The sequence below is a fragment of the Gorilla gorilla genome, chromosome 13 (genome assembly GCF_029281585.2).
Source record: "Gorilla gorilla gorilla isolate KB3781 chromosome 13, NHGRI_mGorGor1-v2.1_pri, whole genome shotgun sequence".
Lineage (NCBI taxonomy): Eukaryota > Metazoa > Chordata > Mammalia > Primates > Hominidae > Gorilla > Gorilla gorilla.
The window spans coordinates 86,446,471-86,518,559 of NC_073237.2; the positions used below are offsets into that span (position 1 = coordinate 86,446,471).

Here is a 72,089-nt window from a genome sequence, read left to right on the forward strand (position 1 = left end):
GCAGGATAAATCCGAACTATTTCAGGGAGATGTCATGGAGAGCTCATCTCTCAGCATCAAAGTTGCCTCTCCTGACTTTTAAATTTTAAGTGTTCTGTGTGGAAGAAAAATGGAGACAACAAATTTCTATGCATGGATTCAAAGAATCCTCGTAATATACAGACTACATTCTCCCCAGCTTTTTATCTCTATATATTCTTTTTGTTGAGTTTCAACCACATAGGGTTGAAATTCACCTTCCCACATTACATTTTTCATCAATAGTTGAAGGCCTATTTATGTAAATATCAGGAACTATCAGAACTCCCTGCAACAGGAAACCTGACCCCCAACTCCCCCAAAATGCATCATGATAAACAGTCACTTGCCAAAATAGCAAATCAGCTTCCTGGAACATGCTTGCTCAAAACCAGGAGAGGAGCTTAGAGACGTCAGCTTGACTTCTGCCTCGTACGCAGGAAGGCTGACCTTCAAAGATCAAACATCGTCCCAAATCTCCCTTCATCTTGTAATACTCCTGCTTGTCGTAGCTCCTGTTATCATCAGGCCCTGGGCCAACCATCCGTCATGTCAGAAGAGAGTTGGGGACAATCCCTGGATTATTTCACCTTTGCCCTGCTGGTATAGACAATGTGTGTTATGGCTGGGTGACTTGCTGACTTTTACTCTGAGCAACAGCTTTGTCAGAGTAAACTAAAACAGAGACTTCAGAGCATAATAAAATATGACATTTTTTCTGTATAGAACTAAAGACACGGGGGAGAGAGAACAACTTAATTAAAAAGACAGTGCCCTTTCAGTGTCTTTTTTTTTTTTTTTTTTTTTCTTCTTTTTGAGATGGAGTCTTGCTCTGTCGCCAGGCTGGAGTGCAGTGGCGTGATCTGGGCTCACTGCAACCTGCGCCTCCCTAGTTCAAGTGATTCTCCTGCCTCAGCCTCCCAAGTAGCTGGGACTACAGGCACGTGCCACCACACCCAGCTAATTTTTTTTGTATTTTTAGTAGAGACAGGGTTTTACCATGTTGGCCAGGATGGTCTCGATCTCTTGACTTTGTGATCCGCCCATCTCTGCCTCCCAAAGTGCTGGGATTACAGGCGTGAGAGTTTGTATTAATAAAATAAGAGGAACAATACCAAGGAGAGTGCTTTGTAAGGATGTCAAGGCTGCCTGTTCCCTGCTCTACACAGCATGTCTCTGACAAAGCAGAGGCCACAGAAAGGGGCACCTGGTGGAGGGCCCAGGCAGCAGAGCACAGGCCCTGCAATTCTGGATGCTGGGGTGTCATTTCGTGTTTTGAATTAGCTATGAGCCTGGGGGGCTGCCGCCGGGATCGTTTCCAGCAGGGCGGTACCATTTGATTCCTTCTGACAAAAGGGCCACTGCCCAAGATTTTCCGCGTCTGCATTCAAGTGGCAGATGAGACACGGATAATAATACACACTCCAAATCTTTTCAGGAATTCACAGTCTCTGTTTGCAATGTTATCCTGAATTTGATCACGACATGCACAGAACTGGTTTGAAAATTATTTTCCAGAAGCAATTCTTTAATAAAACTTTTTCATCTGAAAAGCAATCTAGCCAAAATGTCAACAGAGGTAGATAGGATAAAAAATAATTACTCTGGATCCCAAACCAAGATGAACATACAAGTATTACCAAAGATTTGGGTGTGATATCAACCCCTTGCCCCTCTCCAGCCCCCTTGATCCTGGGATCCCTGCCTGTCTCTGTGCTTGCAGGCTTCTCCCCGGTAGGGACAGAGAATGTGAAGTGCCTAAATGCTTAGTGATTTCATTCCAGGGCACTTTCCTATCATCCTGGTTACTGATGCCAGAGGAAAGCAGGAAGGGTGGGGGGTTGGGTTTGCAGCATCTGATGGAGATTGTGGTTTGCAGATTGTGAATTGGTGTTTTGTTCTACAAAAATAATGAAAATGGTAACCATAGAAACCTAGTAGAAAGGTGTCCAAGAAGCTAATCGACCCAGTCAAATGAGTGTTTCTCTATGATGACTTGTAGTGATCCTGTTAAATTGTGCAGGGTTTCTTTCTGGGGGGCAGCAGGAGCTGTGACAAAATGCATTTATTATGCCATCCTCACGTGTCAGACTGACAACGACTGCTGTGTTGTTGCTACGAGATGGCTGCATAACAGCACCCACAGCTGCAGGACCATTGCAACTGCTTACTTGCAACAGGTGCTGTGTTTTAGGCCCCGGACCCCAGAACTTGGATTGACAGAGGGGCCAGCTGCTTAATTTTTGGCTGGCTGTTTTTCATCTGTGGAGTGGTGCCCCTCTGAAGAGACCAGAGCATGTGAAACTCTATCCTCATGCAAAGAACACTGTCCTAATTTTTCTTTTGCTGGAGGCCGCAAGTGCCAGAGAGAAGGATAAGAAAGGCTTTGGGCCACTTGCCCCAGCTTGAAGGCCACGATGCCAAACCAACCCGGGCAGTGCCTGGAGTGTCAGGAATTTACAAGCAAAGAGTCCAAGTGCTGAGCACGTTTGACTAGTAAGGGTGTCTTTACCCCAGCTGGCAGAGTTTGGGTAAAAAAAAAAAAAAGAAACACAAAATGGCAAACAGCTCTTTGCTTTTTGGGCTCAACTTTGCATAGCAGAGTGCATTAGCTTAAAATGTCAACAGTGACCATTGCCAGATAGATGTACTTCCCAAGAAAAATACTGGGGGCAGTTTCTATTCTGGGAGAAACTTTTGGTGAACAAAAACCTCATTCCAGCGCTACTCATCACTATATTTAAGTCAAAGCGGGGGGGAGGTTTTAATAGCAAAAAGGCCCATTTAACATTTCAGCTGACTCGAAGCCCAGATTCTCCGGCAAGGTCTTTGGTGCTGGTGGTGGTCCGGACTCATGGGAGGACGCTGGGGCTTCTTCACAAGGGATTGTTCATGCCATTCAAGGATGATGCCAAAATATATATTTTCCTTTTTCAAATGTAAAATGGACACAAACTTTTGGAAAACCAGGAAAACAAACAAAAGTAATTAAGTAAAAATATGCAGAATTGATATATAATCTCCCCATCGAAAACTGATGATTCTACCTATTTTTAGATGTAGTCTTTTCCCAGGGGGAAGATTTAGGGGTTCAGAAGAACTTTCTGGAAGCTGGGTCCCCATCTGAGTTGTAGTGACAACCAGGGTCAGAAGGAGAGAGGGCAGCTTAGCTGGACATTTCACAGGCAGCAGGATAAGGCCGTGCATGTGCTGCAAGAGCATGCTTTGATCAAAGGAGTGTAGGAAAGCCACCATGAGTGCCTGCCTGGGAGGGACAGCTCATCCCAAGGGGACTGGAACCTCCGTGCCTCCATCTCTCCCAGATCTCACCCTTCCCCTTGGGAGCTCAATAGCTTTCTGAGTTCCATCAGAAACATGCTGTCTCCCCCAGCAAGGCAATCGGGTGCGCGTTTTGTGAGGTGAGGACTGGGAGGGGAGGCACTCTGTGAGAATAAACAGGGATGACTCTCCCCAGCTCCCGGACTGGACTGCTGGGGGCATGGCTGGAGGACTCTGTGCATTCAAGACCACCAGCTGCAGTGACCTCATGCCCAGCCATGAGGGAGAAAGCTCACGTGACCTCCCTGTCTCCCCTCACCTGTCAAGGGCTCCCTCACACAGAGAGGAGTGGCACCCTGGGCTACTGATGGGACCGGTGTATAAATCTTAGCTACACACGTGAGTGTGCAAAAAATGTCCTATGTCCTTATTTACTTGTTAAGTAAAATTAGATCCCAGTTCTGAATTAAATCTCAATCAGTTCTGGAGTGTCTTTCTCTGCACATATTTCTCAGGGTTCTTGAACAGAACAATGTATTTGGGGGCTCCAGGTCCTAGGCTCACACTGAGGTCCCTGAGTGATCCCTGACTCTCTGTGCCCACAGGGGCCTTGAAGTCCTCCATCTATGCTGCTTTTTAGTTACAGGAAAGATTTTTCTGGTGAGATTTCTGGGCCCAGGGGCTACCCTTCCCTAGATATTAGAGATGCAGTGTTGAACAAAATGTAGAACGAGCCTATGCCCCTGGAAGATTTTCAGTGTCGAGGAGACAGGCTAAGCACACACACAAACTGCAGACACTAAGCCATTGTCCACTAGGGACCAGAAGCTTCTGTGAGATACTGTGGTGGTGGAGGAGGTGGTGCTTTGGCAGAACCCCTAACCTCCCTGCCTTCCCCAGCTGGAAGGGGTCTCTCCTAAGTCCCAGCTTCTCACCTCATTTTTCTTTTCTCCCTCCTTCCCATTTTTGTCTCCCTCCAGAGACAGAATGTGCTATAACCTTCTGGAAACTTCTATTTTCCTGCAACCTGACTACCCCTTAGGTGAGGGAGTCCAGAATGCTGGCTTGAAATGGGAGAGAGAAAGAACTGCCACATAATTTGCAAGATCTTTTTTGAAAAAGAAAAGGTGTTAAGAATTCCAGGACAGCATTAGGAATGTATTAAACCAGGTGAGAGACATCATATGACAGCACAGCTCATACATTCACAAACCTGATGCCAGGGAGGAAAATATGCAATGAGGAATAGTCAAAAAACACTACAGATTAATAACCCAATAAATTATCCTGATGTTTATGTACTTTTATATGTACATACAGTTTTAACATAATTGTCATCATTTTTCATTCCCCCGATAAAAAGGAAGCTATGGAGTATGATGGTGGCCATGAAATCTGACACTAGACCGCCTGGTTCAGGTTGCACCTCCATGGTCACCATCTGTGAGCCCTTAGGCGGTGCCTCTATCTCCTCTTCTGCAAAATGGAAACCTTGACCTCTCCTTCTCCTGGACTGAGTGGATTAGGACAGAGCAGTGCCTGGAACGAGTGGGGCTGTAGGCACTGTAGTGATGCTTCTCTGTGTGTCAGGTCTGCTCTAGCCCGGACTTACACCATTGAGCAACCCACAGAGGAGCCTGGGCTAGTGGAGCACCCACCCACAGAGCTGAGACAGGCAATGGAGACCCTCATGCAAGCCCAGGACACCTCGGGGGCTCCATTCTCTGAAGAAAACTAAGACAGGGGAAGGGGCTGCACACTCACAGGGCTCTAGTAGGCATTCAGTTATTTTGTACTTTTCTTTATGTATTATCACTTTTGTGTTAAGAGTAATTCTGGAATAGTTTATATTTTGATGCTATATTTAATAGAATTTTTTTCTCTCAATAGATATCTTGATTAGTTATACCTTAAACCTATGTTTAGTATACTTTCCTTAAATTTGTCTATTGTATAGAATTCTCTTTGTTCTATTCATTCCAATAGATTTTTATTTACCTCTCTTGGGTTTTCTAAGTGGACACATTGACTGAAAACAACATGGCGTTCTATCCTCCTGTGTAACAGTTAGAATCACCACTTAGCTTTACCTGCCACGGTGTTGCCCACGGCATTTGCAGTCATACTAAACAGTAATGTCATGCAGAGGATCTTTATTTTGTTCCCAGCTATTATTTGGAATACAAATATGCTCTGTCCATGGGCCTCTTCTCTACTCTAGCTCAGGAGTTACTTTGATAATGAGCTACATAATTCGATCTCCCACCACTTTCCTTTTTGGGGAAAATTTTTACCTTTATGTTCTTTATTAAAAAGGGTTTATATTTCTCTTCCTGTTAAAAAATTATTTTAGTTTCTGAGTATTACATGCTTCACAAAATAAAGTTAGTTGATTTTATTTATTTTATATTGTGGAAAAATACATACACAGAGCACTGGAATGATAATAATAATACAAAGAATAAGAAAAAGAATAACAAAGCTAACTAAGTAACTTGCCCAAAGTCAGACTGTCAATAAGTGGCAGAGATGGGATTTAGATATTTCCTTGAATGAGCTCTTCTGAGAATGAGCTCTACCTTGAAGATGATTTTTAAGAAAAGACAAAAATATGCCAGCTGCCAGAAAATTACAGAATAGAGTCCATTTCATTCAAAGAATTGTGCAGATACAACACAAATCAGAAGTTAAGAGTAATAGTTTACTTGACAATGGTTCACGGTGTCTTTTTTTGGTTTCAGGATAAGGAACAGCGGAGCTTCCCCCTAAGACCCTGGTGTGTTTCTGCATCAGGAAACCTTCTCTCCTGCAATGTGGTGAGTTGGATTTATGGCAGTTGTACCTGCTGCTTGGAAGCCAGACTGCCTGGAAATTAATCTTGACATTGACCAACTGCATAACTGTGGGGGAAATTAACCTCCAAGATTTTGCTTCCTTATCTGTAAAATGGCAGTGATTATAGTGCTTGCTTCCAGGACTAAAGTGAGATAGTGCATGGGACACGCTTAGCCCAGATTCTGATCGTTAGTAAGTATCCAGTGCGGTTAACAATATCACATCTAGTGTCCCCTGATCATGGTTCCATCCTTCCATGGCTTTCTGGAAAGGTTAGCAGTGGTACTAACGGCGAATGGGTTTTGGGTCCTGGAGTCCTCTGATAATTTGATGAGCATTTACATGATCTGAGTAGAAAAGAAAAGTGCATGTGAACACAGGCATCTCATTTCTTTTCAGAAGATTCAAATTCTGCATTAAGAACCCACAGCTAAGTAAGTTCATGGTTCCTTCTTTCACGTGTCCAGTTAAATAATTCTCAGATGTTAGGATGACTGGGACACTGGGGTTCCACTTCCCCAGGACACTGAATTTGTAACAAATATCTCATGTGCTTCCATATAGTTAAATCTGGCTGCTTCAGATGCTGACTTCATTCCTCATTTCATCTTACACCCCTGCCTGATTTTCCTTCTGCTTTGCTTATATCGTCTATTTTTATTTTATTCTCATTGCCAATGTTGTGGCCATGTTTGTAAGCCATCTTAAATCCCTTGTGGGAGGCAGAGAGCAACGACGTGGAGTATTAAACAAAATACTCACACATTCCACTGCCTCTGCGGGCATGGCCAGGTGGAGCCATAGTTGTTCTCTCTACTGTGAGGCTGCAAGGCCTGGAGGTGGGTTTTGGTGAATTCCTAAGCTAGTTCCCCTGCTTTCCTGGTGCTAATGACTTCACTGGAGCTAACCAGAGAGCAGCCGCTGTGGAGTCTTCCTGCTGCCTGTTTTCCTCTCATGTTTGATAGAGGATTTCTACTATGATCCCTCCAGAGACCATGGCCTGCTGGCTGTGTCCCCACACTGATTTCTGGGTTTCTGGTCCCACCATTTGTCAGATGAAGTGTTACTTGTGGTCAGCATTTACCAGTTAAGCTGGGCTGGGGATCCACACAGGCTATGGCGTTTTCTGGTCATAGAGAAGCCCTAGAAGCCAATAATTCCTCATGTATTAGTCAGGGTTCTCCACAGAAACAGAAACAGAAACAGAAGCAACCGGATCTCTCTCTCTCTCTCTCTCGCTCTCTCTGTCTCTCTCTCTCTCACACACACACCATACATATTTTTGTTTTGTAACTCATTTTGTTTTGTAAACTAGGGTTAATGATAAGTAACCAGCAAAGGTTTCATGAGGATGAGAGAGAGAGAGAGGAGAGAGAGTATGTGTGTGTGTGTGTGTGTGTGTGTGTGTGTGTGTGTAAAGAGAGAGAGCGGTTTATGATGAGGAATTGGCTTACACAAATCATGGATTCTGAGAAGTCCCTGTGTCTGCAAGCTGGAGAGCCAGGAAAGCCCATGGTGTGATTCAATCTGTTTCTAAAGGCCTGAGAACCAGGGGAGCCGATGATACGAATCCTTGTCTGAGGGTCAGAGAAGGTGAGATGAGATGTCCCAGTTCAAGAAGGCAGACAGGAAGCACACAGGGTAAATTCCTCCTTTCTCTGCTTTTTTGCTCTACTCAGCCCCTCAATTGATTTGCTGAGGTCCCTCCACCTTGGGAAGGGCCATGTTCTTAAGTCATTCTGCCAATTCAAATGTTAATCTTTTCCAGAAACACCTTCACAGATACACCCAGAAATAATGTTTAAGCAAATATCTGGGCTTGACCCATGGTCCAGTCAAGTTGGTAAATAAAATGAACCACCATATCTCACTTACAAACTCTTTCCCTCTAGATTCTAGAGCATCACTTTGATACTCTATGGTTCAAAATTATTTAGTGACTTTTTTTGGCCATATATTAAGTATTAATTGAATACAAAGCTGGTTAGATATTCAAAGCGATATGAGGAACCAGCCTTATAGCCATTATTCTGTACACATTCCTGGCGAGTCTGATGTCCCCTCAGCTTTCTTGGCTATTTGTCACTCCACACCTAGCTGCTTTTAATCTGGGGGTGTGGGGGTGGGCCTTTAAGACCTTTTGTTTCCCTTAAAATAGACTTAGGCAGTTGCTACGTATAGCTGTTTTTTGTGGAAATGCATTTGTTACTTTCGAGAATACAGTGACCTCTTGCAGTTCTAGGAGTTCTCTTGAATTCAGAAGAGCCCCTACAACACCGAACCTGTGATTTTAAGGATCACCGATGCTTCCGTTGAAGGGCAGGTTCCCTGCATTCTCCTCTCCTGGGCCTTCCCCTCCTCATGCATTCCACTGTAAGTCTTTATCTCTTTGTGCAGAAGGGAGTAACAGCAGGAATTGTTTAAGCAGCTCTCGTAGCCCTTCTATATGCACATTTTTGTAGCACACCAATATTAACCAAGGTGTAGATTGGGCACAATTTGCTTCCTAAGCAAATTCATCATGCAGGAGCCCATCTTTCCTCTGGATGTGATGTTGACTCTGCTCTCCCTTCCAGTGGCAAACAGATGGAAACTGGATTGGGAAAGCATCCCATGGAACAACAATCTTTTCTTCCTGTAGGACCTAGTGCATGATCCAGGTGGGGTCTGGAAGGATAGGCTCAGGGACAACGAGATGTGGGGGCATGAATGGCAGCCAGGCAAGCTGGGCTAGCTGAGCATAGCTCAGATCTCAGTCTGCAGAGGTCAGCCCCGGCAGAACATATGTGTCGGCCTCCTACCCCACAGATGAGCTGGAACGGCTCGCAGGGCTTCAGCTGGGGCAGGTGCAACACTTCCCCAAGCAGCAGTTTGCAGGAAGTCCCATAGTTCCCACAGAGACTTAAACAGCAGAAGCAGTTCCTCCTGGCTGGACAGGCACCCACAGTCCCACCTCCCTGGAACCCACATCTGTCTGTGAGCATAGTGGGTGCTCTGTGCCAGTTGATAAAAAATAGTGTAGAATTATCATTACTTGAACTTTTGCCTAACCTTTTATTGTGAAAAATTTGAAATGTATCAAAAAATTGAAATCATTTTACAGTGAACACCATTTACCCACACCCTAAATCGCTCCTTTGCTACATAGTAGTTGCTTTATCACACATGCATGCTGCTAGCCATGCCTGTATCCACCCATGAATTCCTCTTATGCATTGTATTTTGGAGTAAGTTGCAGACGTCAGTTACATTTGTTTTTCATTGTAATATTTAATTAATTTAATTTAATTTTTTTTTTTTTTGATGGAGACTCACTCTGTCCGCTAGGCTGGAGTGCAGTGGTGTGATCTCCACTCACTGCAATCTCCAACTCCCGGGTTGAAGCCATTCTCCTGCCTCAGCCACCTGAGTAGCTGGGATTACAGACACGCACCACCACACCCAGCTAATTTTTATATTTTTAGTAGAGACGGGGTTTCAACATCTTGGCCAGGTTAGTCTTGAACTCCTGACCTCGTGATCTGCCCACCTCAGCCTCCCAAAGTGCTGGGATTACAGGCATGAGCCACCGCCACTGGCTTTTTTTTTTTTTTTTGAGACCGAGCCTTGCTCTGTCACCAGGCTGGAGTGCAATGGCGCGATCTTGGCTCATTGCAACCTGTATTTAATTAATTTTAGTTTCAAAGGAAGTTAATGAAAGGCATGATATTTTGTAATTACCAAAGGGGCCATGGGTTAAAACAAGTTGAAGAATAGCAGCTAGAAAACATGTTTTCCACTGTGAAGGCTGAGCTGTCTGGCCCTTAAGGAAGACAGGATAGTTATAGAAACATATTTGGTGGCCATGGTTAGCCCATCAAGGTCAGAAGACTCCAGCAGGTAAAGAGAGTCTGCGGCGCGCATCTGGAATTTGGGGGTGGGTTAGGCAAGGTGGATTTGTGAGATTAAAGGCACAGGGCTGAGGGACAACCCAGTAGATGGCACCAAGGACAGAAATGCAACCTGAAAACCAGTCTGGTGGCCTCACTGAAGTCTTGCTCTGAAGCACACAGAGAATGCAGGCCAGGTGTGAGGAAGCACAAGGAAGAGAGAGCCCAGCACCACAGCAGGAGGGCCCAGCATCAGAGGGACCAGGGGAAGATCCAGAGCCTCTGCAGTAGCCACCTCATCCGGTATGCCCGGGTTCCCAGGGCACTCACGGGCCAGCGTCCGACCAGACATCGGGGTGCAGAGTGTGGCTGCATGGACCTTCGTCTTGTAATGATGGCCCTTGATTTGGGGTGGTTACATCCTCTAGGGGCACACCAGAACACTGCGTGTTTGCTTCTCTAGTCTACAAGGATTCTGTGTTCATTCCATTAACAGGGAATGGGCATTGTATGAAAGAAGGTTCAGCCATGATGAAAGTTTGGAAATTCTAGTTAAATCTAACATGTTTCTTGACTATAGGACTTCTTAGATGTTTAGTGCACGATGTGGAATATGAATATCTAAGAAAGTAATGTATTATGAGGAGTTTCCCAATATTTCCACCCTCCATGGTTTGTAGCCTCTTTGGGAACTCATTTTCAGCACACGGCCCTAAGCTATCTGGGGTATCATTTGTTAATGCAGCTCACAGGACTCCACTGAGTTAAATTAAAGCTATATTCAGGACAGAAAAAGAGAAAGCAAACAGTGTTTCAGACAGACAACAAGGCGTGGGGCAATCACACTTTTTCTTACCTGCTTCTTCATCAGAGCCATTCTGGGGGGAAAGACATAGACGTTTCTGCCCCTAAAAAGCACTGACTACCTCGGGTCAGTCTAGGCTGCTGCGCGAAGCCTTTCCTATTGCGTCTGGCCAGCTGTTTTCTTCTGCGTGGTTGTGGGCTGAACCCTCTGCACATTTCAGCCCTGCATCTACGCTGTTTTATATGGCTTGGTTTTCTGAGTGTCAAGAGAAGGTCTAGGCTTTGGAATCAACGTAACTTTTTCTTATTTATTTTTTTTTTTTGAGACGGAGTCTCGCTCTGTCACCCAGGCTGGAGTGCAGTGGCACGATCTCGGCTCACTGCAAGCTCCGCCTCCCGGGTTCACGCCATTCTCCTGCCTCAGCCCCCCGAGTAGCTGGGGCTACAGGTGCCCGCCACCACGCCCGGCTAGTTTTTTGTATTTTTTAGTAGAGACGGGGTTTCACTGTGTTAGCCAGTATGGTCTCGATCTCCTGACCTCGTGATCTGCCCACCTCGACCTTCCAAAGTGCTGGGATTACAGGCGTGAGCCACTGCGCTTGGCCCAAAATAGCTTTTTCAAGTTTCCCTGCTCTATGATCATGAATACTTGTCATAAGCTCTCATTTTGTTTTTTACACGAGGATTAATGATAAGTAATTAGCAAGAGTTTTATGAGAACGAGAGTTAATATAGATGTTGAGCCCTCCCTGAAATGTCTTGCATATAGTTAAGTGTTCAGTTAATGTACTGATGTGGTAATACAAGAATCATAGTTGGTATCATTATCTCTGTTAAGATTTATTTCAAATTTCATAATGAATACTCAAAAAATATCCAGTGACTTGAGCTAGAAAAAAAGAAAAAAGGATTACATTAGAAAATTTTTTAAAGAATTGATTATATTATGTGTTGATTAAAGTCATGTGATTTGAGAAAAATACTTTAGGATCACAACAGAAAATGCTATGGTCTATTTGTGTCCTCCAAAATTTATATGTTGAAATCCTAACACTTCAGGTGATGATGTTAGGAGGTGGGGCCTTTCAGAGGTGACAAAGTCATGAGGGTGGAGCCCCCATGAATGGGATTAGTGCCCTTATAAAAGAGGTTTGGTGGCTTAAGCCTGCAATCCCAACACTTTGGGAGGCCAAGGCATGAGGATCGCTTGAGCTCAGGAATTTGAGATCAGCCTGGGCAAACAGTGAGACCCTCATCTCTACAAAAGTTTTAAAAATATTTGATAGGCATGGTGGCATGTTCCCATAGTCCCAGCTACTCGAGAAGCTGAGGCAGGAGGATCGCTTGAACCCAGGAGGTCAAGGCTATAGTGAGCTATGATCACACCACTGCACTTTAGCCTTTGGCGACATAGTGAAACCCTGTTTCTGAAAAAAAAAAAAAAAAAAAAAAGAGGCCTAAGAGAACTCCTGTGACCCTTTCACCATGTGAGGACACAGAAAGAAGGCTCTGTCTATGAACCTGGAGGCAGGCTCTCATGAAACACTGAATTTGCCAGAGCCTAGATTGTGGACTTTCAGCCTCCAGCACTGTAAAAAATGTTTGTTATTCCTTGCAGTGTACAGTATTTTGCCACAACAGCCTGAATGGCATAAGTCAGGAAATAAACAATGTTTTCAGAGGAATAATGGCATTGCTTTGGCGTGTGATTAGTTAATAAATTGCCACCTGCTTCCATGGCCTGCTGCCATAATACAAAAGGCAGGAGGCCCCTGAAAACTGAAAGTGTACATTTCCTCATGCCCAGCCTTTCTAACTTCTATCACTTGGAACTCCTGGCAGAACGTGGAACTCCACGTTCAGACTGTCGTGGAGTAGGAGTAGGAAGGGGCTAAAATGCTATCTCTCCCATCCATTTCTGCTTGTGCTTTTCTGATCCCAGGACTCTGGAATTCCACATGCATGACCTCCTAGGGAAGGGGTGGGATGAATTAGTCAGAGCTTTAACATTCCCAAATCCTCCTCAAATTAAAGCAGCTAAGTTTTCATTTGTTGTCTGTTTGAAGATCCTTCATGAAGTGTGGTCTGAGAATAAGAGCTCCATTACTTAAAACACATTAGAAATTGAGTGATCTACTCTTCAAAGTTTCCAGTGATGGAGTGTTGAAACGATGCAGCCAAGCCTAGGTGGTTTTATACCTGGTGAGCCATAGCATGACCCTGTCTCCTGGACTCACCGACTCTCCGCTTTACCTCCTTTGAATTTGTAGCCTCTTCCCTTCTGCTAGGTGACAGGTGGCTATAGGTGCACAAGGGGTAGGAAACATCAGGAAGGTGAAATTTCAGATCCTAAGCAATTCCGGAGAAAACCCTCTGTCCACTGATGGTGTTCACTTCCACAGTCTTGGCTATATGCCCCCGTGTTAGTGTCCCAGGCACAGAATTCGGCCGCTTGGCTGGTGGCATCTCCCTTGGAAGAAAACAAAAGGTTAGCATCATGAGCTGTCTCCATCCAGGGGCCCACAGCACCGCTTCCCCACTTCTCTCATGGTTCCAATTCGAATGAACCTTCACCCTCTGACAGTGCCCTTCTGTGTAAGTACGGCAGCCCTCAAGGTCTCTGATACAGAAATGCCCCTTGTTAAGTTAACAGGACTGTTGCATTGGGTCCACCTTTCTGCCACTCTGACCTTTAAGGTGACCATTTGAAGCTGCTTAAAAGCCTTCTGGGGTCTACTGGGGGCGACAACTGTGGGTATGCAGTGATTAAAAACGCTGAAGCGTTGCTTACACACGCCTACCCTATGTTTCTACTAAGCATGTGGCTTGAACCTTCAAGGATGATCACATTTTGCTGCTGCTTCTACCTGGGGTGTCCTCTCCTTCCTTCACTCCTTGGGATAGATGGGATCATGGCACACAGACACCCAGTCTCCCGGTCCTCAGTGTGGAGTTCACGTTCCTAATGCAGGGTCTTTCGGATTGGCCATGTGTCTGCTTCGGCCAATGCAATGTGGGCCAAAATGGCAGCCTGCCCATCCTACGCTGATGCCTGAAGAGGCTTTGCAGGTTCTGGCTTGCCTTTTGGCATATTATACTATGCCTTCACAGTGGAAGGGTGCCTCATTGAGTCACTGATGCAAGGAGTGTGAGGCACAGAGAACACACCTGGGCACATGCCATAGCCTCAAGGCATAGCCAGCAAACCACAGCCTACTTACTGGCGAGAGAGGAATATAAATGCTTATTGTTGTAGGCCACTGAGTTTTATCCACAGCACTATTGTAGAACTAGTTCACTGATATGTTTCTTCTCCTTAATAACCCTTCACGTTGGCCAGGCGCAGTGGCTCACGCATGTAATCCCAGCACTTTTGGAGGCCGAGGTGGGTAGATCACTTGAGGTCAGGGGTTTGAGACCAGCCTGGGCAACATGGTGAAACCCCGTCTCTACTAAAAATACAAAAAAAATAGCCAGGCGTGGTGGTGCATGCCTGTAATCCCAGCTACTCGGGAAGCTGAGGCACAAAGAATTGCTTGAACCTGGGAGGCGGAGGTTGCAGTGAGCCGAGATTGTGCCACTGCACTCCAGCCTGGGCAGCAGAGTGAGACTCCACCTCAAAATAAATAAATAGATAAATAAAAATAAAATAACCCTTCATGTCCCAAGGGGAAGGGTGCTCTGTCTGCTGTGGGTGCTCATCACACTGTGTTCCGTCTACAGTTAAGGCATGCACCTATCTTCTAGGATGGAGCTCTATGAGGAGAGAGACCCTACTATTCACTTTTCTATTTCCAGGCCACTGCAGAGACTGTCTCATGGTAGGTCTTAGATACATGGTGTGTAATGCATAATAGTATAAATTAATCAGCGCCCCTCAATAGTTTTGTCTTTCTTCCTTTGTTTGTTTTAGTCGTTTAAGATTGAACAACATGGTGCCTTTGCCAGAAGTTAACAGGAAACCCAAAAGGAGATGAGCCAGACTGGTTAGTTCAGAAGAGAATTGTTGGGGAAGACAATGGGAGCTGCTGTTTGAATGTGGCCCTGAGATTATTTGTGCTTTTCAATCCCATGTTACCAAAACACATTTCAAGCTGGCCTATAAATCACACCTTGTGCATAGTTTTAAGTGGATAAATATTTGTCGCCCAAGTGAATGATGCTTCCAGCTTTCAAAAAATTGTATTAAGTGTGGTTATTATTATAATGGTATGAATGTTTACTCTCATTGCCTTGGCTGTGCAGATCCAATACAGTTTCTTTTTAAAATAGAAGATTTCATCTTCTTCATTGACTCCCATCTCACCAGGTAAAGAGGAGATAGGAGTCCATCCTCTCAGTTCAGGTTCTTCAGAAAAAGGCTCAACGACAAGATTGTGAGTGCAAGTAGTTTCTTTGCAAGATCATCCTGGGAAGCTGCAATGGGAAGGCAGGCAGTAAAATATGTGTTAGCAAGAACTTTAAGCACCGTGGGCAACTGGAGCCCAACCCCACTGGGGAGCTTTGGAAGATAGTATAGAACATGCCTTAGAATGATCCTTCCTGAGGTGAGGAGCTGGGGTATGAATACACACATCCCACTCTCCCACTGTCAGTAGCTGAGGGCTGCTCCCGCAGGGTGTTGATTTTCTGGTACTTTCTGACCTGCTCCACACATGGCTGGAGTGGGCTCTGGCTAGGAGTGGAAGAGGATCTAAGATGATCTGAGCAGGCTGCTGCAGAGTCAGCTATACTCAGACATCACATTGCATGTTTAACATGTCGCTGACTCTTTAGATTTGAATCCTATTGTTTTGGTGGTATGGTCTCTTTTTTGCAAGTGCTCTGCCTTTTATATTCCCTTCGTCCCCTTTTCCCTGTCCAATATGAAAGCAAGCCACCAGAGGAGCTTTCTCAGCCTCCTAGTGGGAGAGGAATGGGCATCATATCTTGTCTCTCTTCTTCTGTGGCTGATCCATGGCTTGTATCTGGTGAAGTGTGATGCATTCCCACAGGCTTCCTGGGGGGGTGTGTTCACACTTCTCACTAGGGGTCTTGAGTGTCACCCTTTGACCTCTGGTATCTACACCCACAAGCTCCTTTGGCTCCTTGTGTCACTCATAGCTGACCGAGCAGCACCCTGGGGTTCCACATGGAAATGGGAGACAGTTCCTTTGTTTTGAGCTTTCTGTTTCAATGTCTGCTGTGCCTTCTCACATCCCCGACTTCACCACATGGAGGAATGGCAGGGCATATATGGTTCTCTGCTTGATTTTCTTTCTCTCTCTTTCTCTCGCTCTTACTTCAAGAAGATCTGAAGAGATAGATTCTATCATGTCCTTCTCTCTCCAGCCCTGGATAATGCTAAACTTAATGTCTTATTGTCCAGGCCTGGATCTTAGCAGAAACAGAAAAAAAAATAGAAAATCCTTGACTTATAAAACAAATGTTATGCTGCAGATTAAAAAATCATATTCTACATGTCAGAATATAATATGGAATCTTTCTTCATATTCATAGAGTAGCAAACCTAAATATCCCTGAAGCAATTGAATGCCACCAACACAGTGAGAGGAAGGTCAGTATAAACAAATGCAAAAGAGAAAAGGACATCAATATATTTCAACAATATTGTCCCCATTTCATTATAGCCTCTCTACATTTTTTTTTGAAAAACAAGACTAAGGTCAGAAAAAATTTCAATCAGTCTTGTTAATTCTCTTTTTTGTTTTTTCCGTCCATTCTTTGAGCTTTCTCTAAGTTCAATTTTGAAATAACATGTACCAGTCACAATGCTATCATCTTTAAGGAAGACAAAACCAATTCAGACTGATCTAAAAAGGACCTTGTAGCCTCCACAGTGCCAACTTGGAGATGACCCTGACCAAGGCTGGGGCACAGTCCTCCAGGATACAGTATACACCCTTCCTCCAGAATCATCTTATAGACCTGCCCTTCTACTCCCAAAGTCGTATAACATATTTTTGGGAACCAAGAGGTGGAAGTAGGCATGAATCTGCTTACATCCCTCCTGGGGGGACCTTATCAACACTGGTGGGCAGAGATTCTCCCAGTGGTTGGAGTTTTCAGTAGCTCACTTGGAAATCTTTGTGTGAAGAAAGAAGAAGTTCGATGTAAGACTATACTTGAATTTATGGGTAATGTGTGATTTGGCTTGGGAGTCTTAAGGGAGATGGGTTAGGAGAGTGGGAAAGAGGTGGTCTGGGGAGAAGGCATGGATGGGTCTATGGAGGTGGGCATGAAGTGTGAAAATCTCTGTATCTTGTGATAACACCCACCAGAGAGCAATTGCCATGTAGGAGGAACCAAACAACGAGCTGGACAGAAGGACAAGCCAGGTGGCATCAGCCAGCCTCTGATACTGGTGACCCCAGTGCTGGCATGCAAGGTACATGCAGCTAGTAGCCATGGTGCTAGGGACGGGGCTTATGCATGAGCCTTGTGGAAGGCATCCACTCCCCAGGTCTGACCAGCTCCTGTCTCTGTGAAACACCCGCCTGATGCTGGAACATGGCACCGTCCCTCAAGTAGGCCAACCAATCATGGGGTGTCAAGTTGCTTACATTTGGATCCCTTTCCTAGAAGAAAAGAGATCTTTCTTGACTGAAATTGATTTGTATTCTAGTTATGGGTTTGATGTTCCTGCATGTGCACCTTTGCCAGAATGAAAATCTGATGACCTGCAGGAAACACTATGCAGCATCCTCTCAGACCAAGGGACCCCCTTATAGCAAAAGTGGTACAGCAGCAGGCACACGCACCTAGGTCCTCTGGTCCTCACCTGCCACGTTGCCCAGAAGCTGCTGACATGAAGGCCCAGTTATACAGACTAGAGGAGGCCCAGAGCAGTGCCAGCTTAGAGATGAGCCTGGGCAAGGCCAGGGCACCATCCTTCAGAATGCAGAATACACTCCGCATCCAGCATCACTTTATGGAGCTGCATCCCCCCAACCCTGAGTAGCAGGACACAGGTCTAGGATCCAAGAAGTGGAAGTAGGCATGGATCTGCTTACATCCCTCCCCAGACCTATTTGTGGAATAAGTTCTGTTTCCCCTCCCAGCAATTTAAGGTTCTGTGGATCTAGAGATGTTCTTCCCAAAGGGGGAATGCTTCCATCAGGGGTCACAGCAAGAATCCATGAAGCTTAAACTTTGCTTAAACTTCTGAGGTTTTCATCCAACAAAGTAGGAGGCAGAAGAGGAGTCCGTTTCCTGGAGGGGGCCACAGGCTCTGACTGCCAGAGGAGAGAGGGCTGCTTCACACGACAGGGGCAGGGAGGAAAATGTTTGGCACTCAGGGGATCCCCAGGCACCACTTGGTGTTCCCTTGCCTCATTTTGATGGCAAATAAACAAGCACTGCAGCCAGAGTCTGAGAAGGGCTTGGTAAATAGAACCTCAGACTTCAGGAAAGAGGGTGTGGGTCACCACATTAGGAGGGCCACAGGGACCAGCTCTCAGCAGACCAAGAGCAAGGAGAACATACAATGGCTAGTGGACGAGGGAGCTGAGAAGCATCAGTGGGGAGAGGAGTTGCAGTGGCTGCAGCCATGATTCTTTCCACTAAATCTCTTGGTTGTTTCCTCAGGAAGAAGATAGACAAAAACACCAGAGGAGCTGCTCCCAGATGGAGTGGACTTGCCATACAAAGCAAGGGAGTCCCAGCAGGGCAGGGATCTGTAGTGGATGGTGATGCAGCACCCAGGAAACCTCATCAGGATGTAGCTACTCCTTCTCCCACTGCGGGCGGTACCAGCTGCTGAAGGCTCACAGCTGAGACTCTCTAAGGAAAGGGGACACATAGCCCAGGTGATGCCCACTCTCCAGGAACAGCCTGCACCAGTGACTAGACGCAGGAAGAAGATGCCCACTGCCTGGCTTCTATTTGTGATGGCCTCTGAAGGGCTATCTCAGATCCACTGCTGCCTTTGGGGGAACGGAGGTCCTTGTGGAGACCACATTCCATCTGAACTGCCTCTGCCCAATCCTGCTTTCCTGACTTATGGTTGTTGTTCCTAAGAAAACACCCTCATAAATCATTTCCAGGGAACCCAACTGAAGCCATAAATCCGTCCAGAGAAAAATCTCCAAGGGGAGTCTCCCTGCAACTCATGGGATCGAATTGGGCCCTATGCCCATCCCTTAATCAATGACCCACAAAGAAAGTGAATTTTCATGCTGTCATCTGCCGGAATCTTGGGAAGTCCGTGACCAGCACATTGACCTCTCCAGTGACGCCCCCAGAGCTGCAGCATCACAGGAGTGGGATGGACCGTGTCGGCTCCTCTGGATCTTTTGTGGCACTGAGCAGGGGAATGCATTGCATGCCATCCTGGGCACCCGCCTCCCAGAGGAACAGAGCAGCTGCTGCTGGTCAATGTCTACCATGAGGCTTGCATCTGCCAGGCCCCTGTGCATGCGAACCAAAGCATGTACATGTGTGCATATTTAAACTTCTCAAGGTTAGAGTCACTATGTGTAAGAATAAACCTCAAATATTTAATGTTTGTCTTTAAAAAATTAAAAAGAAAAAAAGAATTCAGGACTTGGGGCTTCTTAAAGAACTTTAACAAGATAAAGTTCTCAATGAGAACTTTGGTGTCATGACAGAATTTTAAAAGCACAAAGCTGGAGGAGTTGCTGTTGCTTATGGTGCAGCAAAAGCCCCACTCTGTGCACTCTGAAACTCTAGTTCAGAGGATGTAGCAGGAGTTTTAGAAAAGTAAAAGGTGAGTATGTGTGGTCAAATACGTTAGATCATGCTGAATAACAAGGATAAATAGGCTTCTTTGCTTGGGTCCTCCGAGAGCATCTTCCCCCCATATTTCACAAACAGCCTGGGAGAAGCTGCCTGCATGACCTCGGAGAACCTCTTAGAATGAAGGTTGTATTTCCTTCTTATTTGCACGTGGACTGGTGCAGGCTGTTCCTGTCGTACTCACTGCAGTGCCCAGCATGCCAGCTGTCATGTCATGTCATGTCATGTCATGTCCTCATGCGATTAGAAGAATTCCAGTGTTACACAAACATGTATGGAATATTTCCTGTCACTGAACAAGTTTTCTGCTCTAGGGGTTTGTTTCTCTTTCTGAGTCAGGAATCAGAATTCAAAGATTGTTCATTGAATTGTCTGCCCACTGGTATCTGCTACGAGGGAAAGGAGAAATGGGTCTGAGTCATGTGAGGCATCACGACTTCTGTCAGCTTTATTTTATTAACCTTGAACACCGAGCTCTCACATGTCAGTAATAAACTTTTCCCTGAATGTTTACCAGAGCCTCTATTTTAGGCTTGTCCTGTTTGTTTCTTGTCAGCATATTCTATCAGGAATATTCATAGTAATCTGGTCAGTACCTAAGAAAATCAACAGCAGATTATTTAGAAAACCCTCAAAGGTCTAGGGATGTTGTGTTTATTCAACATGTAGATCCAAATGATAAGGAATGCCTGATTAACTGTGGACATTATCATTAAATGAAATAAAAACTGAATTATATTATGCACAGTTTTCTGGAGGTCTTGATTCATTTGAATATCTTCTGATATTTTCTGTTGCTTTTTGTGGTTTTGTGAGTTGTTGCAGGTTTTGATGGCTTAGGTAAGCAAGGCAATGGAGGTGCTACCCAGCAGTGAGATTGTATGGAGATCATTGGGAGGACAGGAAAACAGCCTGCCATGGTAGGTGTGCACGATTAAAATTAGGTCCAGAGTAATCTGGAAATAAGACAGCCTTGGAGGAAAAGGAAATCCAGTTTTCTGTTGAAGCTGCTCATTGAACCCCCGATGAGGTCACGGAAATAGCCCCTAAGAACACACGAGGCTCCATAATCGGTGCTAACATCTTATGACTTGCAAATGCACTGTGTTCTAGGATGCATAACAGGTTCTTCTCAGATCTCAACTCAGGACACTATTTCAAGAAAAGTCTCGTTACTCTTCTATCAAGGACCCGCGGCGAGACTCCCATGTGCCACATGCTGCTGGGTCTTCATCCTGCTGGCAGCTAGTGTTGACCTAAACCTGCATGCAGGGGTTCTGCTGGGGTGAAAATGGAATAAGCTGCTTCCTTCCTCATGGGCAGGGAATGCACAGTGCCTGGTAAGCAGAGAGAGTTACTTGTTTAAAATTTCACTGTGCTGAAAGAGCTAGTACCAGCACAAAAATCACAAAACACAAACCGGTTAAGTACAGAATGTCTCTCTCTGGGCATTCACTCTCAGAACAAAATAACATTGATGGAAATAGCCAAGAAGGAAGGGTGAAATATTTGCAAGCAGACAGGCATGAGGGCTTGAAGATATATTTAGGCTTCAGCTCCGCCTTGCCTGGAAAATTTCTCAGTTACAGTAAATGAGTAGGGGACACAGCACCTGGATGACCAGGTTCTGAGAATCAGCAGCGGCTCAGTGCTGGGACATGTGGGCAGACCCACTGCCCCTGTAAACTCCTGTCTTCACCATGAGCATCTGCAATCCAGCAAGACCTGGTGACCCTCACGCCTGCACACCATGTTCTGTAACCTGGATTTCCAAAGGAGACCATGATTTCATTTAAATGTTTTTCCCCCACATATTTTTCCCTACAACCTTTTACAAATTTTCCCTACAACCTTTTATAAAGATGGTTCTGGAATCAAAAGCCAATTGATAGGCTTAGTAGAATTCTATCCTAAGATTTTACTGAACCAGACAGACTTTTCTTTAATAATGCCTGCCTAGCTGGCCTGAGTCCTGGGGATAAATTGTGAATTAAGTGTCACCATGTAGATAAAGATGCACAGCATCGGATAACTTCAGAGTAGTGCTACTGGACTGCGCCTCCATTTCATATACTGAATGTTGTATCCTCCCAAAATTCATATGTGGAAGCTTGAACCCCCAGTGTGGCTGTATTTGGATGCAGGGCCTTTACAGAAGTAATTAAGGTTAAATGAGGTTATAAGGGTGAGGCCCTGATCCAATAGGATTAGTGTCCTTGTAAGAGACACCAGAAGGCTTCCCCCACCTCTCCCTCCATACACAAAGAAGAGATCATGTGAGCACGCAGGGAGGCTGTGGCCACCTACAAGCCAAGGGCAGAAACCTCAGAATGAGATCTACCTTGCTGGCACCTTGATGTTGGATGTCCAGCCTCTAGAACTGTGGGAGATACATTGCGGTGTCTACGCCACCCAGTCCATGGAATTTTGTGCTGGCAGCCTGAGCTTACTCACACACTGCATGAGTAAGCACACCTCTCCACTAGGTGTCTGTAGTGCTAGTGATAACTGTAAGAACTTAGATTCACCATGCAGTAATGACTTGCTGAGTTTAGATTTGCCATCCAGTGATGACTTGCTGTGTGCCTGGCCCTGTTAAACACTCTAATCTGTATTTGTTTCTCCTTTTCCTGTGGGACATTTTCCTTCCATGTTCTTGCTGAGCCCTGGTCTGCAGTCTGTAGGGAATCTTGCACATCAACATGAAGACAAGGTGCTATGCTCAGACAGGCTGACGTGGCATTGCTTTGTTGAGGCCATAACAAAAAACTGGGCTGCAGTCTCAGTTTTACATGTTTCATTTCCCTTTGGATTCATATAAATTTGACAGATTGTATTTCTGTGTCATCCCAGCATTGGGGGTCATGTGACAATACTTTGGGTAAAAATTGATCATGTAAACTTCCTGGGTTCACAGCCCAACCACAATATCTTTGGAATGAAGCTGTCCCAGCAGCAAGTTTATAAAATGGCCACTTATGCCATGGGAGTTGTGGGGACAGGGGGAAGAAAACCCCATCTAGAGACCTTGCTCCCAGTGATTTCTCTTCTCTCTTTAACCACTTCACTCATTTGAGTCTAGAAGGTTCTGGAAGATGCTGCTTGAGTAAGTGATACCTCGACTCACTCTCTATCTGCTTCCATTCAGTGGAAAGCTGAGTGGTCGCTGGGAACAAGCTACTGCCACATGGACCATGGGATAGGTGCCCTGACAGGACCAGGGCTTCGAACAGCGGAGTCAGAGGTGAGGGAAGAAAGGAGGGCAACCCTCTACCACCTATTTTGGTGGGATTCAGATTGGGACTGCCCTCTCCCTTCACCTTCTTGGTGGCAGCCCACCATGGGGCCAAGGGCTGTGTTCCTCTCTGCTCAAATCCCTCCCTCGTTTCCTCTCTCCTTGTCCTCCTATTTCAGTTCACACCAGCAAATACACTGCTCAGACTGTTCATGTGGCTATGGGACTGAGGGCTGAGGGTAGAGCTAGAGATTCTGTTTTGACCCCAGGTGTGTTTGACCCATCAGGTTGGCCAAGCCAACTTTGCCAACTGGCGAGGTGAAAGCCAGCACACCGTCCCCATCCTGGCAGCCCAAAGTCAAGGCATCCTTTGCAGTTCAAGCAAGAAAGCAGAGAATCCTTCAGTCCTCAGTGTGGGACCAGCACTCCCCACTCCACAGCTGTGAAGGGACGCAGTCTGCATTGTTCAGGTAGCTGGACCTACAGCATCACTTTTTCAGGGTATCATGCATAGCAGTCACATCTCTCTACAGGAAATGTAAACCCACGGCCCATTAGGAGGGTGTTCTCCTGTGTAGACACAACACTGCCAAGAATTTTGCCAGGCGTGGCCTGATCTACAAAGTAGCGTCAATCTGCAGGAAGGAGCTCTTAATATTTGAGCAACAAGCAGCTAATTTCCCCTTTCTTTTCTAAACACAGTTTGAGTGAGGGTGTGATGATTTGGAATAAACCCAGGTAAGCATCACCTTATTTAAGAAGCCAAGTTTGATAGTCAAAGTCCCAACCTTGAGTGCTTCAAAAACAAGAGAAAGATCTGTGTTCCAGTCCAGATCTGCGACTAACTTATATGTTAAGTTTGCTTGGCAATTGAACTGGTACCTTTTCTCCCCTCGATTTGCACTTGATAGGCCTTAAATGTGGAGTCTAGAAAATGAGAAACAAAAGAGTGATGCCAAAAGCCATTATTAAAGACACTAGAAATTTTCCGTAGGAAATAGGCATCTCCCCTTCATTCTCATACCATCCATCATTTTTCCTTGAAAAGCTATTCCCCCCTCCCTTCCTCCCAACCACTCTGCTTCCTTCTATCCTCCTTTCTTGTCTTTCTTTTTCACTTCCACCTTTTATTCAGCCAGTATTTCTCACGTGTCAGTGTTGTTCTTTTTCACTTCCACCTTTTATTCAGCCGGTATTTCTCACGTGTCAGTGTTGTGCTAGGCTTCAGAGGAACAACCAGAAAGGCATGCGTGTTCTGTCCTTCAGAGCTCTCTGTCCTCCCAGAGCTCTCTGTCCTCCCAGAGGGGTCTTGATGGTGCTGGTAAACTGTGCTAAAGCTGCATGGAAGCTGGGCTTGGAGCTGAGGGGCACAGGCAGGGGCCACCTAGCTCAGGGTCTGTGTGAGTATGGGGCGGAGGCTCTCATGGGCTTCCTGAGGAGGGGCTGCCAGATCCAATTCTCAAAGGCTGACAAGGAGACAGATGGGCAAACAGCATCAGGTGCTCCAAGTCTAAAGACCAGCAAGCCCAGCGACCTGGCCCAGAGCACAGCAGGTGTGAAACACGGTGGCTCTCCGTGAGGAGCTCGGGGTGCAGCGTGGTGTGGGGGAAGTGGGGCTGCAGATGCAAGCAGAAGCCGTGTCAGGAGGGACTTTGCTCTTCCACTAGGAAGTCTGGCCTTGGCTGTGAAGGCACTGGGCGTCGCAGAAGGACTGAGAGGAGAGGGCCATGCCCAGCACCGTGTTCATGCACACATTTAGAGAAACTGGGCTTTTTCAGGAAATTTGGATGGAGGCTTTTGTGGCAACCCTGACCTGATGGAAGATAAAGATGTCAATATACACATGGTCCTGATGGGAGATATTTTGGAGATAGAATTGGTGGGCCTATTTACCAAGTAGCCCAAAGGGTGGGAGGGGGAGTCTGCCATTGTTTGGGATATTTGGTGATTTCTTTTTAAGGAGCTGATGGCTCAGGCAGAATGGTTCTAAGGGCCTTGAACACAGGCCTCTCCCACACGTCTTCCTTAATAGACTCCCGACTCCAGACAGGAGTCCAACATTAATACTTCATATCTGGGTGACCAAACCCTGCTGGCTCACACCTAGGAGAGGAGCAAGTGGAGGAAGCAGAGCCTTCTGGGAGGAGTGGGAGGAAGGCTTGCAAGGGGATGAGGCTGCTGCACCCAAGGGGAACCAACCCTGGGTGCAGTGGGGTCTTGCACCCTCCTCCCAGTGTTCCACAGGATGGGTGTCTATGCCCAGGAGAAATGCACAGGAAGGGAGACACCTAGAGACACCCCCGTGGTCCAGACACATGGTGAACCCAAGCCCAGAAGACAGTCCAGGCTGACAACAGTAAGGCAGGGGCTGAACAAAACCCATCAGGGAGCAAGCTAAGGTGGTTGGCTCCTCCTGACGAACATTCAGAAGTGCTTCCTTTGCTCTTTTGAGTAACTAAAATTCAGCCAAATTGCATAGGAGAGAAGCCTCCTCCTGCCTAGGCTCCTCCTGGGCTGTTCAGGACAGCTGCAGCCAAGTTCAGACTTAGAGCTGTGAGTAAGCAAGAGGAAGCAAGGCAGGCAGCTCTACCACTGGCAGGTCTGAGGCATCCCAGACAGCTCCGTGCAGCAAATTCATCTGCAGTGACTGTTTGGCATCATCTGGGTGGAAACAAAACAAAACAGGTGAACAAAGAAACAGGAGCTGTAGCTTGCCAGTTTATGGGTATTTTTAATTGCCTCCTAGCTTTCTTGGTGCAGACATAGCATCCCTTTCTTTAAGTTTTGGGGGCCCACTAACCTTACAAGATGGTGGCATGAAAGTTCCTAGCACAGAGACAGGTCCATGCAGATACTAAATAAAATAACTCAGTGAAAATTGCCCAAATCAGAGAAATGATTTGAAGGCATCTTATTTGTCAGGCTCTGTATCTATATTATTTCAACATCTCAAGTTCATCTGTAGAGACAACTATATTATTTTGATTTAGTTGAAAAGGAAACAGCGGCTCTGAGCATGTAGGTAACTTGTCCCTACTGTGACAGGCTGGGGTTCAGACCCAGAGCTAACTCCAAAATTTACACTTTTAAAAGGGAAATGTGGGTGGGAAGAATAGGATCTGTGGTCTGTTGATATTTCTTCTAGTGAGAACCTACCAGTGCCTTTTCCTCAAGGTATCAGGTAGATCAACCTGGAACATTCTATTTTGCTTCCTGTAACCCTCCAATGGTGTAGGGGAGTTGAGGTGAGGAAGGGGTGGGGTGGTACAGGTGAAAGTCAATTTCAATCTTTTAGTCATAAAAGTCCATGGGTAGATTCCGATGCCTTCCTTCACCAGCCTATTTCTGCAAATTCTCCAGTGTGTCCATCCACCCTTAACTGTGTTCATAAATCATATCTCACAAACTTCATCATCCCTTAACTTTGTTGTAGCACCTGGTCACAATTTTCTTCTTACTAAATGATATATCATGATTCAGCAACCATGCAGAGGACAACTCAATTCAATGTCAAGCTTGTAGGCATAAAAATGAAGCAAACAAGCCTTCAGGAAGGCCAGGTGCAGGCATATATACTGACCTCAGGCCTCTCTTGGCCCAATGTTTATGAACAGAAGTCAGAAGGTGGCAGTTGGGGGATACAGAATTTACTTTGTAGTTTGCAAAAGAAACAAGCAATCTTTGAGATCCAGGCCCTTCTATGTCCTGCAAATCACAACTGATGTTTCATCTGCATTTGCACAAAAGATTCTTTTGCCCCCGGGGGTGCCATATTTTCATCACATACAGCTGTGCTGAAAATGCTGCTTTGGTTTGTGTGAAAGAAGGGATGGAAGACTTTAGTGAGTTTTTAAAGTATTCCTTTTAGAATTAAATGAATACTGTGGAACAAGGACATGTTACTGAATCACACCGATCAAGTCTGTGGTCCAACCTTTGAGCCCTACAAGGGGCAGCCAGGACACCAGCCTCATATGTAACCTAGTGGGGTTGCCATAGCAGAACACCATAGACTGGGTGGCTTAAACAATAAACATTTATTTCTCACAGTCCTGAAGGCTTGAAGTCAAGATCAGGGTACCAGTATGGTCAAGGTCTTGGTAAGGGCCCTCTTTCTCATTCACAGATAGTCATCTTTTAGTCATCTCACAATGGAGAGCAGAGGGAGAAAAGACAAGCTCTCTCAAGTCAGTTCTTGTAAAGACACTAATCTCACCATGAGGGTTTCACTCTGTGACCTATTTACCTCTCAAAGACCCCATCACCAAATGCTTTCACATTGGGGATTAGGGTTTCAACATATGGATTTTGGAGGGATACAAATATGTCCTTGGCATATAGTAATTGACACAGTGTGGTATCAGTGAAAGAATAGACAAGCATCTCAACAGAACAGTGTAGAGAGCCCAACAGATTCACATAAATATAGTCAACTGAACTTTGACTAACACAAAGGCAATACAATGGAGAAATGTCTTTTTAACAAATGGGGCTGAAACAACTGGACACCCTCATGCAAAAAAAAAAAAAAAAAGTTCTAGATACAGATCTTGTACTCTTCACAAAATTAACTAAAGTAGGCAATAGACTTGAGTCTAAAATGTAAAACAAAACTCCCAGAAGATAACATAGGAGAATACCCAGATGACCTTGGGTATGGTGATGACTTTTTAGATACAACAGCTAAGGCTCAGTCCATGAAAGAAATAATTGATAACTGGATTTCAGTAAAATAAAACATTTTTGCGCAGCAAAAGACAACATCAAGAGAATTAGAAGCCAAACAACTAGATTAAAAAATGAGTGAAAGACTTTAATAGAAATCTTACTAAAGAGGAGGTACAGCTGGAAAGTAAGCATGTGAAAAGATGCCCCACATCATTGTCATTAGGGAACTGCAAATTGAAACAAAGAGATACCACCACACACCAAAAGCCAGAACTCTGACAACACTAAATCCTGGTGAGGACATGGAGCAGCAAGAACTCTCATTCAATGCTGATGGGGATGCAAAACGTACAGTCGCTTTGGAAGGCAGTTTATCAGTTTCTTACAAAACTAAACATAAGATCCAGCAATCATGCTCCTTGGTATTTACTCAAAGGAGTTGGAAACTATGTCCACACAAAAAAAACTGCATATAGATGATTATAGTAGCTATATTCATCATTGCCAAAACTTGGAGGCAACCAAGATGTCCTTCAGTAGGTGAATAGATAAATAAAATGTGGTACATTCATACAATGGAATGTTATTCCACCCTAAAAAGAAAGGAACTATCAAGCCATGAAAAGACATGGGGGATCCTTAAATGCATATTACTAAGTGAAAGAAGTCAACCTGAAATGGCTACTTACTATATGTTCTAATTATATGACATTCTGGAAAAGAAAAGCTATAGAGACAATAAAAAGTCAGTGGTTGCCAGGAGTTAGAAGGGAGAGAGGGATGAATAGGTTGAGCATAGAAGATTTTTAGGGCATGAAAATAACTACCCTGTGTGATATTATACTGGTGGATACATGCCATTGTACATTTGTCAAAACCCATTGACGGTACCGCCCCAAAAGTGAATTCCGATGTCAACTATGGACTCTGGGTAATAATGATATGTCAGTGTAGATTCATCCATTGTAACAAATGAACCTCTCTGGTGGGGAGATGTTGATAATGGGGAAGGCTGTGGATGTGTGGGGGCAGAGGGTAAATGGGAAATCTCTGTACTTTTCACTCAATTTTGCTGTGAACCTAAAACTGCTCTAAAAATAAAGTTTATTAATTATTTTTAAAATAGTAATATTGCCAGTGAGGAAGAGCCTGCAGAAATGGAGCAACTAATTAAAGGAAGGTATTTCTAATGCCCCCTTTTGCAAGTATTGATAATCAGATAAGTCCACCTGCAGATAGAAAAGTATATGGATATGTTGTCTTTTGCTATGTAAAAAATTACCCCAGACTCAGTGGCTTAAAACAACATATATTTATTACGTCACCATTTCTATGGGTCAGGAATCCAGGCTGGATTCTCTGTGCAGGGTTTCCAACGGCTACAATTAGGGTGTTAGCTGGCCTGCATTCATTCCTGCAGCTCAGGGTCCTCTTTAGTTCCTGAAAGTTGTAGGACTGATGCTCTCATTCTCTGCTGGCTGCTTGCCAGGGGCTGCTCTCGGCTCCTGGAGGTTTCTGGGGTTCCTTGCTACTTGGCCCCATCCACAGCTTCTCTCATGCTTAGAATCTTTCTTTCTTCAGAAAGGGCCTTTAAGAATCTTACCGGAAGGAGCCAAGATGGCCGAATAGGAACAGCTCCGGTCTACAGCTCCCAGCGTGAGCGACGCAGAAGACGGGTGATTTCTGCATTTCCATCTGAGGTACCGGGTTCATCTCACTAGGGAGTGCCAGACAGTGGGCGCAGGTCAGTGGGTGCGCGCACCGTGTGCGAACCGAAGCAGGGCGAGGCATTGCCTCACCTGGGAAGCGCAAGGGGTCAGGGAGTTCCCTTTCCGAGTCAAAGAAAGGGGTGACGGACGCACCTGGAAAATCGGGTCACTCCCACCCGAATATTGCGCTTTTCAGACCGGCTTAAAAAACGGCGCACCACGAGACTATATCCCACACCTGGCTTGGAGGGTCCTACGACCACGGAGTCTCGCTGATTGCTAGCACAGCAGTCTGAGATCAAACTGTAAGGCGGCAGCGAGGCTGGGGGAAGGGCGCCCGCCATTGCCCAGGCTCGCTTAGGTAAACAAAGCAGCCAGGAAGCTCGAACTGGGTGGAGCCCACCACAGCTCAAGGAGGCCTGCCTGCCTCTGTAGGCTCCACCTCTGGGGGCAGGGCACAGACAAACAAAAAGACAGCAGTAATCTCTGCAGACTTAAATGTCCCTGTCTGACAGCTTTGAAGAGAGCAGTGTTTCTCCCAGCACGCAGCTGGAGATCTGAGAACCGGCAGACTGCCTCCTCAAGTGGGTCCCTGACCCCTGACCCCCGAGCAGCCTAACTGGGAGGCACCCCCCAGCAGGGGCACACTGACACCTCACACGGCAGGGTATTCCAACAGACCTGCAGCTGAGGGTCCTGTCTGTTAGAAGGAAAATTAACAAACAGAAAGGACATCCACACCAAAAACCCATCTGTACATCACCATCATCAAAGACCAAAAGTAGGTAAAACCACAAAGATGGGGAAAAAACAGAACAGAAAAACTGGAAACTCTAAAACGCAGAGCACCTCTCCTCCTCCAAAGGAACGCAGTTCCTCACCAGCAACGGAACAAAGTTGGATGGAGAATGACTTTGACGAGCTGAGAGAAGAAGGCTTCAGATGATCAAATTACTCTGAGCTACGGGAGGACATTCAAACCAAAGGCAAAGAAGTTGAAAACTTTGAAAAAAATTTAGAAGAATGTATAACTAGAATAACCAATACAGAGAAGTGCTTAAAGGAGCTGATGGAGCTGAAAACCAAGGCTCGAGAACTACGTGAAGAATGCAGAAGCCTCAGGAGCCGATGCGATCAACTGGAAGAAAGGGTATCAGCAATGGAAGATGAAATGAATGAAATGAAGCGAGAAGGGAAGTTTAGAGAAAAAAGAATAAAAAGAAATGAGCAAAGCCTCCAAGAAATATGGGACTATGTGAAAAGACCAAATCTACGTCTGATTGGTGTACCTGAAAGTGATGGGGAGAATGGAACCAAGTTGGAAAACACTCTGCAGGATATTAACCAGGAGAACTTCCCCAATCTAGCAAGGCAGGCCAATGTTCAGATTCAGGAAATACAGAGAACGCCACAAAGATACTCCTTGAGAAGAGCAACTCCAAGACACATAATTGTCAGATTCACCAAAGTTGAAATGAAGGAAAAAATGTTAAGGGCAGCCAGAGAGAAAGGTCGGGTTACCCTCAAAGGGAAGCCCATCAGACTAACAGCGGATCTCTCGGCAGAAACCCTACAAGCCAGAAGAGAGTGGGGGCCAATATTCAACATTCTTAAAGAAAAGAATTTTCAACTCAGAATTTCATATCCAGCCAAACTAAGCTTCATAAGTGAAGGAGAAATAAAATACTTTACAGACAAGCAAATGCTGGAGATTTTGTTACCACCAGGCCTGCCCTAAAAGAGCTCCTGAAGGAAGCGCTAAACATGGAAAGGAACAACCGGTACCAGCTGCTGCAAAATCATGCCAAAATGTAAAGACCATCAAGACTAGGAAGAAACTGCATCAACTAACGAGCAAAATCACCAGCTAACATCATAATGACAGGATCAAATTCACACATAACAATATTAACTTTAAATGTAAATGGACTAAATTCTCCAATTAAAAGACACAGACTGGCAAATTGGATAAAGAGTCAAGACCCATCAGTGTGCTGTATTCAGGAAACCCATCTCACGTGCAGAGACACACATAGGCTCAAAATAAAAGGATGGAGGAAGGTCTACCAAGCAAATGGAAAACAAAAAAAGGCAGGGGTTGCAATCCTAGTCTCTGATAAAACAGACTTTAAACCAACAAAGATCAAAAGAGACAAAGAAGGCCATTACATAATGGTAAAGGGATCAATTCAACAAGAAGAGCTAACTATCCTAAATATATATGCACCCAATACAGGAGCACCCAGATTCATAAAGCAAGTCCTGACTACAAAGAGACTTAGACTCCCAAACATTAATAATGGGAGACTTTAACACCCCACTGTCAACATTAGACAGATCAACAAGACAGAAAGTCAACAAGGATACCCAGGAATTGAACTCAGCTCTGCACCAAGCGGACCTAATAGACATCTACAGAACTCTCCACCCCAAATCAACAGAATATACATTTTTTTCAGCACCACACCACACCTATTCCAAAATTGACCGCATAGTTGGAAGTAAAGCTCTCCTCAGCAAATATAAAAGAACAGAAATTATAACAAACTATCTCTCAGACCACAGTGCAATCAAGCTAGAACTCAGGATTAAGAATCTCACTCAAAGCCGCTCAACTACATGGAAACTGAACAACCTGCTCCTGAATGACTACTGGGTACATAACGAAATGAAGGCAGAAATAAAGATGTTCTTTGAAACCAACGAGAACAAAGACACAACATACCAGAATCTCTGGGACGCATTCAAAGCAGTGTGTAGAGGGAAATTTATAGCACTAAATGCCCACAAGAGAAAGCAGGAAAGATCCAAAATTGACACCCTAACATCACAATTAAAAGAACTAGAAAAGCAAGAGCAAACACATTCGAAAGCTAGCAGAAGGCAAGAAATAACTAAAATCAGAGCAGAACTGAAGGAAATAGAGACACAAAAAACCCTTCAAAAAATCAATGAATCCAGGAGCTGGTTTTCTGAAAGGATCAACAAAATTGATAGACCACTAGCAAGACTAATAAAGAAAAAAAGAGAGAAGAATCAAATAGATACAATAAAAAATGATAAAGGGGATATCACCACCGATCCCACAGAAATACAAACTACCGTCAGAGAATACTACAAACACCTCTACACAAATAAACTAGAAAATCTAGAAGAAATGGATAAATTCCTCGACACATACACTCTTCCAAGACTAAACCAGGAAGAAGTTGAATCTCTGAATAGACCAATAACAGGAGCTGAAATTGTGGCAATAATCAATAGTTCACCAACCAAAAAGAGTCCAGTACCAGATGGATTCACAGCCGAATTCTACCAGAGGTACAAGGAGGAACTGGTACCATTCCTTCTGAAACTATTCCAATCAATAGAAAAAGAGGGAATCCTCCCTAACTCATTTTATGAGGCCAGCATCATTCTGATACCAAAGCCGGGCAGAGACACAACCAAAAAAGAGAATTTTAGACCAATATCCTTGATAAACATTGATGCAAAAGTCCGCAATAAAATACTGGCAAACCGAATCCAGCAGCACATCAAAAAGCTTATCCACCATGATCAAGTGGGCTTCATCCCTGGGATGCAAGGCTGGTTCAATATATGCAAATCAATAAATGTAATCCAGCATATAAACAGAGCCAAAGACAAAAACCACATGATTATCTCAATAGATGCAGAAAAAGCCTTTGACAAAATTCAACAACTCTTCATGCTAAAAACTCTCAATAAATTAGGTATTGATGGGACGTATTTCAAAATAATAAGAGCTATCTATGACAAACCCACAGCCAATATCATACTGAATGTGCAAAAACTGGAAGCATTCCCTTTGAAAACTGGCACAAGACAGGGATGCCCTCTCTCACCACTCCTATTCAACATAGTGTTGGAAGTTCTGGCCAGGGCAATTAGGCAGGAGAAAGAAATAAAGGGTATTCAATTAGGAAAAGAGGAAGTCAAATTGTCCCTGTTTGCAGACGACATGATTGTATATCTAGAAAGCCCCATCGTTTCAGCCCAAAATCTCCTTAAGCTGATAAGCAACTTCAGCAAAGTCGCAGGATACAAAATCAATGTACAAAAATCACAAGCATTCTTATACACCAACAACAGACAAACAGAGAGCCAAATCATGAGTGAACTCCCATTCACAATTGCTTCAAAGAGAATAAAATACCTAGGAATCCAACTTACAAGGGATGTGAAGGACCTCTTCAAGGAGAACTACAAACCACTGCTCAAGGAAATAAAAGAGGATACAAACAAATGGAAGAACATTCCATGCTCATGGGTAGGAAGAATCAATATCATGAAAATGGCCATACTGCCCAAGGTAATTTACAGATTCAATGCCATCCCCATCAAGCTACCAATGACTTTCTTCACAGAATTGGAAAAAACTACTTTAAAGTTCATATGGAACCGAAAAAGAGCCCACATCTCCAAGTCAATCCTAAGCCAAAAGAACAAAGCTGGAGGCATCACACTACCTGACTTCAAGCTATACTACAAGGCAACAGTAACCAAAACAGCATGGTACTGGTACCAAAACAGAGATATAGATCAATGGAACAGAACAGAGCCCTCAGAAATAACGCCGCATACCTACAACTATCTGATCTTTGACAAACCTGAGAAAAACAAGCAATGGGGAAAGGATTCCCTATTTAATAAATGGTGCTGGGAAAACTGGCTAGCCATATGTAGAAAGCTGAAACTGGATCCCTTCCTTACACCTTATACAAAAATCAATTCAAGATGGATTAAAGATTTAAATGTTAGATCTAAAACCATAAAAACCCTAGAAGAAAACCTAGGCATTACCATTCAGGACATAGGCATGGGCAAGGACTTCATGTCCAAAACACCAAAAGCAATGGCAACAAAAGACAAAATTGACAAATGGGATCTAATTAAACTAAAGAGCTTCTGCACAGCAAAAGAAACTACCATCAGAGTGAACAGGCAACCTACAAAATGGGAGAAAATTTTCGCAACCTACTCATCTGACAAAGGGCTAATATCCAGAATCTACAATGAACTCAAACAAATTTACAAGAAAAAAACAAACAACCCCATCAAAAAGTGGGCGAAGGACATGAACAGACACTTCTCAAAAGAAGACATTTATGCAGCCAAAAAACACATGAAAAAATGCTCATCATCACTGGCCATCAGAGAAATGCAAATCAAAACCACTATGAGATACCATCTCACACCAGTTAGAATGGCAATCATTAAAAAGTCAGGAAACAACAGGTGCTGGAGAGGATGTGGAGAAATAGGAACACTTTTACACTGTTGGTGGGACTGTAAACTAGTTCAACCATTGTGGAAGTCAGTGTGGTGATTCCTCAGGGATCTAGAACTAGAAATACCATTTGACCCAGCCATCCCATTACTGGGTATATACCCAAATGACTATAAATCATGCTGCTATAAAGACACATGCACACGTATGTTTATTGTGGCATTATTCACAATAGCAAAGACTTGGAACCAACCCAAATGTCCAACAATGATAGACTGGATTAAGAAAATGTGGCGCATATACAGCATGGAATACTATGCAGCCATAAAAAATGATGAGTTCATGTCCTTTGTAGGGACATGGGTGAAATTGGAAATCATCATTCTCAGTAAACTATCGCAAGAACAAAAAACCAAACACCACATATTCTCACTTATAGGTGGGAATTGAACAATGAGATCACATGGACACAGGAAGGGGAATATCACACTCTGGGGACAGCGGTGGGGTGGGGGGAGGGGGGAGGGATAGCATTGGGAGATATACCTAATGCTAGATGACGAGTTAGTGGGTGCAGCGCACCAGCATGGCACATGTATACATATGTAACTATCCTGCACAATGTGCACATGTACCCTAAAACTTAAAGTATAATAAAAAAATAAATAAATAAATAAAAAGAATCTTACCTGACTACGTCAGGCCTTCCTGGATAGTCTCTTTTAATCAGTTCAAAGTCAGCCAAGTTTTGATCAAATTATGAAAGTGCTGTTCCGTCGTATTCATGGGTTTCTCCCTCACCTAAGGGAGGGGATTCCACAGGGCGTGGATGTGAGAGGGTGGAAATCTTGGGAGTCACTGTAGAATTCTGCCTGCCATGGTGTTTCTATTTAATAACCAGGCAAGACAAGAAATTAACCACAGCCAAATAAAGCATGCCATGTCTAGTAGCTTAAATCTTTGCCCCCCAGAATCAACTGGCTTTGGCAGGTCTTACTGAGCTGCAAAAGCAAGTTACACAACCTCCCTGGGTTCCCCGTCTGTATGATGTGGATCATGACCAGACCCATTTCATGGAGTGGCACAGAAGATTTACTGATCTCATCCCGGCACAGCTTTTGGTTCGGTGCTTGGTGCATGGTGACTCAGAGTGAGTGAGCATCTCTTGTGAGTGCTTTTCTACAAAGTTGCTATAAGGCCCTGGCAGGGCACGTGGGGTTACCTTGTGCTTGCAAACACCACAGTGCTGTTGTCAAAACTGAGAATTGGAAAGGAGCCCAAGACCACAGAGCGCTTGGGATGGGAATTCTGCAAGCCAGGTACAAGCCTGCCTGAGGACATGAGGGATTAAGCTGTGAAAGCCTATAGGACCCAGCAGACCCTTGGATGTGGCTAAATCTTCAACCAAACATACACCCTTCCTCAGTTGAGTAGAGTGGAGCCATCCAGCATGGGATGGGACAATATGGCAGAGTTGACACGATACATGAGGCTGGTGACATCAGCACTGACTACCCTGTGCTTTGAAGGACAATTAGGGCCCCTCTGAGGTCCTAAGTACTGAAAAATTGTGTACACATTCCCATGCTGTAGTCCTACTTCTAATGCCAACTCTATTGTGGCCCGACTAAGGGAAATTAAACTGCTTTCCTCCTGGGAAACAAGTTGCATAAACCCAACGCCCTGGATGGCCCCATGCAAGTTACTTAACAGCTTTGCCTTAAGTCAATCAAAACATGGCCTGCCTTGGGAGACAGTCATTAGAGAATGCTGGCATGGCATCTTCTGATGGTAATTATTGTTATTGGGAGGCGCTCATCAAGAATGTTGAGGATTGTTTTGCAAGAGGCTGTGTTTATTAAAATGCAAATTATCCTATGCCACCCTCTCCTCTTCAAGCTTTGGAAATCAAAGAGAAGTATGCAGTACATGTTTATTTTAAGACAACTTTTCCCACCAACTTAGTCCTATAGCTTGCAGTTGAAATACTGGATGACTATATGTCTTTTGGCAGGGGTACTTGTTTCATTTCTATGTACCTTTTGGAAAAGAAATACCAGCAAGTATGGTGTTCAGTCCAATTATGGCCTGAATGGAGAACATGTGTCTTGGACACTTCAGACTCTAGACCTGTGCTGGCCCACATGGCCACTATCAGCCATGTGTGGCTATGGAGCTGTTGAAATGTGGCTGCTCTGAACTGAGACGTGCTGTATGTGTAAAATACACACTGAGTTTTGAAGACTTACAACAGAAAATACAAAGAAAAATAATACATTAATACTTTTTAGGAACTGATTACATGTTGAAATGATAATATTTTGGCTATAGTGGGCAAAATCATTTTTATTATAAAAATTAATTTTACCCGCTTCTTTAGACTTTTTGTAAGTGTGGCTTCTAGAAAACGTACAATTGCAGATGTCTCTCGTGTTCTATTTCTGTCTTTCAAGGCTGCCCTGGATGGAATGGGGGCCCTGGTTTGAAGCTTGGCTGTGTTGCTTGGAATTATCGCCCTCTTGGGCATTCTGCTTCTGAGGCTGCAATTGCCAATCTCACCAACCCACCGGACCAGAGGACCCTGGCTTGCAAGGTATTGGCATCCCCTGATCAAGGTCTGTATGAGACTCCCCCATTGTCTAGCTTATTCCCACTTGCTTGACACACCTTCCCCATGTCCCAGCCACCTTTATGCCTGGTTGCCCAAACATTACAGGTCTGTGGTTCCCATGAGACACTGAATGAGCTGTTCCACTGCATGGAATCCTTCCAGCATGAATGCTTCTGGGACCTCCTGTCCCCCACAAAAGCCACGTTTCCTCTCCCCTCCTCTGACCAGCCTTTCCCGAGGCACCTGCCCATGCATAGTCTCAGGGAGTCCCTCCCTGCATTCTCGCTGGGCCTTGTCTATGTGTTTATTATAGTGTATTGACATCGTGTTGAAATTGCCTATTTATGCATCTATCTCCTCATTAGGCTGCTTGCTCCTCAAGGGTAGGGAATCACCTCTTTCTATCTGTGTATCCATGATACTTAGTAAATATTTGTGAAATGCACATAGATTGAAAGAGTCAGAGGGTAAATAGCGCTTGGTTGCTAACATTGCGCCACTGCACAATGCTGCACCAATGGCTGTGGTGCTGCGAGCTTTATTTTTAATTTTCTGTTTGTTATTATTGTTATTATTTTTAATGACAATGAAAACCACTGCAGGGAGTAAACCCAATGACTCTCCTCTGGAGTGATAAAGAGTCCACGGTGCACTTTCTTCCCTTTCCAGGCAGCCAGCCTCCCCTGGGGTCACCCACAACCCTGGTTTGTTATGGTGGGTTGGACCACGGAGGAATGCCACAACATGCCAATTAACCACCTGCTGGGACGGTGATCTTGCTAACATGAAGCATGGAGGGTGATTGGCTGTTTGCCTGTTTTCATAAGAGATAGAAATCTCCTGCTTTGTGCCATGCAGGTCAGTGTTTGTGTAGTTTAGGCTGCGCGTCTGTTTGGGGTTGTTGAGGCCACACCGCCCCCACATGAGGACGTTGCTCCCTGGCCTGAATTGCCCTCCTTTTGCGGAACCACAGGGCAGAGCTCCTAGTGCAGGGCACTGCCCATCTTCCCACTACAGGGTGCAAATTCAGACAAAATATTCAGTTCCAGGGATTCCCTGCTTTAGGATAATTCAATATACAGAAAGCTAACTTTCAGAAACAAGGATTGACTAGAAGCAGTTCTTTCCCTGAGAAAGGAACTTCCTGGGGACCTACTCTAAGTTCTTATAAGGCATTGACATGACTCAGTCAGAAATAGTCTTTGATTTGTAATTTAATTGACTCATAGCTTTACAGACATATGCCTTTTGATAGATGGGAACCCAGTTTTTTTTTTGGTGAGAAGAGCAAAGAAAGTTTTGCCTGTCCAAATAACAACAACAACAACAACAACAAAATAACTCATAGAGGAATCCACTAACTCATTTACCTACAGAGCTGCAAGGGGAATCCACTGAAAGCTGCAGAGTGGGGAAGTGAGGCGGGAAGCATGAGGCACTCCCGTGTGACGCTGTGGTGGTGGGTAACTGGGCCCATGCCCACAGCTTACCTCCTGGTGGTGGCAGGCCCAGATCCTCTCTTGCGACAGTGACCTGCTGGTCACATCACACCACCGCTGGGCCCAATACCATATTGCATTTCTCCATCACAGACGCCTCCTCCTAGAGCCAACTGGAGGTTGCAGTTTGCTCAATGAGACCCAGATTTGAAATTCAAGATATGTGTTGTTTTCCTCTGTGGGATACTGGTGTTGTTAGCATGTCACTTGTTGGCCCTTTAGGGATAGGTTCCAAGTTGCCAATCCACCCAGCCCTGTGTGGCCCTAAGCCCAGCTGCCAATACTCTCCCTGTGACTTTCCTGAGAGGTGGTGTGAGGAGTCTCACTGGCCCAACAGCCAGGAACCCAGCTTCTGCAGACACTGAGAGCATGCTCTGTCTGACTGTCAACAATAGTCCTCTATTCTCAGTCCATCTCTGGGAAGGCTTGATGTTAGAGCAAGCATTGCACAGTAAGCCCTGCACCTGCCTACCATCCTTGCCACTTCTGTCCTAAGTGTATATGGCTCGTCTTCCAGGTTTTTCTTGTTTCTGTTTTTGTCTTTGCTTTTTTTTTTTTTTTTTTTTTTTTTTACAGAGTCTCACTGTCTCACCCAGGCTGGAGTGCAGTGGCACGATCTCGACTCACTGCAACCTCCACCTCACAGGCACAAGCAATTCTCCTGTCTCAGCCTCCCGAGTAGCTGGGACTACAGGTGACTGTCACCACCCCTGGCTAATTTTTGTATTTTTAGTAGAGATGGGGTTTCACCATGTTGGTCAGGCTGGTCTCGAACTCCTAACCTCAGGTGATCCACCCGCCTCAGCCTCCCAAAGTGCTGAGATTACAGGCATGAGCCACCGCATCTGGCCTTTTATCTCTTTTTAAAAAATTCAAGTACTGGCCTTGTATTGACTGCACATTGACTGTATCAAGGCAGAGACTCGGCACACAGGGCTTCAGACAGTGTACTGGGCTAAAAGTTAGTGACTGGATTCTGGATCCTTATTGACTCTGAGGTTCCATGGCCTCATTTTACTCGCCAGGCCTCAGTTGAATCATTTGGAATCTGAACACATGGCCCTACATACTCCAATAGCCTGCAAAGCCCGTGAACAAACGAAATCGCTGAGATGATTCAATTGTCAGTGCCCTGTGTCAATGTGAATGAGCTGAGTAGAGAAGCCCCTCCCTCCTTCACATACAGGAGTCAACAGCTACTGAGACCTGTGGATCTTCACAGTTGGAAATATTATGCCCCCGGAAAAACAGTTATGTCTCTAATGCTTTGATTCGTTCCAAAACTGCATTTAAAACAAGAAGACATAAAACTGCCCCACTGAACAGTGTGATTCAGACAGGTGACCTGTTGTTTTGTCTTAGTCAATCAAAACATCAAGTCCAAATGTTTTTTTCCTCCAAATTGACTGAACTGATTGTTATCAGCATGTCAATGCTTCAAAAGAAAGTGCTAACTTCAGAGCCAAATGTAGGATTGGTTTTGTTGTTCCATACGTAGATACTTTAGCATGTTTACCATTGTGGTTGGCAGTTTGGAGCGGGAGTTAAATATATCATGTTTAAAATGCAATGATTAATATTAACTCTGACTAATAATATTCACAGCACATGATATTTTCACATTTCTTACCTCACTGGAACACGCTGAAAACTCAATGAGGCCAGTATTTTTGTTTATTGAAAGGTATCCTCGTGCTCAGAGAAATAAAGTTTTTTTCAGGGTCACGAGCCTGTGGGCTCATGAGCCAAGTGTTCAGACTTATGTCCCTACTCACTCCATCATGTCCTATGCCTTTAAAATATGCATTTGTAACAGTTTTCAGTGACAAATCAAATAAGCAGGTTGAAATAAATAATGCAGTTATTGAGAATATCTGAAGCTAAAGATTTTACAATACATCTAGCAAAACATTTCCATTTTAAACTACTATTTAAATAAAGGTTGTTAGTGCTCTGTGATCCGTATCAGCCCTAGTCTTCATTCCTTTGGATTACTGAAGGTCTTTATGGCCATTTCTTCATTTAAGAGCAATAATTGCATTTTAAGCAATTTATTTGAAGGGCCAGTGACACTTATTTAACATGCCTTTTATTAATTATAAAGATAAAGTTCTTCCTGGGCTCACTCTTTATAACTATGCATTACAAAGAACAGCTTTCTTATGTCTTTTCTTTGCAGAAAAGCCCCTATCAGTTTCCTTAACATTCAACTAAACCTCCCTCCTCTTAGGGGGTTTAATGGGATTGACATTCATCTAAAGGGTTTAACTTGGCTTCTGTGTTATAAAGTGGCCTCTGTTGGATAGGACTCAGTTAATTCCATATATCTGGTTGAAATACAGAGCAACACATGATTCCTAAGTACAGAGTCATTTCTCTCACTACAGTGCTGAAGTCTATAACTAGGGTGCTGTCCCCAGGCTTCACAATTTTATTATTATAGAAGACCTCTCACCCACTGTCCTCCACGCCAGTACCTCCACCTGGTCTTTAGCAAAACGAGGAAGGCCAGTGTGGAAGCTCTCACCAGCCAAGAACCCACTGTCTATAACTGACACCAGAATGAAGTGGCGTGGGTAGGACGAGGGGCTTCTGGCAGGCCCAGTGAGCTGGTAGCATTTGTGGACAGCCAGTCATGTGCTGAAGCTTCCAGCATTCAGCATACAAGGTGTTCATTGTGTAAACTGCAGGATAGATACGGGGCTTGGGAGAAAGTCTTCTGTTGAGGCTCTTAACTCCAGGCATTTTGCAGAGCTAAGTCAGCATCATCAGTAACAAAGAGTACTCTTGCACATGACACACTAAGCTGAATCTAAGGAATAGTCTTTTTAAAATAATAGGGGACACAGGAGACTTGTCCAGAAAGTAAATGAAATCTAAGATCAGGTCTCACCTTGGAGTATCTGGCCTGCAGCTGATGACGTGGAGGACAATGCTTGACTTGGTGCCAGTCAAGACACTGGACCAGAAATGATCACTGCTGGAGAAAAAAAAAAATGCAGAAACACACACATGTGTGCATGCATACATGAACACACACATACAATCATGTACAGAGATATAACTATACACACAGGCACACACACACGTGCGCTTACTCACAGACATATGCCCAAATAGGAACACGTACACACATGCACGCACACAAACACAATCAGTTTCTCTTAACTCTTTAAATCCTTTTCTTTTATCTGTTAAATTCCTTAAATAAATGTTCACCTAAAATGCTTAAGTAGGACTGATGTTTTTCATCTCCTAAATTGTGTGGTAGCTCAGATGTGGGTAAGTCAGTCTACAAGCACTAGGCTGAAAACAGCTGAAGCACTAAGCACTATATTATTTTATTGTAGCTTTCTTCTGAAGAACTCTAAACACTTTGTTGAGCATATCTTGTGTTGCTTTACCTGGGAGAAAACAGTTGTTATTATTCCCAGTTTCCTAGAGGGAAATGGACATTGTGTGTAAGTCAACCAGCCCTCAGTAATGCTGGGGCCAGGGAACCTGCCCTTCTCTCACTTATGCTAAACGGGACATTTTTAATTTTGTTTACTACTGTGGGTAGAGACTATATCTGTATGGACTGCTACACCTCCTGGGAGAAGCAGATATATTCCTGAATGTGAAATAGTATAGAAACAGTTCTTTAATCTGATGATATTTTAAGTGCTCCAGGAGAAATTGCTATAGGAGATTTGCAGAGGTTTTTCATGGAGGCAATTAATGATTGACAGTCAATATACTGTCAGTAAATGATTGGATTTTCCCATAGAGCAATTGCCTCACCCATCTTTTAGAAATATGAGAGAATGAGAAATACACATCGTTAATTAACAATTATTATTAATTAACATTGTCCCCAATCTCCCAAAAACCTTCTTGGCATTCTGGAAGTTCCACCTGGAGCCTGCAGAAGAAGCTGTGTCCCAGTACCTTCTGGCTCCTGCACCACTCCCTGGCTTATCCCTGGATTGGCCTGTGTAGGCAGCAGGAGGCCACCTCCACTGAGGATGTGGATCTGCCGGCTTTGCCTCCTCCAACTTCTGTTGGGGCTGCCCATGGGGAGCAATGTGAGCAAACCCTTAGACAACTTGCATGGTACCTAAGCTCTGGTGCATTTTAATTAGTCATGGAGCAGTGGAGTCCTCCAGCCCTTTCACAGAAGCAAGCTCCATGTGCACTGCTGATCCTTAGGGGACATTAAGCATTCTGAGCTGCTTTGCCTCTACCAAAGCATGGTGTGCTGACAGCTGCTTGCCCCCTACTGTGGGTTTTGCAAGAGAGGAGTTTTGTATTCATCTGTTTGCCACCGTGATCCAGGAACCCTTTTCTCGCTCAGGAGGACGACTGATTCCGAGGTACCGCGTAGACTGGAATCTCATCTCATTTCTTCCTTGCTTGCTACCAGGACCGAATGGTGCGGCTCACTCACACATTCCTCAGGATGCTCAGAGCATGCTCTGCCGTTCCCCATGGAAGGCTGGGCCAGCCCTTCCCTTCTTCATACATAGGACAGGACCCTGGGAGGTTCAGTCCTGCCTCATTCTTCCTGCTGCTGCTGGCCTTACCAGAATTCCCACTGGCATCAGGATTTGCACAGCCAACCTTCTGCTGTGTGGCAGGCATGTGTTCTTATGAGAGTAATGCTGGAGGTGGCATCTGAGATGCAGGAAGAAAACATCATTGATGCGCAACATAAAAGAGCAAAAGCTTTCAATGCTCAAGAGGATGTTGTGGATCCCAGAATATTTATCCCACACCAAACTGATAGCAGAGACGGGGTTCAAGTCCAGGTGTTGGGATGGCTGAGAAAGGGGTTCAGACAGAGCTGGGAGTGAGCCCAGGGGTGCAAGGGCATGGCAGCATCTCCACACTCCACTTCCTCATCTGTAGAAGGGAGGCCTGGATGCCTGTCTCAGCTGAAGGCAAGGAATAGCAGCTATTCTGGAACAACTCACCAATTCTGTCTCCCTGTTGGTTTGTTTTCTTCTGGGGATGCTTGATATGTGCAAATGAAACCTGAGCATGTTTCCCACAGTGGAACACTTCTATCTATTCAATCCGGCCACATGATTATATAGTCCTATATCATCATAGGAATATATAAAGTGTGACTACATTTTATAACATCTATTTTGTGGGGTAATTAAAACTGAAGAAGTGAGATCCTGGTGGGGATGAGTGAACCAGGCCTTTTTATGCCAGATTCTATAAGAAAAGAAGTGGAGTTTGCTTTGTGTCAGTAAGCAGTGCAAAAATCAGACATAGATAGATAAACAGATAGATAGATATACATACATATAAACACACATATACATATGTGTACATAGCTGCAAGTGAGAATTTTGGAATTATTTTTTACGTGACTTGATTTATTGCAATATTCACTTTATCGTGGTGGTCTAGAACTTAACCTGCACTATCTCCCAGGAATGCCTGTATAAAATTATTTATTTTTTATTTTAAATTTTATTAATTTAATTTTATTTGTAAATTTACATATAAATAAATTGTACGTATTTATGGGGTATGTAGTGAGGTTCTGATGCATTTTAGTAGCTTGCTAGAGCTGCCGAGCACCGGTGTGCTCACTTCTCATGGCGTGCCGAGTCTGTGGTAGAAATGGTTGATGGCCTGTGATTCCAGGTGTTAGCAAATTAACAGCCTCAAGCAGACAATTGATGCATTCATTGGATGGCGCCAGAGCTCAAATGTTCCAGCTAAATGATATTTATCATGCCCCATTTAACAAGCCTCCTTAATTCACTCTCTTTGGCCTCCTGTGTTTACAAGGAACCAGCATGGCCAGTTTGTGGAATGCAGCACGCATCACCCCCAGAGAGCATCACCCACAGAACACTGGACCTGGAAATGCCAAGGGGAGGGGCATGGTTCTGAGCTGGGCTGTGGATCCAGTAGTCAAAGCCTCCGGAGCAGGGCCGAGCTAGGCAGGCCCGCCCACGCCCTGACTGTCCATCTCCTTGTTTTGGTCCAGCTGTCTCCTCCGAAGAAGGCAGGGACTTCATCTTTTATGTCCTCATAACTAGCGCTTTCCAGGATGACTTGATGGGTTCTTGAATTCGAAAATGATTCTGAAGGAACTATAGTATGATTTATGGATTAAATAATGATTTTCTGGAATAGTGTAACACGATTCCCACAAGCCTAGTTATTTCTTGCCTGGGTTGTTTTTATTTATTTTATTTATTTATTTTTTTGAGATAGAGTCTCGCTGTGTTACCCAGGCTGGAGTGCAATGGCGCGATCTCCGCTCACTGCCACCTCTGCCTCCCAGGTTCAAGTGATTCTCATGCCTCAGCCTCCCAAGTAGCTGGGACAACAGGCAAGCACCACCATGCCTGGCTAATTTTTTGTATTTTTTAGTAGAGATGGGGTTTCACCATGTTGGTCAGGCTGGTCTCAAACTTCTGACCTCAAATGATCTGCCCTCCTTGGCCTCCCAAAGTGCTGGGATTACAGGCATGAGCCACAGCTCCCAGCCTCTTGCCTGGGTTATTGCAATAGCCTCCTCACTGCTCTCCTGCTGGGGCTCCCTGCCCAGAAGGCACCCTCACACCCACACCATGAGGCCTGCTTGTGCAAGAGGAGAGAGATCTGGAACATCTATTCAAGACAAAGTTATTCATTCTCTTGTTAAAGCATGATAAGGCAGACTTTATTTAGGACCATTATGATAGGTACAGGAACCACTGTGGTGGGGTCTTGCTGTGGGGGAGAGATACTGGGCTCAACTCTGAACGCAACAAGGAAAAGTGGGAATTTATCATCAAGGAGTAGGACAGGGGTCAGTGGATGGAAAATTACTCAGAAGAAACATCAGGGCTGTGGGGGGATTCTGGCTTAACTGACCTGAGAGGATTATTGCTGAAGACAAACCAGGGTGACCAGACATCATCTGGGAGTGGTGGGGGATAAGGAACCTGATCAGATACCGAGGGTGGGGTTCCTGGCTAAACTGACTTAGCAGGGTTCTTGCTAAAACTGGACAATGCAGACACGAACATGGGGGTCGCAAAGTCAGACATAGTCGGAAAAGAGCTCAGGAAGGCCTGAGTAGAGTTGGGTTGAAGAGACATTCTTTGTCACATCCCTACTGGGCCTCCCCGAACCCCCCTCTGACTTGATTCTCAAAATCTCTTTTTTTTATCCATAAAGGATAGGATAGCCTGTGCAGCAGGGAGTCACAGGGGCTCTTCTGATTTCAAGCTGCATCCAAGAGCAAAGGGTCACATATCCTATCAGAGTGAGCGGCTTTCCCGGAAAGACTTGTGAAGGGCAGCCCCAACAAAATTTGTTCTGCCTCCTGGGCCCTAAAGGAGGACTGTGAGGAGGGTGCAACGAGGTCTCTTTGAAGAAGCTATGGAGATACTTCACCTGTCACCTTTCCCTGTGGGGATAGGTGTGTTTTCCCCAGCTCATGCCAAATGAGGATGATTGGAGAGAACTCCCTGAAAAGCTGCCCCTGGCTTGGCGAAATTTACAGTGTCAGAAGCTGCCTAGAGCTTCCTGGGAGGACAGAATGGGAGAGACAGAGCGACTTGTGTCCTGAGAGCAGATGGGCATCTCAGGCATGGATCACAGAGGACCCTGGGAACCTTGCCACCAGCAGGGCCTGGGATAGCCCCAGGTTGTGCCTGACTCTGCTAGGGTTAGACGACACAGGGCCACAGGGACTGCCTTCTGAGAACCTGCAGGAGCTCCAAATAGGAAAAGAGAGTCAGATAAGCTCACCAAGACGGAAAGTAGAATGGTGGTCACTAGGCGCTAGCGGGAGAAAGGGGAACAGGGAGGTGTTTGATGGGTACGGAGTTTCCGTTTGGGAAGATGAAGAATTTCTGGGGATGGATGGTGGTATCAGTTTTACAAAAATGTGAATGCACTTAATGCCATTCAACTGTAACTTTAATGTGGCTAAGATGGTCAATTTTATGTTATGTATATTTTATCACAATTTTAAAAAGAAAGAGAATCCAAGTGTTGGCATCTACTGTCCAGCAGGCACCAATATCCAACTGAAATGTCACCAATGAGATAAGGCCCTGTCCACTGGCCCTCCATCTTGGGCATCTGTGGAGACCAACACGGGGAATGGGCATGAGGAAGAATAAGGTCAGGACTCACCCCTTCCTCAGGTTCTGAGGGTCTGGCCAGGAGCCGCCATTGTGTCCAGAGTCAGTTCCTGCCCGTGGGTTCATGGTCTCACTGACTTCAAGAATAAAGCTGTGGACCTTCACAGTGAGTGTTACAGCTCTTAAAGATGGCACAGACCCAAAGAGTGAGTGGTAGCAAGGTTTACTGTGAAGACCGCAAGGACAAAGCTTCCACAGCGTGGAAGGGGACCCCAGCAGGTTGCCAGCTGCTGGCTGGGGGTTGCCAGCTTTTATTCCCTTATTGTCCCCTCCCATGTTCCTTTTCTGTCCTATCAGAGTGCCCTTTTTTCAATCTTCCCCAGGATTGGCTACTTTTATAATCCTGCTGATTGGTGCATTTTACAGAGCACTGATTGGTGCATTTTACAATCCTCTTGTAAGACAGGAAAGTTCCCTAAGTCCCCACTCGACCCAGGAAGTCCAGCTGGCTTCACTTCTCACCATGGCTGGGGGAGCCCTTCCCCAGATGAGAGTGGGAGACTTAGGTTTAGATTAGGCTGGACATTCAATATCTGATCATCAGACTGGGGAATGATAACCGGAGATGACTGTAATGGTTGATCCTGATAGTGCCTGAGATGCCTTCTGGAACCTGAGAAGGGAGAAACATTTGACTTGTGCTGTGTAAGGGAAAAAGTCTATTTCATAATTCTGCCCTCCAAGTCCCATTTAGTCAATAAGTTATGTATGCTTGACTATAGGATTTTTTTTTAATTACAACAAAGGATACCCCAAACAAAACAAAGCAAGGATACTGGGAAAAACATTACTTGAGCTATAACAAGAGTTAATATGGACAACATATCAATAACTTTTACAAACTTATAATAAAAGTGAAATAACACAGAAAAAAGTGAGTGAATCCTATTCATAGGCAATTCACAGAGAGGTGAATGCAAATGGTTGATAAGCATATTTTAAAAAATATCAAGTCGTATATGGAAGCATCAAAAAGTAAATGAAAATAAATAATTACATCTATCTTGGTTTATCATATTGGAAAAACCATCATATTAATATTATCCACGTTGGTGAGGAGGTAAAGGAGAGAGCATTTTATATGTTGTTTATTATATTTTCCCATCCACACATACACACATATGCACACACACATGCACACACATCCATCTGTTCCATTTCTGCTCATCTAGTCTGCAGAAATGAAGTCATTTGCGCATATCGTAGGTACAATGAGACATATTCCAGCACAAAATTGCAAGTCCACCAACAGGAAATTGCTTAAATAAGTTGACTACACACCTAATGTAGAGTATCATTCAGATATTAAGCATGTTGAGTTAGATCCACATTCATCGAATTATAGGGATGCCCATGCCATGAAGTAAGGAAATAAGTTGGACAGATATATAAATATAACAATGAGCTGGGCGTGGTGGCTCATGTCTGTAATCCCAGCACTTTGGGAGGCTGAGGTGGGCAGATCACTTGAGGTCAGCAGTTCGAGACCAACCTGGCCAATATGGTGAAATCCCATCTCTACTAAAAATACAAAAATTAGCTGGGCGTGGTAGCAGATACCAGTAATCCCAGCTACTTATGAGGCTGAGGCAGGAGAATTGCTTGAACCCAGGAGGCGGAGCTTGCCGTGAGCCGAGATCATGCCACTGCACTCTAGCCTGGGTGACAAGAATGAAACTCTGTCTCAGAAAAACATAAACATGAAAATAAATAAATAACACGATGAAGAAGGAGAGACATTTGTGATCCACGGTTATGTGTGTGTATGTTTGTATCTGAGGGCCTGGCCGTGCAGAAGTTGTGTAACATACACACCAGGCCCTCAATACTGGTTCCATGGTTGTGTTAGAAGGATGACGGAAGAAGGAAGCAATACATAAAATATTAATAAATGTTAAGTAAAACAGCCAATTATAATATCTATTTAGTATCTTTCTTCACATACATAAAAATGAATATGCACCGTATTTACAGGCAAGCACAGGAAGAGGAAAAACATTGATTTGATTAAAGGATATCATTGTGGACTTTTAGGGCTTCAATATTTTAAAATAAATTTTATTTTGGAATAATTTTAGATTTAATAGATAAGTTACAAAGATATTACAGAGACTTCTCATATACCCTTCACTGAATTTCCCCCATCATTAATATCAGATGCTATCACTGTGCTTTTGTGAAAACTAAGACATTGACATTGTTACATTACTACTAACTAAACTGTGGATTTTATTGGATTTCATCAGTTTTTTTAAATTATGTCCTGTTTTAGTTCCAGGATCCAGTCCAGGGCACCACTACCTGCTCTGTTATGGTGTCATGATACTGATGGCTTGTTGTGTAGTCATGTTAAGATGGCTTTTTAACACTTAATTGGGCTATACTATTGTAGTTGCCTCTTTGCCTTAAGGACTTTCATTTTTACTTTCATGTAAGTTTGCAATAAAGTAGAAAATGTTTTTAATGACTTTATTGCTGTCTAAGTGAGATATTTTTGCAAGACACTTAGAGTCCTTCTTGATGTGCTCAATTCCCCCTGTCTAATTAGGCGTGTCTTCCTCCCTTTCTCTATCCACCTTCTTGATGTTTCAGCCACGTGGGATGCAATGCTTCATCGTGTGGATGCCATATTATCCTTTTCCACCTCTCCCACATTGATTCCAAATCCATCAGTCTTGGCCTCATTTCCTGTGAAGGTCCTAGGCCATACTTGCACACATGTTCTGCTTACTGATCAGTCTCTTCGTGCCCCCAGCTGGCCCATTCCTCTTCCATAGAGCTCAACCCAGCAACCATGCAACTATAAGTCTATAACCACAACTTGTGTGTGTGTGTATGTGTGTGTGTGTGTGTAGGGGTGATCTCCTTCTGACCCAGAGCACATGACACAGATGCCGTGTGTTCATCTCTGTGCCCCTTGGTTCCCAGCTAAGTGTCTTGGACCTGCATGATGGAAAAAAGAAGGAAGACAAGGAAGAGAAAGAGGAAGAGAATATTCAGCCTTAAAAATGGAGGAAATCACGTCACAAGCTGCAACGTAAATAAGCGTCATGGACATTATGCTAAGTGAAACAAACCAGGCACAAAAGGACAAATGCTGTCTGATTCCACTCATGGGAGGCCCCCGGAGAAGTTCAAGTCATGGAGACAGAAAGTGGAATGACGGTTTCCAGGGCCTGGGGGGAGGAGGAATGGGGAGTGAGTGTTTAATGAGTACTGAGCTTTTGTTTGGGATGATAAAAAAAGTTCTGGAAATGGTTAACGATGTTGGTTGTACAAATGTGAATGTACCTAGTGCTGCTAAACTGTACACTTGAAAATGGTTAAGAAGGTAAATTTTATGTTATGTGTACTTCATCACAATTTAAAAGAAAAGAAATAAAATGTCTATGGAAACAATATTTTGAAACTGGTTTACAAGGAGGTGACTAAGTGCTCTCTTCCTGTCCTCCTTTGCGATTGTAAACAGCAAATTAGTCATTTAAAGTCTGTTAGCTGTGCACTCCAGGAGGCAGGGGACATGAAGTGAGAGCAGGTGACTGGTGCGTTTCCATTTGTGCTACAACAACTAGGAGGAAGTGACAGAAATGACAGCAAACAATGGAAGGAAAAACTCATGAAAAGGTAAATTGGAGCTCCAAAGTCAGGGGAATACAATGAAAGAAAAACCGTAACTGTTCCCGGTGTGCTGGGCCAGTGGAGACAAGGGCCTCCCTCTGCCTTGTGTGCCTGGATGATGATCAATTCATCTCAGTCCGGAACAGTTGTCCTGGATGCTTCAGAGGAAGGCAACAGAGTGACTCACCACAGGCTGCAGCTTCCTAGGGGCATGCATGCATCCATTTATCAGCACTGGAACAATTTATGGATAGCTGGCAATTTGTAGAAAGGGCCACTCAATATATTTTTTTAAAGCCTAGCTCCATTTAAAAAATAAATCAGAAGTAGAAAAGTAGATTAAGGAAGCAATAGGGTGTCTCATGGGCCGTGTATGAAATGCATACAGTATTTGGTATATAACACAGGTTTAGTGTTGGACACTTAAGATTACTGTACAGGCATTAGGAATTTCATGTCCATTTCTCATCATCCCTTTATTTGTGATAATGGGAGTATTTCAGTGGAAATAAAGGATTCACCTAAGAAGCTTTTTAGGATGATTTAAGACCTAACACAATGATATTAGTGATGTATTGCCACATAACAAATCTTAGTGGTTTGAAACAACAAACGTTTATAGTATCTCAGTTTCCAAGTGTCGGGAATCCAGGTGTGGCTTCACTGGGTGGTTTGGGTCAGGGTCTCAGAGTAGCAGTCTGCATGTTTGTGGGTCTGCGTCCATCTTGAGATTTGAGGAACAGGTCAGATCTGCTGCCAAGTTCACTCACCTGGGTAGGAGCAGGATGCCATTCTTTGCAGATGTTGGATGGAGGGTCTCAGATCTTCATGGTCTGTCGGCTGGAGCTGTGTGTCCCTTGGCAAGGTGTGTCTGTACTGTGAGTGCAGCTCACACTGTGGCAGCTGACTTTCTGCAGTTATGAGCATAAGACAAGAGAGGATGAGCAAGCCAGAATGCAGTCTTTCTGTAACCTCATCATAGATGTGACATCCCATCACTTTTGCCATATTGTCTCTGTTAGAAGCAAGTCACTGGGTCCCATCCTCACTCAAGAAGGTATCACAAAGGATGTGAATACCAAACGTACTGGGGTCCTTCTAGATGCTTTCTACTACAATTATAAGAAGAAATGCACTAGCCCCAAATCATTGGAAACAGGGTCACAGGGAGATAGAGCAAGTTGGAAAGTGCCTTGGGACTTGGCTTCCCTCTTTTCTGACAAGAATCCTCTTCATGAATGTGACATCACCTCTTTGATAGGTGGAAGGAGGCAGGGAGCAGGGGCAGATCAAGGCTTATGTCAGCATGGTCCTACTGAGGCAGCCCTGTCCTTTCTGCAGGGAGCAGCAATCAGATGCAGGTCTTCGTCTCCATCAGGAGCTGGAATCCTGGTTTCTGATGTTGGCCCAGAGCACTTCTGGAGAAATGTGTGAGGGAGACAAGTGGAGAAGGGATGTCCACAGCCCACCATACTTAGGGTGGTGTACCCGAGTGAGGTGCCCGTGCTCTCATGTTCTGTAACCTGGTGGGCACAGCCAGGGGCAGTGGCTGCCTGCACATGATGCTTTATGAAGAAGCAGCAGCTGTGGAATGCTCCCTGTGGGCCATGCACGCTACAGGGGCTCTGTGTGCATCACTTCACTTCACCCCTACAAGAGCACGATAGAGAGGTTACTGTCCTGCCTCCAGTTTTAAATCTGGGGAAACTGAGATTGTGAGATCGAGCCATCTGCTGCAGCACATGGGGCCAGTGGGTGGCCAAACCCAGATTTCCATACTGGTCTTGATGACTAATTACTTCTAAGTTATTCTTTTTCAAAGTTCTTTTAGCTATACTAGTTGTTGTTTTTTTTTTGTTTTTTTGTTTTTTTTGCCTTTCCACACAGTTTAGAATAATGTCTAAATCTACAAAAGTCTTACTGAGAGTATGAAAGAAATTGTTTAAACCTATAGATCAATTTGAGAAGAATTGACATCCTCACTCTCTTATGTCTTTGAATCCATGATTAAATCTATTATTTAAATCTATGATGGTATTTCTATTTACTTTTATAGATCTTTGAGTTCTTTTATCAGCCTTCTGTAGTACAACTTCTGTTTATACTTTGTTAGATTTATGCCTTAGTATTTCATTTCTTTTAGCTATTGTAAATGGTATTATATTTTAATTTCTGTGACCATATGTTCCCTTCTAGAGTACAGAAACACAGCTGAGTTTTGTATGTTTCTCTTTTAACCTGAAATATTGCTGAGCCCACTTATTAGTTCTAGGTGTGCTTTTTTCTTTTTTTCTTTCTTTCTTTTTTTTTTTTGAGACGGAGTCTCACTCTGTTGCCCAGTCTGGAGTGCAATGACGCCATCTCAGCTCAAGCGATTCTCCTGCCTCAGCCTCCTGAGTAGCTGGGATTACAGGCATGCACCACCATGCCTGGCTAATTTTTTGTATTTTTAGTAGAGATGGGGTTTCACCGTGTTAGCCAGGATGGTCTCAATCTGCTGACCTCGTGATCCGCCCACCTCAGCCTCCCAAAGTGCTGGGATTACAGGCGTGAGCCACCATGCCCAGACTTCTAGGTGTGCTTTTGTAGATTCTCTAGGATTTTGTGAGTAGACAATCAAGCCAACTACAAGTAGGGACAGTTTTGTTTCTTTCATTGCATTCTGTTTTTTATTTACTTTTTCTTTTTTTTGCCTTAATGAACTGGTTAAAACTTCTAGCACTGTATTCACTAAGAATGATGAGAACAGACATCCCTGCCAGGCTCCAAATCTTAGGGGGAAAGCATTCACACCAGGCAGTATAAAGTGAGCTGTGGTTTTACCGATGCTTTTTGTGAAGTTGAGGAAGTTTCTCCCTTATTACTATTATTACTATTTTCTAAAAGTTTTCTTTTTTGTTTCTCCCTCTCTCTTTTTATAAATGAATCAGTGTTGCATTTTGCCAAATGCTTTTTTCTACATCAGTTGATGTCATCAGGTGATTTTTCTTCTTTAGCTTGTAAATGTGGTCAGTTACAACACAGACAGTTCCTGACTTGCAATAGTGTGACTTAAAATTTTTCAATGTTTTGACTCTACAATAGTACAAAACCATCTAACCATTCTGTTTTTCATTTTCAGTATGGTATTCAGTAAATTATGTGAGACATTTTATACTTTATTATAAAATAGGCTTTGTGTTTGGTGATTTTTCCCAACTGTAGGCTAATGGAAATATTCTGAGCACAATTAAGATAGGCGAGGCTAAGCTATGAGGTTTGGTAGGTTGGGCATATTAACTGCATTGTTGACTTAACGATATTTTCAACTAATGAGTGGGTTTATTGGGCCATAACTTCATGGTAAGCTGAAAAGTATCTGTAATTGACTTTTGAATATTGAACTCGCTTTGAATTTCAGGAACAAAATCCACTTGGTAGTGATGTGCAATTATTTTTATGTATTGCTAAATTCTATTTGTTATTTTGTTAAAATTTTTTGCATCTATAATTATGGCAAATATTAGTCTGTAGTTTTCCTTTTGGTATACTTTTGGTCTAGTTTTGTATCAGTATAATGCTGGATTCATAAAATTCATTGGGAAGTGTTTCCATTCTTTCTATTTTGGGGAAGAGACTATGTATAATTGGTGTTAATTCTTGAAATATTTGGCAGAATTCTTCAGTAAAACCATCTGGACTCAAAGGTTTCTTTTATGAGGGAGTTTTAACATTACTAATTCAATTTCCTAAAGAGTGTTCAAATTCTCTATTTCATATTTTGTGAACTCCAGTGGTTTGTGTTTTTCAAAGAATTGGTCCATTTCGTCTAAGTTGTCAAATTCATGTGTGTAGCTATTCACAGTATCCTCTTATGCTTTGGACATCTGTAGGGTCTGTAGTGATATCCTTGGCTTCATTATTTTTATTTATAAATTTTATTATCTTTTTTTTTGTCAGTCTTGCTAGAAGTTTGTCAATTTTATTGATCTTTTCAATGATCCAGTTCTTTGTTTCATTCATTATCTCTATTGCTTTCCTGCTTTTTATTTGACAGATTTCTGCTTTTATCTTTATTATTTTCTTCCTTCTGCATTCTTTGGGTTTATTTTTCTCTTGTTTGTCTAGGATCTTGGAGTGAAAGCTTAGATTAGTGATTTGAGACTTTTCATTTTTTCTTATCTATTCATGTTGTGCTACAATTTTCCCACTCACCGCTGCTTTTGTGATGTTTAATAAAGTTTGTTATGTTGTATTTTCATTTTCATTCAACTCTGTGCATCTCATTTCCCTTGAGACTTCCTCTTTGACCCATAGATTATTAAGAAGTGTGTTATTTAGTTTGTAAGTATATCAAGATTTTCCCTTATTGTTCTGTTATTCATTTCTTATTTGATTCCATTGTGGGAATCATACTTTATCTGATTTTAATTCTTTTAAGAGAACATACCTTACCTGATTTTAAATCTTTTAAATTTTCTAAGGTTTGTTTTATGGCCCGGGATATCTGTCTTGATATACATCGTGTGAGCACTTGAAAAGAATTTGTATTCTATTGTTGTTGGATGGAGTATTCTATAAATATGGATTAGCACTTGTTGATTGATGGTTTCTATGGTTTGAATGTTTATCCCCTCCAAACCTTATGTTTAAATTTGGTTGCCATTGTGGTGGTGTTGGAAATTGAGGCTTTGGGGAGGTGATAGGGCCATGAGGGCTCAACCTTCATGGGCAGGATTAATGCCACTATAAAAGGGCAAGTCCAACCTTCTTTTGTCTCTGCTCTTCTACCATGTGATGATTCAGCAAGTAAGCCCTTGCAAAATGTCGATGCCTTGATCTTGGACTTTCCAGGCTGCAGAACTGTGACAAAATAATTTCTTAAATAAAATGTCCAATCTGTGGAATTTTATTTTAAAAGCACAAATTGAACTGAGATGATGGTGCTATTGAGGTCTTCTGTGTTCACACTGATTTTCTGTTTAGTTCTCTCAATTGTTGAGAGAAGGGTGTTGAAATTGCTAATTGTAACGGTGGACTTCTCTTTTTGATTCAGTTAGGGTTTGCTTCACATATATTACCATACTGTTGTTGGGTGCACATAAATTTCATATTGCTATATTTTATGGTAGATTAATTTTTTATCATTTTTTAAAGATGGAGTTTCGCTCTTGTTGCCCAAGCTGGAGTGCAATGGTGAGATCTTAGCTCTCTGCAACCTCTGCCTCCTAGGTTCAAGGGATTCTCCTGTCTCAACCTCCTGGGTAGCTAGAATTACAGGCTTCTGCCACTATGCCCTGCTAATTTTTGTATTTTTAGTAGAGATGGGGTTTTACCATGTTGGCCAGGCAGGTCTCGAACTCCTGGCCTCAAGTGATCTGCCCACCTCGGCCTCCCAAAGTGCTGGGATTACAGGGGTGAGCCATCATGCCTGGCTGATTTCTTTAATTATATAATGACCCTATGTCTAATAATGTTTTTTTCTCAGAAGTCTGCTTTATATTATATTAATGTAACCACTACTGATTTCTTTAATATTTGCATAATATAAGCTATTCTATTCTTTTACTTTCAGTATGTCTATATTATCTATTTAAAGTGCACACAACTTCATCTATATAGCATAAATTGGTAATGCCGTTAATCCATCTCATCATTCTTTGCCTTTTAATTGACGTATTTAGACTACTGATAATTAAAGTAATCATTATGTTAGGGATTTAAGTCTATCATTTTATTTTTTCTGTTTATCCTCTCAGTTCCTTTCTCTTGTTTTTCCCTGCCTTTCTGCAGATCACTCAAACATTTTTTAAAATATTTTGTTTTCACTTAATTATTGTGCTTTTTAGTTTATCTCTTGATATACCTCTTTTAGTAATTGCTCTAGATTTACATTATACACATATAACTTATCAGAGTCTACTGGTGTTGCCTTTTTATCAGTTCAAATGAAGTTTAGAAATCTTACAAACTCTTCTCATCACTTTCTTATGATTGTCTTAAATATTTCCTTTATATTTACTTAGAACCATATCAAACAGGGTTATAAGTTCTGCTGGAATTGTCAAACATAATTTAGAAAACGTAAGAAGAAGGCAGCCTATTTTATTTAGCCATATTTTTGCTCATTGTTTTCTTCCTTCTTTCCTGATGTTCCAAAGTTCTTTTATTGTTTCCTTCCTGAATGGAGAACTTCCCTTAGTCATTCTTTTGGGGTATGTCTGATTGCAACAAATTAGCTTAGTTTCCTTCTTCTAAGGATGTCTTGACTTTCTCTTCAATCATGTATAGAATCTATTCATTTATATAATTTACATAGAAAACTTAGGATTCTGGGTTTACAATTCTTTTCTTTCAGCACTTGAAAAACACAGTGCTACTTCCTTCTGGCTTCCATGGTTTCTAATGAAAAGTCCATCATCATAAGAATTTTTTAGAAGCTGCTATATTTTCACCTATGGATAGGTTTCATTTCTCTGTCATTGCTTTAAAGATATATTCCTTATCTTCAGTTTTCAGATGTTGGACTATGATGTATCTTGGTGTAGATTTATTTGAGTTTATTTTGTTTGGGATTTAATCGGCCTCTCAAATCTGTAGGGTTATCATGTGTCCCTGAAACTGTTCATTTTTTTTTTTAAGTCTTCTTTCTTTGTTTCTCAGATTGGGTCATTTCCATCATTCTTTCTTCTACTTCACTGATTCTTTCTTGTGCTCCCTCCATCTGCTGTTGAGTTCTTCCATTTATTTATTTTTTTATGGTTACCGTGTTTTTCAGTTCTAAGATTTCTATTTGATTCTTTTTTACATCTCTTAGTTCTTTGCTGGGACTTTCTATTATTTCATGGTTTTTAAGCATGTTCATAATCACTCATTGAAGCATTTTTATCATGACTGCTTTTAAATATGTGTCAGAGAATTCTAACATTTCTGTCATCTTGACTTTGGAATCTTTTGTTTGTCCTTTTGATTTAGTTTGAAATCTTCCTGGTGCTTGGTATGATGAGTGATTTTTTATTGAAAACTGGAAATGTGGGCTTTGTGGTATGAGAAGTTGAATCTTATTTAAGCTTTCTGTGTTAGTTGTCTTTTTATTACACCACTCTAGCGGGAAAAGGGCGAGGTAGGGAATTTTGGGGTGCCTCTTTTCTTCCCAGAGGGGCTGGAAGTCTACACTTCTTACTTATTTCTTGCTGGCATGGGTGGGGTTTTAGCTACAGCTTTTTGGTAGAATTTGGCTAAGAGTTGAGCATTTATTTTCTAAAATGTTCTTTTTGGCTAGGTTGTGTCTTTCCTTGTCCTTCGGCTAGAGACGGCAGGCTTCTGCTAAGGTATTGTTTTTATCTATGCCTTCTTCCACTCCAACTCAGAGTTATATGAGGCAAAAAGAAGACCTAGGAATGTGACCATGTTGATCTTCCTGTCCCAAGGTCCATAGCTGGCCTGCCTTCTTCTCTTCACTTTTCATATTCTTGTTAGGTTTTTTTTTAACATAATATGCAAGGTTTTTAGTTGCACTTAGTGAGAGGAATAGGGAAGTGTACATCTATCTATTCCATCTCCACAGAAGCAGAAGTCAAATAAGCTTATTCTGAAGCCAAGCAAAAGCCATGCAATGCTGGGACTATACAGTTTTTCAAAGGGGAAGTTTCAGAAGATGGCACAGAGCAGATGAAACTGGGAGATGGAAAAAATTCCCTAGCATAGCAAAACCCAATACAGTAATACATTCCATTTGCATCTGCTTCTGGACATCACTATAGGGAAAAGGAAAAGGAATGAGCAAACCTGAGGACTGGGCTATCTCCTTATGAGAGTTAAGTGTGATGAGTAGAACCAACAGCATAAATTAAATTGTTTTGGAGAAGAGATTCTAATCTTTAAAAGAGCTTAATCTGTTTAGGGTAATGTCCCCAAATAAGTGAATTATTTCCAGCTTCTATTTCTTCTTTTACCCCCAAGGAGAGTTTTATTATTTCCTTCATCTGGACAATATGTTCTGGGAGTTTTATATATTTATTTACTTTTGTTTAATCAATAATGGATAGTTTATGTAACATACGATTAAACAGCTATTTGTTTTATTAATCAGATAAAGAGCTGATATTCTGAGCTAAAATAAAATCTTAAACATGTACTTTTATGAATCTAGTGTGGTGTCATGGGAACCCTGGCCCTTGGCTGTTTGGAAGGAGCCTGTGCTCCTCAGCTTAGGCTCCCATAACAAACATAACAGATGGGGGCGCTCAAGCAGCAGATGTTCATTGCCTCACAGTCCTCGAGGCTGGAAGTCCAAGATCAAGGTGTCGGCAGGGTTGATTTCTCCTGTGGCCTCTCTCTTGGCTTGCAGATGGCGTCTTCTCCCTGTGTCTTCACATGGTCATCCTTCTGTGTGTGTCTGTGTCCTCATCTCATCTTCTTATAAGACACCAGTCAGATTGGATTAGGGCCCATCCATATGGCCTTATTTAACTTTATAATTATCTCTGTAAAAGCCCTATCCTCAAATAAGGTCACATTCTGAAGCATTGAGAATTAGGACTTCAACAGATGAAGTTTAGGAGCCTCAATTAGCCTATAACAGGGGGTTAACACACATGGGGCCACCGTCAGCACCTGGCATCACCTTCTTGCTCACCTTGGGCACTGGTGGCTATGACTGCCCCTGGCCTTCCCACCATCTCTGTACCTTTCCTCGTCGAAGTGCTTGGGCCCTTCACCCTTTCCAAGTCCTCATATTTGCCAGATGATAGATGTCTGTATCATTTTTTAAAGATTCATACATTGTTACAACTGTGGTCCAGGTCTCTCTAAAGAATGCCAATGTGGCATTTAGCTTCACTCTTTGGTGGGGGCTGTGCCCATCTCAGGGTGCAAAGCCTGCTTGACCCCATCTGCACCTTCCCACCTCCTCTCCAGCCAGGTCTGATGTGCACTTTGAGCTGCTGAGCCCTGAACAAGAGGGACTAATGGAAGCCTGCACTCCATCTCCAGCCTCCCAACTCTGTGCTTTTGGTTCAGGTGTATTGCTCACGTCGCACTAGTTTTACCTTTTCTTCTTGGGATTAATTGCATCAGCTTCCTGCAGCCGGGTCCACATCTTGGCCACAGGCAAATGGGCAACCACCCTGCCCGCCTCAAATTCCTTATGATTTCTGAGACAGTCTTTCTTCTGATGAGTTTAGTAATGTGTCTCCCCCATTACACTGAGAGCAACATGAGGGAGTGCCTGTGTCTTCTATGGTCTTTTTATCCCTAGATGCTTTAGGGCAAAGTGCTGGCACAGAGTATGTTACAATAAATATTTGCATCTTCGGTGCAGCCCCGACTTTCTGCCTCTGGAAAAATGCAACAGGACACAAGCCATGGTCAATTGTTCTGACTGTCTTCCCTTCCTCCACACATAGCTAAACAATAGTGTTCCTCAAGGAAGAAAGTGCACTTTGGAGGCAGGGTCTGGCTGGTGTTTAGGTAAGAGAGTAGTCAGTTCATGCCCACACACACCCCCTGGTGAGGAAGGTGAGCGTTTCATCTCTGCTTGCAATATTATGGACTGAATAGCCAGGATCCAGAACTCAGCCTCTTCACTTTCCTTCACACTTCTGTGATTCTTGTTTTTTAATTGAGGGGCCAAGGTTTCACACATCCAACATCTCTTTTCTCCAATGTCCTGCTTTCTTGCCCCTGCATGGCAGTTCTCATCTCCCCTTCCTCTAAGACCCAACCTCCCACTATCCTGTTCTCCTCTGCAGCCTTCTCCTGAAGGATGTACATTCCACTCCATTTGATGACCAGGACAATACAGAAGTGTTGGAGCCCCTGTTCTACTGTCTTTCACCCTCATGTGAGGCTTATGGTAGAGCCAGCCCCCAGTTCGTACCAGGTTAATGTCTAATGGGTGCAGACCACAGGCCAGGACTGTGCTAAAGGCTACACTTGGCTTATTGCCCTCAGTCCTCAAAACAGCCCTGTGCAGTAGGCATTGTAGTTGACCTTGTCTTACAGGTGGGGAGAATGAGCCACAGAGAAAATAAATAATTTCTGGGAAATCATCCAACAAGCAAATGGTATTGCTGGGATTTTGAGTCCATCCTGCCACCAGCTTCCAGGCAATGATAGCTCTTTCCAAAAGTAACTATGTGGCCCATGGTCCTATCTGTCCTCCTTAGAAAGACTGCTCTGCCAGGAATCATGTTGAACCAGCTGGGGAATTCTCTTTACTTTTCTCCTCTTCTCTGTTCTGAAAAATGCAAAATTGACAGATATTCTGTGGGTCTTAGAGATGCTTTCCAGAAGGAGGGTGGGTCAATCAGACATTAGGCCTAGGCACAAGGTAGGAATATGTCTCAGAACCTGCAGGAGACAGTGACCCAGCATGGGGCAGAAGCCTTCTCACTGGGGCAGGACAGGTTACAGGGATGGGCTCCAGGGACTCTGTCAGAGGCCAGCCCAGGACCCTCAGCCAGGAGCTCCAAGGCACGTGGGAGGTCACAGCTGGGAGACCCTGTCAGGTGGCCCTGGAGGAAGACATGGAAAGTTGGGAAGCTGATATGGTTTGGCTGTGTCGCCACCCAAATCTCATCTTGAATTGTAGCTCCCATAATTCCCACATGTTGTGGGAGGGACCTGGTGGGAGATAACTGTATCATGGGGACAGCTTCCACCACACTGTTCTCATGGTAGTGAATACATCTCACGAGATCTGATGGTTTTATAAGGGGTTTCCCCTTTTGCTTGGTTCTCATTTCTCTCTTTGCCTGCCGCCATGTAAGATGTGATTTTGTTCTTCCCTCACCTTCCGCCATGATTGTGAGGCCTCCCCAGTCATGTGGAGCAGTGAGTCCGTCAAATCTCTTTTTCTTTATAAATTACCCAGTCTCAGGTACGTCTTTATCAGCAGTGTGAAACAGACTAATACAGAAGCTCTGAAAATGCAGCCAACCCAGGCAGCCTGCCTCGGCGCTAGAGGGCAACTATAAGCTTTCCAGGCTCTATTCTACTAAGAATAAAATCCAGCATCAGGAACCTCAACCCTGAGGCTCTAATTCATCCCTGGCTACTAGGTCCTCCCTCCTTGTCTCAGCCACCTTGGCCTTGCTCTTGGAATATACTGTGGCTCCCCTACCCCTGTCAAGCCTTTGCACCTGCTGCTCCTTATGTCTCAGGCTTCCCATGCCCCTTCCCTCAGGTGTTGGCCCAAGTAACTCCTAGTCAATTTTGAGGCTCAGCATAAACATCAGATCTTCAGAAAATCTTTCCATCATGCCTTCCTACAACACTGTTAGTTGCTTGTCCTGTTCTCATCCAGTAATTCTGTATATTCTCATTAAAGCACCCTTTCAACATGTACTGCTTCTCCCACTGCTGAAGACAGAGGCTCTCTCCACTATGTCTATGCCTGGGATGCTGGTCAGCAATGGATGATGGACAGGGGACAGCAAGAGCTAGGACCTCAGCTAGCCTTCAACCTGGGTCACTTGGAGAGTGGGAACATTGTGCTGGCAACTCAAGAAGAAATGTGGTAGACAAGTGAGGTTGGTCATGGAGTAAAACAATTGAGGTGAGACACCCTGAGCCCCTTCCTCACCTGCGTTGCTTACTAATGATATGAGCTTTGACAAATAACTTAATCCCCTCCTACCGCAGAGGTTTCGTTTCCCCACTTCTGCTTAGGGGTCTTCCGAGGGAGGTCTTCTTGAGATGCTGGGTATCTCACTTAGTGAGATGCCTGGTGCTGGACAGGGTTTGTTTTCTCTCCCTCTTGTGTTCTCCCCCTATTAATACTAAATGTGTTGAAGCTCTGGGTGTCTGGAGAGTCTAATGGAATTGGTTCCCACACCATCCTGGTGGTCTCCATGGATGCTGGAGTGGGAGGAGGAGAATGGGCTGTACTCACCCACAGGCTGTCTTTGACATGTCCTGGGGGGCCTTACAGGTAGGGTGGCACATATGTGAATTCCAGATAGATAAGGCATAATGTCTTTGTATAGGTTTGTTCCACGCAAAATTCCAATATGCACTGCTTGACTTACAATGGTGTCACTTCCTGATAAACCCATCATAAGTTGAAAATATCATAAGGGGAAAATGCATTCAATATACCTACCTTACCGGCCTTCCTAGCTTAGCCTGGCCAACCTTAAACATTCTCAGAACACTTACATTAGCCTACCATGGGCAGTCACCTAACACAAAGGCTATATGATAATAAAGTGTTGGTATCTCATGTAACTTATTGAATGCTAAGCTGAAAGTGAAAAATAGAATGTTTGTATGAGTACTCAAAGAATGTTTTCTATGGAATGCCATGTCGTTTTTGCACCACCGAAAGTCTAAAAATCTTAAGTGGAGGCTTCACAAGGCAGGGACATCTGTGTTTGATGAGGCAACCCTCCCCAGAGGCACATGGACCGGCTTTCTCCACTCTTAGGAGACCAGCATTTACTCTTCCGTGCAAGGAAGGCCAACATGGTGTCTCTGGTCCCCGTCCTCCAGCAGACTGCTGATGGGACAGTCTCCACTGCACACAAACCCTGCGGCTCTCTTCTCTGCTCCAGAGGTTCCTATGTTACCATTAACCTCTTGGGCACAGGAGTTTAACTCTCCATGTCAGTCCATTTCTCCTTCCAGACCAGGGCCTCGGGGGTCTCCAAATCCCCCCAAATGGGATTTTATTTTACAACAGGACAAGTAACCTGGAGATAAACCACCCTTTCCCCAGCAGGCTGCAGTGGGTGACTATGGTTGTCTTACTTTTGTTTCAGTCTTCATCTCCCCCGTCTCGTGTCAGACAGGGTCATTAATGAAACACCTGTGAATGCACACGCACACTCTTGAATGCACACACATGCACACATACACATGCATGCAGACACACACCCCAGACTCCACTTTTAATTCTGAGCTCAACAGTCATTAGAAGCCCTAGGCCCACTCACAAAATCAGAGCCATAGTTGGGCACCAGGACAGGCCCTGGGCAGCAGGAATGGTCTATTGGAGTGCGTGTTGCTGTTATTGTGACTAAACTCCAATCACTTAGAAACAAAGTTTGGCTGGGTGACACTGAACAGAAGCCCAGGCCTCAGGATAGTGTATTAGGCCATTCTTGCATTGCCACAAAGAAATATCTGAGACTGGGTAATTTATAAGAAAAGAGGTTTAATTGGCTCATGGTTCTGCAGGCTGCACTGGAAGCGTAGCACAGGCATCGCTTCTTGGGAGACCTCAGGGACCTTTTACTCATGGCAGAAGGCAAAGTGAGAGCTTGCGCATCACATCAGGAAGGCAGGAACAAGAGGGAGTGGGGAGAGGCCACACGCTTTTAAATGATCAGATCTTTTGAGAACTCACTATCAGGAGCTCAGTACCAAGCCATAAGAGATCCAACCCCATGACTCACACACCTCCTACCAGGCCCCACCTCCAGCACTGGGGATTACAATTCAACATCAGATTTGGGTGGGACATCCAAACCATATCAGATGTTGCAAGGCTCCTTTAAGAGTGGTTCCAAAGTCATGGATGACGAGAATCACGAGAAGAAATTCCAACATAAACAGCACCCAGCTCCTTCTGGGAGGTTATGAGTCATGATGTCCTATTCTGTTTGTTTGCTTGTTTGTTTGTTTGAGTCCCACAGTGGATTTTTATTATCTGAAAGTTTGGGAGAAACTGCTCCAGGGCTGAGGGCCTAGACAGTCCATGATGGTGGTCATGATGAGGGCCAGCTCCCATCCTGGAATCTGCACTTCGTCCCTAGAGTGAAGGTGGCAGAGAGCGGCTGCAGGGACCATGGCTATGATCTGCCCAGGGGTGGAGTTCAGGCCCATGACCAGCCTGGATTTCCAGCCGCAGCTATCAGGGGTTCCACATTGGGTCCCGGGAACTGAGGGACATGAAGGCAGCCCGGGTTAGCCCAGAGAGGTCATCCCAATCTCCACCTCCTCCCATTCCTCCCTCTAAAAAAATAAAAACAGGGAGTGGAATGAAATAAATAACAACAACAAAAAACAGTGACAAAATCTGTCCCAGCCACATAGCCCCTCCTGATTTGTTGGCGGAGAGGGCTGCATGGATCTCTGATACACTAGCAGATGGCTTTATATAGCACACAGCAAACAGTGGTTCCAGCTCCCTAGGCCAGGCCAGGGGCATGTAGCCTGCAGCGGGCTGAACTGAGCTCCCCAAAAATGTAGGTTCAAGTCCTAACTCCCAGTACCTGTGAATGTGACTTGACTTAGAAACGGGGTCTTCATAGATGTAACCAAGTTAAGATGAAGTCATACTGGATTACAGCAGGCTCTGCCTCCAATGATGGGTGTCTTTGCAAGGAGAGACTTGAAGACTCAGACACACGGGAGGAGATGGCCATGTGAAGATAGGCAGAGAGGGGATGATGCTGACACAGGGAGTGTGGAGGGGCTGAGAGAGGCAGGGAAGGGTCCTCCCCAGAGCCTTCAGGGGAGCATGGTCCTGCTGACATCTTGACTGCAGACATCTGGCTTCCAGAGTATGACAGAGTGCATTTCGGTGAAGTCGCCCAGTTTGTGATAAGGTGCTACAGCAGTCACAGGAAGCAAATGCATGGCCTGATGAAGCCAAGTGGTAATAACCAACCGGTAAATGAGGTCCATTATCCGGCTGACCCAGAAAACGTAGGACTAAAATGGGCAAATCTGATAGCAGGCACCTGGGAACTAAGCTTTGATTTAGACACATTATATCAGGCAGGATCTGACCCACAAGCCAGGCAGGGGGCTGCAGCGACCATCTGGGTCTTATGGCAGAACACTCCTCTGGGTTCAGGAAAAGAGAGTCCTCTATGGTACTGGTCCCGTGTGGCTTTGCTGGAGCCAGGGATCAGGCAATGTCTCGGGTTGCTTAAGGCTGGAGCCACTGGGGGATTATAGGAGCCCACTAGGAGAGGGTCTCGGGTGGGGAGGGGGATGTTCTTTCCGTCAAGTGCTATGGAAGCCTTCAAGCAATGCATTGGAGTGGGGAGGAGCACAGGTTCCCTGGGGGCAGCTCTGGGAATGAGGACATTGCACAATTAGAAACAAAGCAGAGAGTGAGGCCAGCCACCTTGAAAAGCTGCTTGGAGGATGATATTTTAAAAATCAATATTCAGAGCTATCTGTTTCATATTCTGAAGGACATACACTGATTTAACATGGTTAATCTAGAAAAGGGCCTTTGAATCATCTTTCCTTATAAAAAGGTGTTCTGTCTTTTGTTCACTCAGGGTTTCGTGCCCTGCATTTTAGTTGGTAGATATTGGTGGTCAGTGGCCCGTGCTCGAAGAATGTGGATCACAGAACTCCTTTGGATGCCTTCTCCTTGGTGTTTTACCAGGACCCATACCTGAGCAAGGATCATATATGATGCACAGTGAAGACAGAGTCCCTTCCTGCCCAGGCAGGAGATCCCTCGCACCACCAGAAAGGAGCGAAGAGGATGAGCTGGACTTGCCCAGCGTGACACGATGCTTACCTTGAGCAGAGCTTCAGGAGGTGGCCGATCTAGGTGAAGTGAATGACAGTCTCTGGTCCCATCCAGGCATGGATCCACGTGGAGAAAACCCCCAGTGCTGTGTGCCATGGGTGGGGTCAGGGCTGTTTGCCAGTGTCACTAACCTGACCGCTGTGTGAGTTGGGTTCACATTCCACTCTGGGAGTCTTAAGGTGAGCAACAGCCTATAAATCCACATTCCATACCTGCCTGTCGACGTCCATATCACCCACATTTTTGCAAGCTGCTCTTTTCCAACTCTTCTCTGAAATGTAGTACCCTAAATTCATGGGAACTTTTGATCCAGGTCCTGCAGTAAAGATTAAAAAAAAAGTTAATCCCTGTGTTTATAGAGATTATCTGTTCTGCTCTATTTTCCAAACTGGTAAAAATTGTCAGATCTATTTATAAATACTGGAGTAAAATTAGTTACTGGCTAATTCAGGAGGAGCTTTTAACATTATTTAAATAGTAGGTGAAGATTTTGAGGCCAGATTAAAGAAATAAAAAGACTTTTAGTTTAAAACATCACCCCCCCGCTTGTTTGTCTTTATAGTAAACATGTGTTTGTAGCTACCAGCTCTATAACTTCCAGTTGTGTGAACACAAGTAAATTGTACTTGAACTTTTTAAGCCTTCATTTCTTCATAATTAAGTTGTGAAGAATAATAATAACCAAACATGGCTGTGGTAAGAAAAAATATCAGATGGCATTATCACTGCTCTAGAAACCCAAGTTCCTTACCTCAAAAATATATTTATCATCAAATCTCAAAAATAGTCTCTTCTTTTTTTTTTCCATGAGTGAAAGACTTGTTTCATCTGTTATGGCATGTAATATTCAGACTTCTGTCTGTGAACAGCAGCTTGTCAGCTTGCACAAAGACCTGAGTCACGGGCTGCATGTGCTTGCTGGGGTCTGGATGGCTCTGCCGTGCCTGTTTCATTGACAGCTCTCGCTGTAAGGCACCATTACTGTCCTGGTCATGGGAGTTCCAAGTAGCTTACCTTCTCAGTGCTGCATCCAATGTTGCCAAGTGCAGTGGCCACTCTATTAAAACATTCTTAGACTTCTCTTTTCTTCTTTATTTTCACAATCTGGATGCTCATCCATTCATGAGTTTAGTTACTTTCTATTTGATATTTTTCTTGATTCTATTTCCCCTTGAGTCCATTTTATGCATTGTTACATATGCAATATATTATATATTTTATAAGAATTATTAAATATATGCATATTTTAAATATTATGCAATATCTTAAGTCATCTCTTTAAAATGTTATGATCATGGCTCTTCCTGTTGCCCTTCAGCTTGGTATTCTGGTAGATATGGCCAGTCTGGCCAGCCCTCTGCCTTCATTATACCAGCCTTGTATCAGTCTGCAATGCTTTTGGCTCACATGTCAGAGAAGCTTGGAACTAACTGCCTTCAGTAAGAGGGCAGCTTGCTATGTAGTAGAACTTGGAGTCTGGAATGAGAAGGTACACATTTCTTTTCAGAATTCAACAATAGATTGAAGGTCCTTGGCTCCACCTTCTATCATTGTCTGCCTTAGCTGGCCACCACAAGAGTGACTGCATAGCTCTTAGCAAGCAGCTGACAGTTCCTGCCACCTACCTCTTCCCTATGCTGCACTCACTGTCATCTTTCTCAGACAGGCCTTTTGCGCTTTTACTTGGCATAGAATCATCTCTCTACCTTTCTAGGCCACATACTCCTTCAAGTCCAAATCATTGTCTCTGCTAAGCCTTCCTGTATTCATTATAGTCTCTTATTTTCTGTAGTCTTAATGCTCTGGATTCAGGGGTCCTGCTGACTGTGGAGAGAATTTCTAGAGTCAGCTAAGAGGTAGCAAACACTTCCCAAGAGTGTGCCTTTCTCATGCAAAAGAACCAAACCAGAGCCCAATCTTGCTCATACACTCTAGCCAATCTTCTTCTGCCTTAATTACCTGAAGACCAGGGACCAGACAACTCAAGGCAAAGCCTGTACCTGAAACACATTGAAGTTATTCAAACCAGATGATCCTAAATCTGCTTAGCCTGTTTACTCTGCCTTGTCCATTTCTTTCCACGACAACCACAATAAAAGCTCTTACCCACCTTTTCTCCTCACTCTCTCTGTCTCCTTACGGACCCCATGCTTCCCCATGTGGCCCTGGTGGCGTAGCGTGCCCCCACTTGGGATCTGTAAGTACAAAATACTATCTTTTTAATGGAAGTCATCTCTACATCTGTTGGCCTCGCCTTACCCGAATCACAATAAAACCTGCGTTTTAAAACACTTCCCAAGCTAGCTTTAGGATTTCTCTTTACCAGGGAAAGTGTCTTGCCTTTGTCTTGTGCAACCCTCCACCCAAAATAGGAAAGGAAGCTGATGGGCAAAGTGGCTAAGGAAGACAGAGAGCTGTGGAGGAAGTCCAGATGGTCAACAAGATGGCATCATTATCCTGTGATGAGGAGGCCTGAAGAGAGAGAAAGGTGATGAAGAAGCCCACAGTTTGTTGCTAGATAGAAACTAAAATTAACAAGATGAGAAAAATTAATTCAACTTACACTCAAGACATAAAATGAGAAGCTCCCCAGAAAGTCCATTCATCAGGCTTGAGAGGGGAGAGAGAAATGAGCAAATAACTTATTGTAATCTGATAATGTCAGAATGTGGTGCCAGAAACAGTGGCTCGGCCTTGGGAGTTGGATTTCCAAGATCCAGGCTCCTAGAGGAGTGGCTTGTTGACTAACAGGGAATTAGATGTTAAATCTGTTATCCAGATGCCACGTGGGCCAGACTAATGGGGAGACTGGTATAACTTTGTATTTCAAGATTTTTACAAAAGCCAGTCACTCCTCTTTTTACCCACCAAGAACTTTTTCTCTGCTGAGGCACTGGCTCCAGGTTCCTGCCTCTGATAAGTTGTCTTTACCATGCCGTGTCTTGTTCCTTCTCATCCTGAGAACCCCGGTGTGCACTACCCCTTCTGTTGGTTGCTGTGCACAGATTTGATCCTAACAGGGCTAAAGCAGTTAGGATAGAGCTCAGCTGAGAATTTTAATGGCCGGCATTATAGCAGCTTAAACCAGGGCTTCTCAGACTTTAATGCGCACAGGAAACACCCCATGATTGTGTTAAATGCAGATTTTATTACTGTGCACCTCAGCAGACTTGAGGAAGAGTGAGATTCTAAAACCTGAAAGGATCTGCTGATTCAAGGAACACACTATAAGGGCATCAACAACACAGAAACTCAGTTCTCTTTCCCAGGAAAGGCCTGGTGCGGAGTCCTTGGGGACCTAGGTGACTTCCATATAGTTGCTCCATCATGGAGCCTGCATTCCCAAAGTCACCTCAGAGGACAAAATGGCTGCTGGGGATCCCACCATTGTGGGATCCAGCCTGCAGAGAAAGAAGAGGGGTGAAGAGGCAGAGAGGCAAGGCTGCCACTCAGATATCTCTTAAGAAAGGCTATTGGTAGCTGTTCCTTGACACATAGGGTTTCAAAACTTTGCTCAGATCTGTCAAAGGAAGCAGGAAAGACTGCCCTAGTGATAGGCGCTGTGTTTTCAGGTAATAGGTGGGGGTCCTGTAACTATGTAGACTCAGTGGATGGATACTGGGAAAGCCAGGCTTTTGTGTGTGTTTGTGAGGGTTCAGGAAGGTGTCAGGCATTTATAAGAGGTGTATTACTATTATTATGTAAATAAATCTAACAACAACAGCACCAATAATGGGTAACAATTATATAGTAGGTACTCTGTGCCAGGTAATGTTCTAAGTGTTTTACAATTTTTGATTGATGCAGTCCTCAAAATAACCATATGGGAAAAGTGAGGCAGAAGAAGATGAAATGACTTGCTCAGGTCACACAGCCAGCAACTGACTGAGCTAGACCTTCAAGTGGCTGCTTCCAGACACTGTGCCCTTGACCCACTGGCTCACTGGTGGAAGTTTAATGACCTGCTCTCCAAACAAAAACGCCCTGGTTTGAAGCATTTGCCAAATCCTGTTATATAAATCCTTCAAGCTACCAATATGACATCACTGAGCAGAGTCCGGGAGGAATTAGAGTGCATTATGTTACTATATAATAATTTATTATCATATTATACAGTGTTTCCCCCAGACATACAGTATAGATTTCAGTAATCTCAACAGCATAGGTTTACAATGTAGTGAAATTATTAGAAACTGATACGTTTTGAGTATTTATCTTCTTTAAAATGTGGTTTATTTAATTTAAAATTTCTGTTATTTAATCTTGAATACTTGCTAGGTTTAACAACTAGCCTGTAAAATTCCTGACAATTTAAAATTGGCTCTTGTGACCCAGTACACGCTGACTTCAGGCTCCACTGCCCCAATCAGGATGCTTTACAAAAAACTTAAAACTAAATATTACACATGTGTGCCCCTTAACAACTAATGACCTGTTGCCTCTTCAGCCAGCTGGAGCTTTGGCCTCCAGAGCAACGTCCTATCTTTCTGCTCCATTTCTGACTTCTCAGTTCCCAACATCTAAGAAGTAATAAATAAAATTGAACATACATTTTTTAAAAATCTCATGTTCCTAAGGAGAGTAATTCCTTCCTTTGCTTTCCCATTTCTTGCTGACTCGTTCCCTCTCTGACTCACTAGCTGTGCATGTGAGTCAGAGTCACTAGCTGTGGAAATGGAGCCACTTCCAAAAAGGCATTTTGATCCAGCTCTTAATGTTCCTCCTACATTGTTTTGGAGTGGTCCTTCTCAGGACAGCTGGTGGTAGGAGTAATTTTCTTTAATTTATGGAGCAGTATCTAAGTCATGTAGACTCACAGTGAAGAGAGTGTATGTCTCATAGCACAAGGGGATGCCCTTGCACTGGGGCTGCCTTGGACAAAAGAGGACGTGGTGCTGCCAGAGTTGGGAGAAAACTTTGAACTGAGACTGTGAGTTTGACAAGGAGATTATTCCAAAGCGAAGGATGGTGTTCTTCAGCTCCACTCCTCAAATTCCCAGAGCCTCTCAGTTGTACCTACTGGGCATTCCAAGAAACTTGTGTTTGAAGCAATTGTTTTGTTTATTTTATTTATTTATTTATTTTGAGACAGGGTCTCACTCCCCTTGCCCAAGCTAGAGTGCAAGGGCTTGATCATGGCTCACTACAGCCTCGACTTCCCTGGGCTCAGGTGATTCTCCCACCTAGGCCTCACAAGTAGCTGGGACTACAGGTGCGCACCACCATTCCAGGCTGTTTTTTTTGTATTTTTTAGTAGAGATGGGTTTTTGCAAAGTTGTCCAGGCTGGTCTTGAACTCTTGGGCTCAAGTGATCCACCTGCCTAGGCCTCTCAAAGTTCCGGGATTACAGATGTGAGCCACCAGGCCTGGCCTGTTCTGTTTCTTTAAAAAAAAACTTGAAAATCACTGAGCTAGCAGATGGAAGGGTGTATTTCATAAATGCTGCTTTCTCTGCTCAAGACACCTGGTCCTTCTGATGAGGAAAGCCCTATTCTTCACCCTTCAGTTCACTTCATCCTGGGAAGCTTCTTTGCTGCTGAAGTCAGGGACCCGCATCCCTCCTGGGCTGTCACAGTGCTGAACATTCTTTTCTCATGGCCCTTATCTCATGCATCATAATTATCGTTTGTGTGTCTTTCTCACTAGACTATAAACTTTGTGATGGGCTGTGATGATGGACGTTATATCTTCTAAAAGGCCTGGCACCAAATAGGTGATCAGTCACTCATTATTTAACTAACTTGATGAATAGATACAATGCAATGCATTATTTTGTTAGCTATTACATTGGTGCAAAAGTAATTGCAGGTTTAATGGCAAAATCCGCAATTACTTTTGCACCAACCTATTAATTATTAAAGCACAGGAGGGAAATCTTTCATAAAAACCAGAGTTGTCCAGAAGTCAACAGTAAGTGGACACTATTAGATTATAGAATTATTTTTCTTCTGGTCTGCTGTGGAAGGCAAGGTCAGGGTCAGTGCATGAAAGATTCAAGAAGGGCAGTGCAGTGCAATCTATGCAAAAACCTTCCTCATTTTACAGTGTCATAAAATGGACAGCGGTGATTCTGGCAGCTTTGGAGTTTATATACACTATTTTTCTGTAAAAATACAAAGTGACATGTAATATATTTACAAACCCTTAGTTGGTGAATTGAAGAAAGGAAATCTCTGGATTCTGCAGGCAAGTGTTGAATTCAGGAGAATATCTTTGTGTTCCTCCAGAACCAGACCTGAGAGCAGATTCAATGCATGTAGTTTATTTGGGTCATGATCCTGGGATTGAAATATATACACAGAATAAGT

General features: G+C 43.9%; 1 long non-coding RNA gene across 1 annotated transcript; it reads right to left on the minus strand.

The window, feature by feature from the left end:
- Positions 1-18,498: 18,498 nt before the first annotated feature.
- LOC109028261 (uncharacterized) lies at positions 18,499-46,881 on the minus strand. Its single transcript, XR_002007275.4, has 4 exons — positions 46,675-46,881; positions 41,429-41,512; positions 23,922-25,458; positions 18,499-20,899 (listed from the first exon to the last, which is right to left on the minus strand). It is a non-coding gene; the product is annotated as an uncharacterized lncRNA (long non-coding RNA).
- Positions 46,882-72,089: the final 25,208 nt, after the last annotated feature.